This window comes from Dermacentor variabilis, chromosome 5, assembly GCF_050947875.1.
Source record: "Dermacentor variabilis isolate Ectoservices chromosome 5, ASM5094787v1, whole genome shotgun sequence".
NCBI classification, from domain to species: domain Eukaryota; kingdom Metazoa; phylum Arthropoda; class Arachnida; order Ixodida; family Ixodidae; genus Dermacentor; species Dermacentor variabilis.
Window position 1 is genome coordinate 34,331,298 of NC_134572.1, and position 72,089 is coordinate 34,403,386.

A 72,089-nucleotide genomic window follows, 5' to 3' on the forward strand; every position below is an offset into this window, starting at 1 on the left:
GAAGCTCGACCGGAAGCTCTTCAGGAACGTTTACCATCATGCACACCACTGCTTCCCTTTGTCTATAAGGTTTGAGCAGATTACAGTGGTAAACTTGCTGTGCTTTCCGCTTTCCTGGCAGACTTACCACGTAGTTAACGTCCGACAGTTTCTGAACAATTCGCGCTGGGCCCTCCCACTGCACGTCTAGTTTGTTGTTTAGCGATGTGCGCAATATCATGACCTCATCGCCAACCTCAAAACGACGGGCCCTGGCTGTCCGATCATAATAAACCTTGGCCCTCTGCTGGGCCTTTGTCATTGCTTCACCTGACAACTCCTGTGCCCTTCTTAAGCGTTCGAGGAGCTTAAGCACGTACTCCACCACGACTGGGTCGTCGCCCCTACCTTCCCATGATTCTCGAAGCATGCGAAGCGGAGATCGAAGCGAGCGACCGTACACCAGTTCAGCTGGCGAAAACCCCGTAGCCGCATGCGGCGCGGTCCTTAAAGCAAACATCACCCCAGGCAGACACAGCTCCCAGTCAGTTTGATGTTCAAAACACAAGGCTCTCAACACGCGCTTCATGACGGAGTGGAGCTTCTCAACGGAATTCGACTGTGGGTGGTACACTGAGCTGTGTAGCAGCTTTACCCCACACCTTTCGAGAAAAGTTGTCGTCAAAGCGCTAGTAAACACTGTGCCCTGATCTGATTGAATTTCTGCAGGAAAACCAACTCGCGCAAATATGGACAGTAGTGCATTAACTATCTCAACTGAGCTGAGTTCTTTAAGCGGCACTGCTTCAGGGAACTTTGTCGCTGGGCAGATCACAGTCAAAATGTGTCTGTACCCCGTGGCTGTTACCGGCAGAGGTCCCACTGTATCAATAACGAGCCGTCTAAAAGGCTCCGTAATGATAGGTACCAATTTCAACGGCGCCCTCGATTTGTCCCCTGGTTTGCCCACCCGCTGACAAGTGTCACATGTCCTCACGAAATGGTCTGCGTCCCGAAAACACCCTGGCCAATAGTACTCTTGCAAGAGACGGTCCTTAGTTTTTTTAACTCCTAGGTGTCCGGACCACGAACCCCCATGTGACAAGCGCAACAGATCCTGACGATAGCATTGAGGCACGACCAGCTGATCGAACTCCACTCCTCGGCGGTCTAGATACTTCCGGTACAGGACTCCACCTCTTTCCACAAAACGCGCAGTTTTCCTGGCGATACCTTCTTTGACATTGCAGCGCACGTTTTCCAGGCTGCCATCCTTTTTTTGCTCGGCTATCAAAGCCGTCCGGCTGACTTTTAGCAACCTATCAAGTCCGTCTGACGTAGGCGCGATGAGCAAATCAGTAGATAGCTCTTCTAACTTTCCCGCGTCGGGATTTTCCTCTCCAGTATCTGGCGCCTTCAACGCTACAGACTCAATTTTATTCTGTTCGGGCGTGCTCTGAATATCAGCTTGCTGCGCCTCTGACCCTTTTTCGTTGTTTGATAACGTCGGCCCCGCAACTACCGCCTTTGCAGCGAGCTCCCGAACCTTCGATCTGGTTAAGGCCTGAACACTAGCTTCACCAAACAAAAGCCCCTTCTCGCGCAGGAGGTGATCGGACCTGTTTGAAAATAGGTACGGGTACTGGGGTGGCAGCATAGATGACACTGCCGCCTCCGTCTCAAGCGCTCCGAAAGGTCCTTCAATAAGCACTTTTGCTACCGGCAGACACACGCTATGAGCTTCCACGGCTTGCTTGATCCACGCGCACTCGCCCGTGAACATATGGGGTTCTACGTAAGACGGGTGAACTACATCCATCGTAGCTGCGGAATCGCGAAGCACTCGGCACTCTTTCCCGTTTACGAGGAGGTCTCGCATGTAAGGCTCAAGAAGCTTCATGTTCTCGTCAGTGCTGCCTATTGAAAAAAACACAACTTTTGGTGTTGTTTCCGGACACTGCGCCGAAAAGTGACCCGGCTTCTGGCACGTATAACAAACGCCCGCTCGCCTCATCTCGAACCGCTTTCTGCGTTCGGCTTCGGCTGCCGTCTCTTTACGTTTGGTCGGATTGCTTTCACTCGCATCCTCACTACGCGTGTCCCCCTTAAATCTCATGGGCGTGAACCTTGGCCTCTCAGACTTGGAGCCAAATTCACCCTTTTGACCGTCCTTAGCTCCGCGAGCTCGACGCGTCACAAACTCCTCGGCTAGCTCAGCGGCTCTAGCCACCGTACTCACGTCTGGCCTATCCAAGACCCAGTATCGCACGTTCTCAGGTAACCGACTATAAAACTGTTCTAGCCCGAAACACTGCAGAACTTTATCGTGGTCACCAAACGCTTTCTCTTCTTTGAGCCACTCCTGCATGTTCGACATAAGCCTATACGCAAACTCTGTATATGACTCACTTTTGCCTTTCTCATTTTCCCGAAACTTCCGACGGAACGCTTCCGCAGACAGCCGGTACTTTTTTAGCAGACTCGATTTTACTTTGTCGAAATCCTCTGCTTCCTCTCTATCCAAGCGAGCGACTACGTCGGCCGCCTCGCCGGGTAACAAAGTGAGCAAGCGCTGTGGCCACGTTTCCCGAGAGAACCCCTGCTTCTCGCACGTTCGCTCAAAGTTAACCAGGAACAAACCAATGTCCTCTCCAAGCTTAAACGGCCGCATCAGGTCAGTCATTTTGAACAATACGCGTTCTCCTGCACCGTGTGCCTGACTTCCATTACGAGCGCGTTCCATCTCTATCTCGAGACGCTTCATTTCCAAAGCGTGTTGACGGTCACGCTCTTCTTTTTTCTCTTGTTGCTCTCGCTCTTTCTGTTCTTTACGTTCGCGCTCTTCTCTTTTTGCAGTCTCCCTCTCTTCAATAGTCTCAAGGCATTCCGACAGCTCGTCATCCTCAGCCTCTAACTCAAGAATAGCCTTTATCAGTTCTGGTTTTCTGAGTTTGTCTGAGACATCCAGACCCAACTCTCTTGCAAGCTCCAACAATTTCGGTTTGCGCAACGACTTCAAATCCATGGCTGCTCTGAATGCTGCTTTCTCTACTGCTTACTATTGTCTTGCCGCAAACTAACCCGGCAGCAACGACAACCACAATTACCAGCTCTGTTTCTGACACTAACAAAAAGCCTGGCAACGCTCAGAAGAAGAAAGTCCCGCACTCACCAAACCTCGCAGGCAGGAATTCCGCGCAGTCGTTCCGCTGCAGGCAACCAGTCGTCACACAGGGCTCGTTGCACTGCTCCCGGATCGTCGTTGAGCTGCTCAGCATACTGTCAACTGCATCTCTTTGCTGCTGGCCTCCGTTGTCGTGATCTCGCCGCTGGCAGACAGTTGTTTGAAGTCGTAGGCGATCTCACCGCTGGCAACCAGATATTTGGGATCGCGACACTGGAGCGATCGGATGGGAACTCGGCGCTGACGCCCGTGGTTGTACCTGGGTCGCAAGCCCCAAGGGTAGCGTTGGCCTGGCGGCCTGGGGTACAACTGCAAGCATCCGAAGGTCCCGGCAAAGCATGAGTCGACAGGTAACAACGAAACAACTTGTTTATTTTAACATCGCAAAGAGTTGGCGGTCAGGTTTGACCGAAGTAGAGAGACGGGAGAGCACTTCACTCAACGGAAGAAATCGGAGCTCTCCTCTGGCGTCCGGGGGCAGCTGTTTTTATACTCTCGCAGTTGAGGGCAAGAAGGAACCCCTCAAAAGACGAGCACGTGAATGTACAATGGGCTAATGGTGACGCACACTGTCGTAGCGATGCCGTAGCACCATGTCGTGGCGCTGCGCACGATCTCGTAGCACCTGGTCGTGGCGCTGCGCAGCACACTGTCGTGGCGCTGCGCAGCACACTGTCGTGGCGCTGCCGGTCGGACACAATGACTGTAACGAGAAGATGGTCCCTGCTTTGGCATCGCCTGTTTCGGGCACAATGACTGGAACGAGATCCCTGCTTTGGCATCGCCTGTTTCGGGCCCAATAACTGGAAGGAGATCCCTAGGCGGTCGCATCGCCGCAGACGCGCCTGGAAACACCTGGCGATGAGTGTTGCGGTGACGACGATCGGGCCAAAATGTCCGCCGCCCCGCCGCCGTCGCGCCGGCAAAACCACGTGTCGCAGGCGAAACGCAACACGGGGCAACACATTGCATCCGCGTATTCTTGGAGCAGTGTCCGAGAAATTAAAGGTGCACAATTTAGAGTTCTATGGCACGTTTCTGAAAGCCTTCTTTTTCTTCAGTCAATACGCAAAATCCTGAACGTTGAAAGCCACGAGCACTTAAGGTTAAACGAAGTAGCTGTTTGGTTCCATGAGTTCGACTTCATTTTCCGTAATGCTTAAATGAAAACGTAGAAAACAGATGCCGCCACATAGACGGTCGTGTCGTGGCCTTAGGAGGGGTGATACGCTCGACCAAAATAGAATAAATAAAGCTACATTTTATCAAAAGTCTAGACAGGGCGGCTAACAGCGTATGTGTTTTAGCCACATTATCGGGAAATATATTTGTATTAAAGTTACTTGTGGTAGATTCTAGTCATAACAACAGTTTAAAGATTAGCACATTTCAGAGGCTACTTCTATTGCATTGATAATCTATGAAGACTCTCAACAGTGGTTATCTCACTAGATAGCGCCAAACACACAGTCCACGTGCTACCACGCAGTGTTGTGGTGGCAACGTTGTACAAATTTTGGCTAAGTCACCGTGAATTACGTGACCACACCTTTCAGCTGCTGTTTCACACAATGACAAATCAAAGAATGTTTGTTTTTTTTGCATGGCGACTGGCCGATCGCTTTTCGCCTTCCGGCTTCTCATAGACATACCGATCAGAAGACTTTGCCTAAGATTAGTGGAATGATTTCGAACAATGCGTAGCCGATGCGCACTCCAACAGAGCTGGACAGGAACTGCACGGAGAGCGGGACTCCGCTCATGGCCCAGCCTTGAAGAAGAGCGAAGAGGCTCTTCTTTTTACACATGGCGCGGTAATGGGACTGTACGTTGCCCGCTAACGACGCTGCCCTGACCCCGGCTTCCGTGAATCCGGCCAAGTTGAGCAGCTGCTTCGGCGTTCGTACGCCCGCGTAGGCTCCAACTGCAAGATTTCATTCTTTTACCGTTCTTTTTATTCCAAACCTCTAGTAGTGTACACAGATACAGAAAAAAATTAGCAGCGCCGCCCGAAAGGCGAAGCACCGATTGCGATTTCAAATTAGTAGATAGCGGTACGAAGTAAGGATAATAGGTTTATCGGCCGTATAAGCTTGTAAACATTCGCTTATTAACAAAGGTAACAATGATGTAATGTGTAAATGTGGCTCAACGAGGACGTAGAGAGAAACAGACACACAAAGCCTAACATGTTCAGTGCATGTGAAAGCCAAGCTATGTTGGGCCAACAAAAGTACGCTTTACATGGTTTGAATTCACGCATAAGACGGAATGTCTGAGTGAGTCGGTGGACAACAACAAAAAATACATACACATACACACACGCATGCACGCACGCACTCACGGACACATACGCAACGCAGCTGTTTTTACGAGGGAGCATTACCTGACCTGCAGGTTCATTCTTACGAGTAAAAAAGCTTTGCGCTGAGCAATGTTTTCTTTAGACTCAAATTTCAAGCTAACGTGCGAACATCCGACGTTATTGCCTACTAGGTTCGTCCAGGAAAAAATTGAAGACAAGTGATGATGCGTATCCAACATAAATTTTCAATCCATGTCAAGAGAAGCGGGTAAATGGGAGAAAAGTCATTTTACATCGCGAGGGCTGGCTTCAATAGCTTCGCATTAAATCCAGTGCTGTATGTGTATCTTCACATCGGAGAGGACAGCTGGCCCATAGATGTAAACTTGTTTTTTTTCCTCAGTGGGCAAAAAAGAAAAAAAGAAGACAAGGAGACTTCTGTGATGTCGCAGCTTGGTTCTAAGCAATTCTGCTCCCTTCGACCAGTTTCTCAGAGAAATTTATTTTATTAGACCACACTTTTTAACGTAACCTTCAACTAAAGCCTTACCTCACCCACACACTTTAATTTCGAATGCATACAGGCATAATATTCTAACCTTTTTCACGCAGTTTGATCTCGGGATCTCTTGTATTCATACCCACACAGCTAGGAAAATTGGAAACCGTTCTGAGAACACATCTATAGCAATCTGGAGCGTTTGCGAAAGTAATTTACAGCAAAATTTGTAATTAGCGCACATCCCTTGAATTTCTACCTACACGTCGCACATTACCTGTCCCACATTCTTACTGAATATGAAACAGCTGCTTCGTTCAGGTCACCAATAACACTCCCACCCATCACAAATATGTAAGACACCCCCCTATTCCCTCCAAATCCAAACTTTGTGGCATGCTAAGTTATGTCGGCACATTCTGCAACGTTCCTGGGTTCTTCTTAAAACAAGGTTGTATCGCTCTCGAACGTTTGCATAGCAATTTTCTGCACAGGTTCTATGCAGCCTAATCAGCTTACAAGTGTTAAGTGCGTAGCCCATAACATGGTTACGTTCTCTTCGATGGCAAAATTGTTGTCACCTTGGGTTCTCCCAGAGCAGCTGAAGAAAAAAAAAATTATAAGCGTTTTATGTGATGCCTCTGAACAAGCCAGCAAGCAAGCAAAAAAAAAAAGAACAATAGTTTAGCATTTTCAAATTAAGTCCTAAATAACCCTCATACTTCAAAATTTGCCTGCCCATCACTTATAGCAGGGCCTGTGTGTTCTATAAATACAGGTATGACGAGGAACGTATATAGCTCTGGCGGAATTAAACCCGCAATGAAAATGAAAAGATACTATATAGGCGTTTTTCTGATGTAGTCGCCATAACAGCTGTGTGTAAAAGGCCGTACAAACTAAGCAAACAATGAACTACAAGTGCTTTGTTCAAATATTGCGAAGCGTATGTGCAATATTTTTGCACAATTTGAGGAAAGAATTCTAGCAGTGACAAGCGCAACACATTTTAACGTTTCCGCAATAAAAACGCAGTTCATTGTACTCAGCAAAAAAAAAAGCATGCGTGATACTTGCATACCTAATGTGCAGATAATTGCCATGACGAGCTTCGTAGCCATGTTCACAATCTAAAACCATGAGAAAGAAAAGTAAGATTAAGCCTTCAAAGCGTAACGCCTGTTCCCAAAATGGAGCTGAAGTACCTCCTTATATGTAGCGCTATACCGGAAATAAGGTTTTCAGTTGAATTATGCGATTGACTGGCATACTACAAGGCCAGGCTCTAATTTTCTCATTTTTGCAGAGATAGGTAAATTAACACAACTATATATTGTATCATGCAAGTTCATCACCTGAAACAATAAATACTCGATGTTGAATGTGCAGCGGCCAGGAACGTTCAAGTGGTTTCCGAAAGAGATTGCTTCGAGGTTTCAGTAGCTGGTACTCTTGAGCCTACCGAATGCTATTAGCTGCCGACCCCTTCTTGCAGACAGCGAATTATTATGATGATGATGATCCTCTTTTATGTCTTATACCCATTATTGTTGTTATTATTGCATTTGCCCTCCATGGGGATGGGCCGGAACATGAGCATCGAAGTAAATGCACAAGTGCAATATTAAGGTAGAAAGTAGAAGAGAAATTAAAGCGCGCAGATCAAACGTACTGTACAAATCTAAATGAAGCAAAGCTTCTTTGACGCACACACGCACGCACGCACACGCGCACACGCACATACGCACACACACGGCGAAGCATGCACGTGAATAATATTAAATTGGCACGCATTTCCCCGCTCGCTCAACTGTCCATGTGTCAGTCCTGTAGGACGACCATTTGGTAGGTAGCGTACGCAGCAGTGAGTGGATTTACTTTCGAGCAGCTTCTCGCTTCAACGACAACGAAGCGGCGAGCAGACGGTGCTCAGGGCACACGCCTCACTCTGCCACTTTGGCAGATCGCTTTCAAGATATGGGCCCGCGCGTCCCTCTTCAACGCTAAACAAGCCGCGAGAACACAGCGCGGTAAGCTATCAGCACTCGGAACACTTTTCGGCATCGCAGATCACTTTCAAGGTACACCAGCCTGCTGCCGCGTTGTGCACAACGCCCTGTTAAGAAATGTTTTACACGAAGTGACTATGAACAGTAATGCTTATGTAAGTGTATGTGCCTTTCTCATTAGCGAGCCGCTCCGGAGCATCAATCAACGAAACTTTCAACATTGGAAGTCGGTTTATGTAACTTTTAGTATTCGCATTTACGGGTGAAAAATAAAACCCTTCTTGGCTGCCGATATTACTGACGCTAACTTTTCTCCTAAAATTCATATTTGGTTGATTTAAAGGAACACGATGTGTAATTAGAGAAAGTAAACCTGACTGGCAATCAATGGCTAACATATCACCTAGTCAATGTTCCTCGTTACGGCGAACCAACATTGCCTTTTTCAGAGCCGCGTCTTCGACCACTGAAGGATAGACTGATTATTGTATAAACTTTCCAAACTAGGCACACGTAAGGAAGGCTTCGCATATTTGACAATTAAAATTGGGGTAAATGTTTGCCGATAGTGAGCAGATTTTCAATTGACGGTATTTCAGAGACTCCCGAAGGGCAAAATGTGTTTCTTGAAGGAAATTATAGAGGGTAGAGCTCTGGAAAGCGCGATGTGTGGAAAGAAAACGTTGCTCTAAATATGTCCAGCAGTCTTTTGAGTTAGCCCGACAAAAGTAGTTTCGGACAACAACACTATTCGCATCAATAACAAACAATATCGACAAGAACACAACTTTTTAAAGATTATGATAAAGGAATGCCTCGGGGAGTACGAAATTGTTTCACATGCACATACCAAGGCTATATGCAAATATGTTCTCAATTTGCAAAACTGGTACAAACAGTCTATCGTACTAACGTATGTCTGATGGAGGACAGAGACCAAGATTCTGTCATATACAAGTTTCTAAAAGCCACGCTTCAGTTTATGCGTAAGCAGGAAAAGTATAGGCAGAGGATCGATCGGAACTCAGAACAATAAGATAGGCAGAATGAAGTCGGCTATTGTTGGCACATTAAATTTACCCCCCCCCCCCCCTCCACCGCATGATATATACAGAAACTATAGTTTTCCTCGTCGGCCATCACTCGTCTTTAGCGATGTCCACGAGGGAACGGCCCTCTGTCTCGGGTATGAGGGCGATCGTGATGCAGGCAGTGAGCACATATACGAGGCAAAACGCGAGGAAAGTCTGTCTGGTCTGCATGACTGCCAGCAAGCTGTCCTCGAAATGCGCCATCAAGAACATGACGACCCAGCGCGTCGCCCAGATGACCGCGGAGCCTAGGTAGCGCATTCGGAGCGGCACCAGTTCGCCGGTCAGAAGAGGTGGCAAATGGCACAGTCCTAAGGAGTAGCCGAGCACCAGGGCAACGATGGACGCAACGCCGCGCCAGTTGGCCGGTTCGCTCCTTTCTTCTAGAGTCCACGTGCTGCGACACACAAACGCATAAGCGCTCCATACGCGTTTCGCTGCAATTTGCAGCCTATACTGAAAGCATGAAGGCATGTATACTATATATAAAGGGTGTCCCAACAATCATGCACCAAGAGTTAAAGATATGCAAACGCTTGTAGCTGGACAGAGCCAAGGTAATGTTGTTTGCCGTCTGGCATTTCCCGTCTTTGCCGTTGTTGCACCTAAATATAGAATTAGTCACTTATTTAGTCAACTTGTTTAATATCACAATTAGATTAAAATCGTCAACGAGAAAATTCTAGAGCAGCCTGAAAAGCTCCCGATACAGTTTCCTGTTGCTTACTACATGCTACATAAATATATTTATTCGAGCGTGAAAGAAGCCGGGGAATACACGCAAAACTGCCGCTCGACTGGCCGCTCGAGGCATATTGGGTGTATTTGCGGGCTTCTTTCACACTCGGAGAAACATCTTTTGTGGCATCTTTCATGCAGACCGGCTGGTGACGTGATAATGGAGGCCTGGTACCCTTTCAACCAATAACGAAGATGGGGTAATAAGAACAAAAAATGAAGCGGAAACATGGCCGTGGAGAAATTCAGAAGAAGAAATAAATTCTGAGTCAGTTGGTATACACTGGACATGGAGGCTAAACAGCGGGGAAACTAAAGAAATGGGACCACACAAGAAAATGACGCTACGCTATTCGCAACAAGTCTTAGTTCCTCAAACATACAATTTATTCAAAAAAATGAAGCTGCTGAGTGCATGACCACATCTGAAAGCTGGACGTCTGTTTGGCACCTTTTCTTCAACTACATATATAGTGCAAAAGCTCTGCAAACGTATACGAAGGATTGCCCCAGCTCCGCACTGGTCTTAATCACCAATAATTCTGCGGAGGAACATATACAATAAATATGAATTTTGCAGCGAATGTGTGAGTTAGCTGCGTCGTTTGTCTGACTCTTCTCGGCCCTCATATCTTTGACGATTTGGCCTAAAGCATGAGTACAATCTGAGTTATTATAGTTTCTGGCATTCTAACTAAATTGGGCAGCTGTGTACGCACGGCTAGAAAAAGTATGGTGTTTAGCGCAGTGGAACGTTGCAGTGGGTTCTGAGAAACGCCGTGGGGAGGGCACTCAGGAGCAAATTAACTTTGAAGTGAAAGGGCGATCTGTTGGTCTATCGACAAACAAGGCACGCTCTATAACAGTCGCCGTTGAACATGTAAAAAAAACCGCAACTTCCGACACATCCTTCTGTAGCTGCGATACCGCGTTGACAGAGGGCATAAATTCCAATCAATAAGCTTTAGTGAATTAGGAAAGCTTCGTGCTTTTGTCAAAGAGACACAAAGAGCAGGTACCAAGTGAAGAGGACGGAGGAGGCCAGCGTTAGCAACAAAATAGCTGTTTAACAAGAACAGACCTTAGTATCTAGAGTAAAAGTTTATGTTGAAAGAAGCTGCGTTTGGTCATGCCATTTTAGTTTCTGATGGCAACCCTCCTTAATCTCACAGGTGATGGCCACGGCAAAACGAGACTTGTCATCGCGGTATATATAAAATTGATTAAGCTCTGAAGCGCCCAACGTTTTGCACAAATTTCTAAATAAGAATTGACGCGACATTTAAAAAATATCGATAAGGAACGAAAAAGAAAGTGAGAAATCGAAGACCTTTAAAGGAACATTAGCAGCCCCCTATTAAGAAGTGAAGCAAATTTACGAACGTTAATTCGCAGTCTTTTGCGGTCCCTTCTGTTTCTGTCATTTTTATGCACTGAAAAAACTCTGAGTGAATTCTGTAAGGGTATTTTCTTTCCAGTCTAGAACGTTTGCTTAATTGACTTCGTATGCCTCAATGGGTTGGATGCTGCTGAAAGCATGGTTCCTTTCTGATTTCTTCTCTCAAATATTTTGTGTTCTATAGATAGAGTCAAGTGACTAATGTTTTAAAGAGCCTAAATAAGGCGTGCCTCGACTAGCATTGATGGTCAGCAACTGAAAGAAGCAATTGAAGTAGCAATATCAAAAAGGTACAGTTAAATATGAAAGTAAACGCTCCACGCTAATAGATTTCCGAAGCGATTATCCATCCAACAGATGGATAAAAAAGTAGCAGATTGTGAATATATAATATTTTGAAAAAGAATCTAATAATTGTTTGCTATACCATTCATATTAGGTGTGTGCGCTTACTATTCAAAATGGCCTGATATTTTTCCGGCTCAGAAATAGGGGAAAGCCATGAGAAAGCCAGGTGCGAGTGGTGATTGTTCGGAATGATTCTGCTGCAGGGGAACCATTGTTGCTGCAGAATCAAAGCAGCAGAGAAGAGAAGCAGCAAATGCGGCTTAAGCAGCTGAAGCAGCTTAAGCAGCCTAACACCGTAACTGCAAAGCCACCATGGCGGGTAGAAGCGCCTTGAAGAGGTGACACGCCGCCTGGCGCCATCTCTTGAGGAGACGCAAAACCCGTGCTGCAGAACTCGCTGACCTCTGCTGTTCAGTGCTCAGCGCCAAAAGATGACAATGAAGTATATGGTGCCCTGTATCTACCTTTTGAACCTCCGCTATTAGAAATGACAAATAAAAGTTAAGCGCACAAGAGTAACAGTTTCTGTGGTACAGCGGTTATGAACAGCAATAAGGTGCCTCAAACAGGCTGGCCAACGTTTAGATAGGAGGACCTGTCTTCGTCAAAGGCGGCCTGGTCATCCTCGGCATGCTAGTTATAACGGGTTAGTATCGAGTGACGTCACGTGCGGTTGTTGCCGGTGGCGGCTTTTTAGAGTTACAGCTTGAGTTATATTGAGAACAAACATTAGAAAAACTCGGAAGCAATATTTTTTAAAACTTGTTTGGGCAGTAGCTGGCCTATGTGATGCGGTTTTGTACAAAGGGCTGGCGGCCAGAGACCACATTTTTTAGGTTTTTGCTGGTTGCCCAGATGATCTCGTTTCGTTCTCGCAACTTGCCCGGATAACGGGTCTGGCTTTTGGCCCCGGTCGCCGACTACGGGAGTTAAAAGCATTTCATGCTTAAGAAACAATTACTTGGAACTCGATGTTGTATGAGAACGTTGTTATTGAATATACATGCTCAATTCGCTTCCGAAACTTCACAGTGCTGATGCCCCTGATAAAAATTATTTGCATCAGCTGTCGATATTCGCCTTCGCTTAGAATTTTTCTCACGTGGCTTTTTGTCCGAATTGTGCAATGCTTATTGATGCCTCGGCGTTCCCGTTAATGGGCATTTCGTAACCGTGGAGGAGAACCCTAGATGTACTTAGCCACAACGTGTTATGTCACCCATGACACTTCTTCCATTATATTTCCTTCCTATATACTAAACCTATTCTACGGGGGATCCATACCAACGCCATACACATATAAACACCGACCTAAAAAAACCTCGCTGCATATACACTGGAACGTTTCATTAGAGACTGCGAGAAAAATCTTGTTAGCTGAGGGCTGCGGACAGCTACCTGTTCTGTCACGGATGCCTCAACTGTATCGCCTTAGGTGGACATTATGGCCATTGGCCGGCAGACTTAAATAATAATATGTCCATCAAACAGATTGGCTAGAATTTGCTCTGATACGAACAATTCTACCATAACAGCCTTTTGTAATTATGGGCCTTGGACTATACTCTATTGTAGAAAGCCAGTCATCAGCACAAGGCATTATGCGGGTGACCGTGTCTCGTTCTGACCAAGCACAGTGCTGCGCCGCTACGGCGGTTAGACGAAAACCGCTATTTATGGTGGCATGACCGTTGAGCAATCAGAAAAGAGTCTACATATTTGAGAATCTGTTAGGAGACATCACAGTAAGGCGCATACCTAAACAGCAGGTATTCTAGTGGTCCTAACGTAAAATGTGCCACGGTGACGAGAACAGCAGACGCCCCCAGTAGCCACCGACGACCGACCAGGTGTGTATGCGCCGCAGACATGGTAGCGAGACCAGTTTGACCGGCGAGTAGAAGCAATGCAACCACGTTCCCGTAAGAAATTCCAGTCAGGTAGCTACTGACTTGCAGGGCCATCGGCTGAAACAGCTGGGCGAATGACAGGTTCTGCAGAAGGAAGAGCAGCAGGCAGGCAGACACCATCCTGCGAAGAAGCGGGTAGCGATTTGTAGAAGACTGTTAGTTCTGTGATCCAGCCCTCTCGAGAAGGGTTTGAGGACACAGGACACAGGCCTCTACGACATTTCAGTCATGGGCTCGCGCCCGAATGTGGAATGCGCCAACGGAGTGACCGCGACAGCGCAGCCCAATTCATATACAAATGTGGAAAAAAAAGGAATAAGTGCACTCATTTGGCCAATGGCCAAATGGCCAATACCGATGGAGTATTTATTTGTCGGAGTGCCTCCTTGCTCGGCCTCAACAAATTTGACAGTAAGGTTACGTGCACAAATTTGTAAATTTCCAGAAAGCTGAATACAAGGCTGCCACAATATATGTAAAGTCGAACTGCTAAGAAGCTGACCGTATTCATTCGATTGTAATGAGAGTTTCTTCATGATTTCGTTGCTTGAACTCGAACGTCGCGTTAGATTTGAACAATGGCGAAACTTACGATTTAAAAACAAAAGAAAGTCAAATGAGCCATTTTACTATGAAGGTGGATGACCAGCAAATCTTTTTAGCATATGATACAGAGGTGACACAGAATTTCGGGCACATGTACGGGCTCATTTAACATACCTATATAACTTCGCGTGGATGACGGAACCACCGAACCGAGGAGCCGGAGGGAACTAGACATGCTTGACGTTTCCACGGGACCGGCACCACTCGAGAGCGGTAGGAAAGGAAATACGCACGCGCTCGGAACGCCTACAAAGAGAGGGCGGTGCGAACGTCGATGTGGCCGACGTGGGTCAAAGTGTACTATCTGTTCTTATAAGCTTAGTATCAGATACGGGCTCTACTTAGACCCAAGATATTAAACTTACTTTTGCAAGTTGGGGGAGTGTGCTTGCAGCTTGCTTCACCTCCGCCACAGGCCGGCCCGGTATTATGCTATCGTCGGGATCGGCACATTGTTTTTGGTCTACGGACATCGATCCGCTGCAAAACTAGCCATATAGAGCTGCGCTGTAATATACTAAATTCCGCGATTTTTAACGTTATGTTCCGACTTGTACCTTTATGTCTCTATTCAATCCATAGACAAGTCGACCGAAATGAAAACTTTTTTGTTGGAATACTGGTGTTACGGTTACGGTGCTGCATTACCCTGTGGCCTTTCGAGCTTCTACGTTCGTTCGCAACGTTATGGCGACGCAGAGCGTTCGGTGTGGCGACCGCTTCGAGAGACGAGTAATTTTGATGGCCGAGGAGTTGGGAAACTCTGCCGCGGCTCGGCACAACGACGGCAACGATTCTCGGTTCGTGGCACCAATGGCCCTTGGCCAATGCTGGGCGGATCGGAAGGGGCTCGTTGTGACCTGGTTCTGTCCTCGAATGGATGGTTGTGCGGTTTTTTTAAGAGTACGAAATCTCAATCTAGCTAGACAGCACGGATTTGATTTGATTCTCGACCGATCATTTTCGCGAATAGTTTCGCTTTCCCGAGACTAGGCTCGTTTCGGCACCGAACCCCTCGAAGTATACGGCCCACAGTGCTCTTGGCCTTGATAACGAGCTTGGCACAGCGCCATAAACACTTGTCGGGGACGCTTTCGGTGCTGAATCACGCGTAATTTGCCAAAGGGATTGCCCTAGAATACAGCCCAAGGAAAGCTGCGTCTCCTTCTCAGCCGACGATGATAAGCGAACTCCTTTCCGAACTGATACCTTGAATGAAATCCCCCTTTCCCTTTCCGTTCCTGTCGCATTATAATCGAAGTTTTATTTTTGTTTATTTCGCGGTCTGAATCGTCGACCCTCGCGTTACAATCGTGGTCGCGTTACATTCGAGTAAGTACGGTACGTGAAATATACTGTAACGCTTTGGCTGAAGCAAAAGAAGGAGGAAGAGGAATACGGACTCACCACATAACTGTTAGGGATGAGGCGTGTTTATTTACAGAAGATGGATAGAGAGTCTTGAGAAATAGCCCAGCACCGGTTTCGTTCTGCGCTCCATACCAAGAGATCCGTCGTCCGCTTCCTCTTTCCAATGCCTAAATAATGACTTTACAATGTTTTTGCCATTTGTGACAAGTAAATTGTCGTGATAGTCTGAATGGGTTGGACAGATTACGCCACCTATAGGACAATGTCGACCTTGTTAGTTACACGCGGTAGTCTCGCTAAAGCATACAGGACGGTTTCACTGTTACCTGCTTATTTCACGGTAAATAACTGCATTTCATCCAGTACCAGTGTTTACCATATGCTAGTTTGTGCCAAAATTATATTCGCTATAGCAATATAAACTGCAGCCTCATAAATCGGAATATGACCTTCCCAGAACATACCCTTATCACAAGCGGTACAGTAATACACCAAGCCAGCAAATGTTCGCACCAGAATAATCGCGCATTGCCTATATTTAGTAAAAACGAAGAAATCGTTTCCCAATGGTGCAAGCGTCTGCTTACTCTGTAAAGTTTTCGAGATCACGTAATGAGATAGTCTGCACCCTACCTCCTCTTTGAAGACTGAGGCGACACATAAGCACCCGGACGGCACCATGACCACTGGGATTTTTCCTGTGTGCCCGGTCTCACACTTTTGTTCTCCATCAAAAGCCTTACCCCATGACCTCAACGTAGAAGAACAAGGCTTAGCGACAGAAATTTGGTTGGTCGACTACGCTGAGTGCTTACTAAAGCGAACCGTTGAATAAACACTGCAGAGGAAGAGTGCAGTGCAAGCGATTTTTCGGTGTTTTGTTTCACTAAACACTTACAACACGCGGTACTAATAATAAATACCACGTTAAGGTTACATACCAGTTACAGGAAGCAAACATCTTGCTTTCTCGTTGTCCCACATCAGGTAACCTGCGGGTCACACTTAGCTGGTGCCAATTGGCCAACATCTTGAATTCAGGTGTTATACATATAAAGTTTCCGCTCCACCAAATATTTTCGTTAGATTTTTTTCTTGCTAGATAGAACGAGCTCCCATTCTTCCTTTAGTGCGAATAGCATTTCTGACATCGTGAGACGAGTTTTATTTCTGGCTGTTGCTCGGACTATCTAACCAGAAATACTGGCCGATGTAGAAAAGAGTCATATCTAAAAATGCTGGTCGATACCGAAGGTCGTGCAGTCTAAATGTACCACTGAGTACGTGCCGCTCTTCAATGGGCCGCTTTGACAATAACTTGGCTCACTTGTGCCACTGGGTATGCGTGGACTCCTCTGCAGTGTCGCTAGATGGCGCAGCGTGTACAGAGAGAAAGGTGAGAGAGGAGCTTGACTGCAGTACACACCTCGTACATTACGCGTTTCGGCTGCTCGCATACGATGCAGATGATGCATCATTGCAGGTGAGTTCCGGCTTTCTCTGCGAACCCTTCCGGTCTTTCCTGACCATGGCTGCTAACCGGGCGCTGCTGCTTTCTTGACGAATAACTCGCACGCCGGGTCAGCACTACCGTCCTTACCGGACATATAGGTATCCAGGCTGCTGGCCTTGTTTTCTACAAAAACACTCAGTGATAAAACAAATAATGCCGAAATATCCTCATTGCAATGAATAGACGTCATCTAGAGCATAATTACTTGATTAAAGTATGCCCTTCTGAACTTTCCATGCCTACTTTTCAATCGCACATATTCTTTTTTCGTGCCAACTCGTGCCGACGGCAGCTTTGAGATGATGACCACATGTGGATGATAATGATGGTGATTTCTATAGTAGGGCACGTACCTACAACGGGAGACTGGCCAAAAATTAGACGGTGCATTGAAAATGAATGAATGGAAATTGAAGAAAAATATATGATGAGTAATATTGCGTAGGGCACGTGCGCAAGAGTACATGCACGCGTGCCAGTTTTCTTTGTGTCAAAGCTGCAGGAGTTGAGTGGTCAAATTTATAGCATTTCATTAACCGCTTTATGAAAGCTTCGCTTGACATAGATTCCATTAGATGCGTTGGATCTACATATCTCTTTTTCCCATCAGTTGTCAATTATGAGTGAATAGGCACTCGGAAGTTCACGGTAGCCTCTACACGAGCAGATATGACTGATACCCACCGGCTCATCTTCAACCACTGAACTGGAGGATCGACCTGTCCACCCTTTTTCTGCCGTAGCTCGGGTGGGAGGTCCATGCCGTAGAGACGAGAAGCCGCGATGTTGGCTTCCTGGCGACGTCCTTTGGCTGCCAAAGAGCGCGGAGTCTCGATCACGTAGTGCTGAAAGACTAACACAGCCAGCGGCCACAACGTGCAAAGGCAAGCCTGGAACTCCCACTTGATGCTATCGAGAAAGCAGGCTGTCAGTGCTCCTGCGTTCATTGCTACCTGCACGAGCCAGAGTAAACAATATTTCTTGATAAACTCGCACTATATGACTTACCGCTAGTCTGTTTCGTCTGCGACAATATCGGTTATTTTCGCACGCACATCTGGTAGCTATTTGCCATCGCTAAATAAATCAGAGGCACATAAATTTTCTTGGATGTAGCCGCTAGCACTAGGGTTGTCAACCATCTAAAATTTTGTGAGACTCCCAGATTTCACATAAATATATTGCTTCTCAATTCTGTACCACGTTCAATGTTCAAAATGTAAGTCTGTTCAACCATAATAAACAACGTGTGAGTTTAAAACAACTCAAACATGTTCAGCGTTGCTCTCTCAATATGTTTCTTCTGGATTCATAAGCAACGTACAGGCGAAGAGAATTATCAATAATGTAAAGTTGGCGAGAGAGAAAAGGTGTGTGGCGGTGTGTGTGTAACGCGCAATGTGATGGCTTTAAGTGACAAAATAATTAAAAGTAGTGTGCCATATAGAGGACAATCCTACAGAAGAGATTGTGCATTGTAAGATAGACTGGACTACATAGTTATGCGACATGCGGTTTTTATAGTAGTAGTGAGGGCCAAGGACGAGTTAAATGAAGCCAGAACTCCAAAGCATATACCTCCCCCTAACACAAACCATGCTTCCCGCCATCCTGACTTCGGCTACTCGATAAATTGCAGTCATAGCTTGGCTGCTGTTGTTTAACCGAGTAGAAAACAACTTGGGTCACAGGAACGAGAGAAAAGCGACAATAACGAACAGAGAAACGTCACCAATAGAAAAATGCTGGCTCTCCCGTAATCGAGAGCATGTGTAAGCATGACATGGATATCGGCAAAGAAGATCGGTTGGAGTAATTACGACGATTACTCATAATCATTTCACAATCACAATCATCTCACAACGTGCCGCGACGCGCCGGACATCGCCGGCCTGGTCACGGAGCGTGGCGCCAGCTCTCGGAGGAAGCGGCGCAAAGCCAGCGTCACGGATCTCACGGTCTACTGGTCCTGAGAAGAGCACAGACAACCCTGTCTCAGCGCCAAAAGATGACAGTCACGTGTATGGCGCACTGTATGTGCCGTTTGAACGTCACCATCGGTAATGACGAACACAATATCAGCGTACTAGAAGTTACAGCTTGAGTCATATTGTGAGCCAGCATTAAGAAGAACTCGGAAGCAATATCTTTAGTTGGGCCGTAACTAGCGTATGTACGGTGGTCCTGTTCAATGGATTGGGGGCCAGAGGCAGTATTGTCTTAAGTTTTGACTGGTTGCCCGGATAATTTCACGTTGTTCTTGCAAAGATGCCGGGATATTCTCGTCCGAGTGCCCGGATAACGGCTCTGGCTTTTGGTTCAAGGTCACTTGAAGGCCGCCGACAACCGGAGCTAAAAGCATTTCATGCCTAAAACTGATGGTATCGGCTGCAGAAAAGTGCAGGAGCAGACAACAAGGGCATCGAATGGAAAGGAAGAAGTGAAATTAACAAAACGGGATAAAACAGCTTACTGAAGAAAGGAAGAGGCGGAGTCGCGAAAGAGGCGTCGAGCGGAACAAGAACGCCTTCGTTACGCTGCGAGGAGTGGTGTAGAACGTCAGCAGTTACGGCCTCGTAAATGCGAAACAGCGACGCTTGGTGGCTACGAGCTGGCCGAACACTACACCCACAAGTGCACGAGCGGGAAACGGCACAACAACGCGCGGTGATCATCAGCATTAAGGAATGCGACGACCATAAGAGCAAGAAGTGCGATGGATTGAGGCGGTGGGATTTTCTTATTGCGTCTCGTTATTTCTAGACGCGCAGTAGAATAACGTACGCGGGCGTCGCACTGGATAGATTAATTATGCATTCGCGTCGTCTTCATGCGGACGTATCCCCTACATAAAAATGTTTGCGTCAATATGTTATTTTTGCGTAACCGTGTTCCATCCATACGTAAACATTACATTGCATCTGCGTGATCATCATTACGCTTGCATAAGCTTTCCGTAAACAGCAAAGAAAGCTTTGTTTATAACCAATCCCTCCCCCCCCCCCCGCCCGATGCGTGGGATCCGACGATATCTCTGTATTAGTTCTTAACGTTGACTGTTAGAAACAACTACTGGCTCATGTGAACTACTTCTCGAATCTATCATGGCATTACTAGAGTTACGGTATGTAACTGCATATGCTCACTGCATATGCGCCGCGCATTCTCGGTTTCTTTGTCGCTGTTTCACGAAGTGCAATAAAGTGGAGACACATTACAGCGTAGGATCACGGTTATCTTGTTTTTGTTCAGTTGTCCCAGGTGTATAATTGAGTCACCAACCTCGATCATTCCGCCGAAGAACGCTCTTTTCTTGGGAGGAGACACATCGGTCACATAAAGGCTGGTGCAGCAGGCCAAGGCGCCTAGCCAGAGTCCGCTCGCGACACGGCTGACCATCAGCATGACGACGCTATTGGAAGAAATCAGGCAGATCCAGGCACAAACTAGGCCAAAGGCAGACATTAGTATAGTCCTTCGGTGGCCCGTCAAGGGAAGCAGGATCCCTGCGAAGCCGAAGACGTGTACAGATTACATTGTAATAGAAAGAGCCACAAAATTCTCTCGAAATACTCAGCAAAAATGGCGTTGCACGCGTTACAATTGTAAGTTTATCGATCTAATTAACTCACTAGTCATCTGCGCATTATCGATTGCGCACAGTGGCAGACAAATCGAGAATGTATGAAGCTTGGTACACCGAAGGGCAGAAGCCTCAGCAATATACAGTATAGGGTGTCCCAGTTGACTTTAACAAACGTTTCAAAATATTCCAAGGCACTCTACGAAGACGCGACCAAATCATGCTAGCTATTGTTAGGAGCAAGTCATTCCATCTTTTTTTAAACCGAAAGCTTTACCGGCCGCGAACTTGCAATTTCGCCGTTGCCATGTCCGAGGAGGCACATGACGTCACACCGCGTTCTTTGTCACACCGCGTTCCTCGTCGTTGCGCTCGCCTCCGCTCGCTTCGCCAGCTGCGTCGCATGCCTGATAACATGCCGGAGAATTGAAAAGGAGAGCTCGCGTGCGCCGCAACACAGTTGAGGCGGCAGTATGTTTTGTATTCTGCTTAATGATGTAACTAATACAGATTGAATAACCAATTTCGATATTATTAAATTCAGAGCAACACTTTCAATGAGACAGCTGCAGAGCGCTCTAGTAAACGTCTAACTAATCAGTGTTGGACTTCCTATCTGTTACGTAATCATTTTTTCTGCTTCCGAAAGAAAGCGCGTAAAGTATGAAGCAAAAGCATGTGGCATGTCCTGTTGTGCGTCGTGATTACAATGCTCTCAAATAATACGCTAAGTAGGAACAAATGACGCATTTAGCCTGTATGCTACGACTAAAACAGTTACATGGTAGCGATGCAGGCCTCGGTTGCGCTATTCGCGCAAGTGATGTTTTGTCTTGTGGCATGTCATGATAGCGATAAGGAGACCACGCACGACACAAAGCCGAATAAGCGGTTCGTTCATACGCGGCACGTCTGACAGTACTGCATTCGTGGCGCCCATTTTAACATGGCTGTGCTTTCTTTTTTTCTTTGTCTTTTTCATATTTGGCGGGCGTTCTTTAATAAGTGGTAAAGGTGATTGCATAACACGTATGAAGTTAGGAGGGGCTGAATTACCTGTTTCTATAAAACGCTCCCTCATTTTCTCATTGGAAGCTAACATTTGCAACGTTAGTAAATTAATCTCGAATAATCATGCAATTAAGCAAAATGATAAAAAGAGCTTGACTTCCTCCGCATAAAACAGCCTACAACATACATTCGGTCATGTCAAGCTACGGTGCTCCGACATATCTTTATGCCTTGGGTAAAGTTAGCTGATTAGGTTAGAAGGAAAAGTGCAGACGTAGTCCTCTATTGTAATATTTGCAGAAGCCTTTATCTTAGGGCGTTTGTAGATGATGACATGCCGAGATAGATAATTTGAAAGTAGCGTTGAATTGTGCTTAAAAATTTTTAAAGCGGCTTCTTTATAGGTTTTACGCAAAGTGAGTCAAATTACGCTGCCATTTACCCCTGTACTCTCCTCTTGACTTCAACCCTTTTAGTTGTTTTTTGTTTCCCTACTTCCCTTAAAGGCAATCAAACTAACGTTACCGGAAGGTCGGCATGCAGATACGGGCACAAGAATTTAAGGAACCGAAAGAAAAACAAAAAAGCCGTTACTTCGTGTGTCCGCGTTTTCACGTGTGCGTTTCAGTGCAACAAATATCTACAACGAAGTTTTAGAAGCTAATACGTGGGGTTTTACGAGCCGAAACCACGATCTGATCATGAGAAACGCCGTAGTGCTGGATTCAGGATTAATTTTTACCCCCTGGGTTTCGTTAACGTGCATCCAATGCAAGATCGTGCTTCATAAAATACCTACCCGACTTCAATTATCGTTTTTTCTACACTAAAACTATCACCACCCTCTAGCTTTCTTACGGAACTCGATTCCTTTTCTACAAGCGCAGTTTTTTCCTCACCGGACAGAAGTGCCCCTCCAGTTGCACCAAGCAAGAGGACGTCGGCCGCCCACCGGTTGGCGGGCGCGGTTTTCTGCAGCTGATACCAGGGCTCGAGCTCGATGAAAGGCATGGCTGCCGACGTGTAGGACAGTGTCGTGCCAGCGGCGCACGATCCGAGGCAGACTACCAGCATGGCGCGCTCGTGCAGACCGCAGGGCGGCGGCAGGTCGATGTCGTCGAGAGGTGAGCCACCCTTGGCAAGCGGCCGCCAGCGACGCAGTGCCGCCATGGCCGCGTTGCTTGGCGATGAAGGCGAGTATTGGCTCCCATCGCTACTCATTCCCGAAAGCGGCGTCAGGCTACTTGCCATGCTGCAAGGGCGTGTAGTAATCTTAATTTTCGTGTGATACTTTAGTAGTGCAGGAAGAGGCTAATTCAAGGCCTCAGTCACATTAAGTATCTTAATCTATGGTACAGTCAGGGCTCACTAATGCTCTTGGTTGGGGGCGTAACACTAAATGTGCGCTTGTAGCGGTAGCTAAGATACCATACCGACGAAAGGAAGACTCTCCTAGCGGGACAAAAGGCAGAAAGAAGCTAGCGGGTCAGATAGTCGACTAGCAAACCAGCTCCTCTTATGCAGTCCCCATCTTCTTTTTCTCGTTCATGTCATTCATTGCTCTAACACATACTAAATGTATCACTTGGCTGTGTTTAAGCTATGTCACGCACTGTTCGTTACTCTTTCGGTTAGGGTAGTGCAAGTCGTTGGGATGAACTGCTATGCAGGAAGCGAAGTCGATGAATCTGCCGCATATCGAACGGAAACGTGCGAGTTGACTAGAATGCAGCTTTCTGCGCACAAGACGGGGACGAAGAAAAGGCTGAGACACACGAGCGCAAACTTGCAACATTGTTATATTTTGAAGCAAGCGTACAGATATATAGCAGAATCTGTGACAAATCACGTGTGCGCCGCCCGCAGAAAATACCTATCTCTACGCAAGAAGGATAGCTCCTTGCTGGAAAGGGCGATAGACGGTTTTGGCACGGAGGTGCCACCACGCCTGTCAATAAATTCCCCTTCGATGATTTCTAGGGTTAACTGATTACGATTTTGCCGGTAATTCAGCATGCACTACACACCGGTTTACACATGACCGTATTTGTGGCGTCTGCCTGATTAGGAGTACAATTTCTACAGTGGGCGTCCAACACCCCCCCCCCCCTCATTTCTATCACATTGTAGCGATGCTCCCGTAGACTGTCATTAAGGCATCGTCCGCTCAGACCAACATAGTTACACCCACAGTTCAAAGGTAGATTGTAACCTATTCATTCCGCGCAGTCAACTAACTTTGAGTGATGTCCCTATATGCAAGCAGGCTCTTTGGGGGCACACGCACAAAGACTGCAGTTTATCGGAAGCGGAAAAAAAAAATTTTTACATTCGCCCCCTGGCCAATCCTTTTCAGTCGATGCGATATGCCGTGGATATACGGAATAATCGCGACTTTTTTATAAAGCGTGGAAGATTGACAGGCATTAGTTATTTGTGGTGACATGCGCTTCAACAATTCTTCAGCAACGCTAACCAAGACATTTGTCGGGTACTCCGCGTTCCTGAGGCGAAGTACCTGTTCAGAGAAGCTGTCGGCCATGAGCTCTGGGTAAGACTTGCTTAAAGAATTGAACAGGCATAACTTCGCGATGCCCCCTTTTACCAGCTTTGAGTGTGCTGACGCATACAGGAACAATGCCTTGTTGGCACGAAGCTCATATCAGTCAAAGTTCGTTAACTGTGCAGAAGGAATGGTTTACAATCTGCCTTTGTACTATGGGTGTAACTATGTTGGTCAGAGCGGATGATACCTTAATGACAGGCTACAGGAGTATCGCTACAATGTAGTAGAAATGAGTGGGGGTTTTTCGATGTCCACTGTAGAAATTGTACATGTAATCAGGCAGACGCCACAAATACAGTCACGTGTATAGACTAGTACACAGGGCTTTTGTTTTAGCTGCACAAAATTTTTCAAATTGGAAAAATATCAATCACGGTAATCTTATGTTTACCACTCAAATATACTGACTGGTGGCCTCTAGATATACAGCAATTGCCGTACTTCCGTACCTCATTAGCAAAGTTACGGTAATTAACTGTCTAATTATCAACAGTAGGTGGCGACAGCAAATGGGTACTTGGGGGCCCGTTCTCGACACTAACTGTCACAACGATCAAATTTTGAATAGCAGATTTCACGTGGGAGCTACGCGAACAATTAGTTCCACTTGGCAGGCTTTTTGAAACCGATACTATGGCCGGAAAAAGAGCGTCTGTGTCGTCGATGTCGTAACTCATAACTCGTAACCGTAACTTCGCTAATTGCGCATGTAATTACGGAAATTGCTCTGTACCTAGAGGCTCCCTATCCGTACACTGAAGTGGTAAAGACAACGTAACCACGATTTATATTATCTACATTTAAAAATTTGGTGCAGCTAAAAAAAACATCCTGTTTAGTGCATGTTCAATTGTCAGCAAAAATCGTAATCAGTTAAACCGAGAAATCATCGAAGCGGAATTGATTGACGGGTGTGGTGACACCTGGGTGTCAAAACCGTCCATCGCCCTTTCCAGCAAGGAGCTATCCTTCTTGCGTAGAGATAGGCATTTTCTGCGGGCGGTGCACACGTGATGTGTCATAGATTCTGCTATATATGTGATTACTTGCTTCAAATTAAAACAATGCCCTAAGTCTGCGCTTGTGTGTCTCAGCCTCTTCTTGGTCCACGTCATGTACGCAAAAAGCTGCATTCATGTCCTACCAACATGCCCAAACAGTCACCTTAGCGAGTTGACTAGGAACTACTGATACAATCGCCCTGCTCTCTCCATGACTCTTGCGGATAGCAGCTACACAGTAAGTACACGCATATAGCTGCCACTAAGAAGGTTCGTAAATGTGTGCCCGTGCTGGACTTCTTATTCATAACAAAGGTAAGTGCGCTGCGGCATTAAAGTGAAATGCTCAACTCGAACTTGATATTGTGATGAATGTAAACAAGTCGCTACATGCTCGGCTGGAGCAGCTACACCACGCCGATGACGACCAACTGTCGAAAGCCTTGATAAGCAGAAGGACCGTGCACAATGCTGTTAGCCACAGTGCTTAAAGACGCTATGAAAACATTTTTTCAACTTATCTCACTATATGCATGGGCTTTGCGCAATTTTTAAGCTCTAGAACAATCAAAACCTTGTGACCGTGCGTGTTGCCGTAAGAAGGTTTTTTTGCGAAGCCCCCTTTATTTCTATCGCGCTTGTCTGCAACTTCGGCGTTGGCGATTTGCCTCAAATTTGCAAGAACATGCGCCACGTTTTCTCCAGAGGCACATTAACGCCATTTTTTGGACACACTAGCGCAAGACATGTCTTAATGAGTAGCACTAGCCTCGCCGTCATTCACTTTCGTATTCTGTACCAGCAGTAATTGACAACAATTAGACTTCTATGCTTTACGTGTCAGTGCAAGGGATTTGTTCGCATAACTGAGCGCTGCAACAATTCCAGACAAAAAGGAAACACTCACTCACGTAGCGATTTTTGACCTAGACTGCAGGATGATGCTCCACCCGAACTTCTTGTTCTTCTTCTTCTATTTCGCCTACGTAGCGCGCGACCCCCGCACGCTTTTACTTGCTATTTTGCATCGACCAATAACAGCGATAACTGGCTGAACGACGACGATGACAAGAACAACAAAACCATGATGTCAGCTGCAGCGACAGCCTAACGGCTCTGTGTCACAGACCGGTGGTCAGTTCCTTTGTAGGAGCAAAGATAGTTCTGATTTCTTGTGACTTGCATAGAAGAAAACGCACGATTATAATAACTGTGTCAAACGCCACCACAGTGGAAGAAAGCACGCTTAACACGATTTAAAAATTGATATCCATTGTGTTGCTACACTTGTATTATAGCAGCGTATGCCACTTACTCTTTCATGTCAACTTGACTAATTTGCAGTCAAGTTGGCACCGTATTTTCTCTGCGCATTGTTTTTTGCAACAAGATCCAACTGAATTTCCTTCATTCGCTGACTTTATCAGTAATATAGGGTGCATTTCCCCTATAAAGCGGATGTTTCTTTGCTACTTCTCCCCACTTTACGGGCGCTATCTGCTGCTGTATTGCGCACTGATCTCTACTTTAAGCATAGTGCAGATCCCCTGATCTCGACTAAACATTCGATGCAACGTTTCGAGAAGGGTATGCCCTTCGTCAGTGCAACAACTTATTTTCTTGACAGCAGTTATCTATTTCCCTGCCCACCACATTGAGGGAGGAAAATTAGTGGGCTTGTGAGTAGGGTGAGAGAAGTCAAAGTGTTCACAAAATGAGAAGTTGGGATGGTTGAATATTAGGGGAGATTGTTGTACAGATCAGGGCGAGCTGACAATAATTTGGACCAATGAACAAGTGTCACTGGTTGGTGCCCGAATAGGCAACTAGGGTTACTGGGTATCATGACGTTTAAATAAACATTTTGTTGCACTTGGGTCATTTGCAATACATTTGCGTAAATTTCTGCAAAGATTTCTTGCATTACAGTTACAGTTGCGTAACGTTTGTTTTAACATTTGCGTGAAAATAAAAGACATCTTCGACTAGCATCAGTTCTCTCAATTTTTACTAGCTTTTATTTTCCAAGCTTTTGCTCAACTATTTCGTTATACTTCAATGTTTTCTAGACCAACAATAAGGTTTTCATAGGAATTTTCGCCCTCTTTCATGCGCGCACCGCTCGACAAACCTTAAGCAATCTGCACATATTGTATCGACGAGGGGAAGAGCCTTTGTTTTAAAACAAAAACAACGTAGCGCTTCCACGCTCCTATATCTCAATAGAAGAACGTTATATTACCATTCGTGTCCTTGCAATTAACACAGAACGACTACCGTTGAGAACTTGTGAAAGTGCCACTCACTTCTTCTTTTTGAATGTTAATATGCTTCTGATGTGCTTAAAATAATAATATGCTTGTAACGCTCACTTTTTAAAATATGGAACTGGTAATTAGGCCTTAATATCTTTGTATGCTAAGGTTTCATTCGGTTTATAAAATATTATTCATAATAAAATTATTTTAAAACCGCCTTCATCGCGCAGTGGGTGAATGCCATTGCTTTATATCGAGGACTAACCGCCATTTCGTTTAGAACCTAGAAACCACTCTACGAGAACCCGAATAGCCATATTTAAAAGGAAGCAGCGTAATGGATTTAAAAGAGCAGCAAAAACACACTGAAGATAAAGACGACACCAGGCAAAGGTTAACCGTTCGGTAAGTGTGCTGGTGAACCGCTATCATAATGGTTCTTAATGACTACACTGATATGTTCGTGACGTATCGGAAGCGTGGTGCGTGACTGTGTTCTACGTGGAAGTCGGGTGCCCAGGGGCTGAACAGGATCACTGTCGAACAGTAGGTAAAACGGCGATTACTCAACAGTGCCATGACGGGACACATTTTACGCGAAAGTGACATATGGTAGAAGGACATCCCAGTTCTGGTCTTCGGCAGAGACGTATATAGCTAGAACGTCGGTTAGCATACTGTTAAGTCGTTTTGTAAGGTCGTGTCTAGATGATAAGCTGTGGCTACATCATGCTCAGCAGAGCATGAATGGATGATGTCGTCAGTGAACATAGACAAGAAGTAACGTCGGCGGTCCGTGAGGAGCTGCCCTGGAGTGCTCTGGAGTAAGATATGTTGTGCAGGAGAAAATTCACGACATCTGTGACGCAGCTGGTGGACAGGGCTCGCGTAATGAAGTAGACGGTCGCAACAATATTTTTCGGAAAAGCCGCATAGTTGGCATACAAACGCTGATTTATTTCTCCATTATTGCACGTTGTTTCTCGCAAGTATTAAAAAAGGTATGAGAAATGCTAGATGAGAGAGAATAAGAGAGAGAGGAAGGAAATGCAGAGATATCTTGCGAGACACTGTTTAAACACCCGTCAGGCTTCAATATCTGATTGATTTCTTAGTTTTAGTTTTTGCGCTATCTAGTTTCCGTGCAAAATCTGTTAAATTTCTTTTTGACGATCTAGGTGGTAAGAGCTGGTCAGTGAGCCCAAATCCTTTTATTATTGTTAGTTTAGTAGAGTGACGGGAATTCTGTGCCCGCATTGGAAAGATGGCGAACTATTTGAGGCGCCTGTATAGCGCGCAGATTACAATTTTCTTTACGACAATAGTGCATTATAATAAATGAAGGTGTTAGAGCAACATTACTCTACTTGAAGCATTGGAATCTATTAGATGTTTAAAAACATGGACAATTTTCTGCCAAAGCGTATGTGCTCCGTTAGGCATTTTTGTAAAGTAATTCACACCCACTTGATAAACAATTGTCGACTAAACCAAAGTGAAGCATGGATGTTATTTCATCGTGCCTTGATGGATCACGCCTAACAGATGAACCATGTTTTGATTCTGAAAACACACTTTCTTGTTTTCTCAAACACACTTGACCAAAACGAAAGAGAGAGAGAGAGAGAGAGAGAGAGCGCTTGATACGCTAGGCGACTAAATCTATAGGGTCTTAAAGTTCAGTCTGCACATTAATTTTGGTCTAGAATGGGATCACTGCATTTTTTTTTCACTCCCTCACCAGCAGTCACGAAGCGGCAGCACCGTCAATATCATCGGAGGCAAGTTCGTACGGAACACACGAGGCGACCGAGGGTTCAACAGACCCGAGCGATGCAGAGTCACATCAACGAAGTGACAGACACACCGACGAGCCGAGCGAAACAGACTCGTCGGAAACGAGCTCGTACGACTCACATGGGCCGGCGGACGACCTTGGAGAACCGCACGTGGTTGCTGTGGACGTTGAGGACAATGTTGAAGAGACAGCGTGGTGCGAGCCCTTTGGCAGTGCGGCCGTCGCAGCGCTGGCGTTGCTCGCTGCCTTCCTTATAACAGTAGTGTTCATGACACTGAAAAGCCTCTACGGATACGACGTAAGTGTGCAACTCGTGTTAAGGAAATAGAAAAGGTTCGAAAGGGTTAGACCTTTTTGTGTCCACATGAAAGCCTCGTTTGCAGCCTAAAGCGCTTGACATGTCGAGTTTAACTTTGTTTCAGTCATCTCTTCAGGGATATTGCATTAGGAGCCGAAAGCTTACCGTCATTCTGGCGCCGACTGCGTTTTCTTTTTGGCCTAATTGCAATAATTCAGATGTGGTGGTTGTATCCGGTTATTTTCTCTGTTAGGAACTGAGGCAGGCGTTTTCGTGCTGCGTAGTTTGCTTGTGCAGAGTGCGCATAGCAAAACGCATTAAAAAAGTATATTGTTCAGCATTCATGAGCTTCTGTAGGCCCTTCTCTGTAGGCACTTCCCAGCTAAATACGCGTAATTCTAGTCCGCACTGAGTAAATTTTACAATGTTAGTTAGCTTCTCCACCAGGTGAGATGCCATCGAAATAAGGTTTTCAATTGCAGAACGTGCGCACAGTGCTAATAAACAGCGTGACAACGGGACACCCAAATAAGCAAGACGAGACAGAGTGCCAGCGTTCTTTCTGTCTTCTCTTGTCTATTTTTTGTCTTGTTCTTGCTCTGCAAATCAGCAGTATGTAATCTAACTAGCCCACCAGTATATTCTTCAAAATTAGGTTATCCATGCAGCTTAATTTGCCCCCGTTGCGGGATAAAAATAGAAGCATGCGCGATACCAGCAGTCGCAGTATTCCTCTAGAATAGCAGCTTGGGTTTGTTGGACTTCCATCCTGGTGTTAACAGCGCACAACGTAGACGGTACCCCAGGCGAGAAGACGACACCACAAGCGCTGTGGTTTTCTTAGTGCATACCAGCGAGCTAGTCTTCAAACCCTCTTAAGATACACAAGATGTTATCGGCTAGTCTGAAACCACGCCGCTGTAGCTTAGTTGCTATAGAATTGTACTGTAGCGTACTATGTGACGGCGTTGGTTGCCCGCCCGGGCTGCCACATTCTGCTGAGGCGGAGTGCCAGAACGTTGGTGTTTTTATATTTAGACTTACGTTACGGAGCGGGGCGTGTGCGAAAAGGGAATACGCAGCCACCCCCCTACAGGGTTGATTATACCTCTGTCTGGTTGTTGAACTCCATCAGGGAACCAGTTATATTTCTACAGAATTATTTCAGTCGCATTTATGTTACTGAAATGTTTTAGTTAGAACATCTTTCACAATACAGAGCTTCCTCCCTTCCCCTATCCTATGATGATGTTAAGGCATTCCAGTCTCATCACTTTAAAAAGCACAGTGACTCGGGAACAAGCGAGTGTGTTGAGGTGTTTAATTATGATTCGGTTTGGAGCTATTGATTTATGTTTTCAGGTCTTTAACTCCGTCTTTGTGGCATCACAGGGACATCAAAACACCAGCCACCATCACAACTTTGCCGGAAACATTACATATTAAGGCTTCAGATATATCTGTACATTTTTGCCTAAAATTGTACTTTGTAGAGCAGCAGAACTGCAACTAAAGAGACAAATAGATTAGAACCCGTAAAGCCTGCGTTAAACCTCTTACCACATCATAAAAAGCCAACAAACAAAGGCACCAAGGGCAACATGGGGGAAATTATTTGTACTTACTAATTGAATTAAACAAACGAAAAAAAAATTCAGATGAGAGTGGATGAAAAACAACTGGTCACAAGTTGGATACGAACCGACGTCTTCGCATTACGCGTGCGACGCTCTTACAGATTAAACTCCCTAAGTTTCCCTATGTTTTGCTTGATGTGTTTGTTTGTTGACGTCTTATGATATTACTAATAACAATCAGGCCTCTCTTTTCCTTGTCTTCTCGTTCATTACATAACGAGGGTTTCGAATCCGGCAACATTGATGCCTTCAGGTAGCATGTGTAAGTTTATTGACCCGTTGCCTTCACCCAAAAAGATAACGTACTTGGGGCGCCTGAGGCGAGTGGTGGCACTGGTTAACAACCTAAGGTTAGTTTTGGTAGTAAAAACACAAATACCCCAGTAAGTGGATGGGAAAACGGTGCCGCACAAGCTCTTTATTTAAATAGTAAGTACAAGTAATTTCCCTTATGTTGTCCTTGGTGTGTTTGTTTGTTGGTTTCTTTTGATGTGACACATCAGCTTAAACAGCCTGTGATATATCTTGGCGTCACTCACATGTGTTCAGTTTGAGCTAATTGACTGTTTTCGGCTGCGGTTCTGAGCACTTAAGTGCGCAGCCTGAAGTAACTAACAGTAAACATCACATAAGCGCGAAGTTTACGAGAGGCCCCATGCAGAACTAAAGACAATTCAATGCGTGTGATCTAGCTGGTAGCAAGATGCAGGACGTTCATCATCCCACGCTTCTATCTTTCGCTTTAGAGTTTTACCTAGTCTCTACAATATAGCAGGTTACAACAATTACGTAAGGTTTCAGCGTGTCGAATCGGCGTGCGTGGGCTCTAAAGTGCACCATTACCTTCAACAGATATGTTTTTCTGTACAAATCACTGGCATTTCACTGAAAGTACCCCTACCCGTTGTCATGGGTTTCATGGTATAGGCGCTGCAAGCTAAGCTCAGGCGGCTTGTTATTTCTGTCCGACATGTAGCACTGTCGCTAAAGTTTCTAACATCAGAATAAGAGCAATGAAAATATCAGGCAGTAATACTTCACTTTCCTGGTCACATATTTGTTGCAGGCAGAGTTAACTTCGAACGATATTGACGAAGAGCCAACGTTGTCATTTTTGCGTCTGCCTGTGGAGGAACCAGCCATCATGGCTTTTAGTAAACTCGACGAACACGAAAGACCCCATCAAGTGACATCAACGCAAACGCTGGAAACAACGAGAGCTTTATCATTGAACGATTCCACTGACATTGACAACACGACAGTATTCTGGATTAAGAGAGTCCAAATTGGCGGTGACGATCAGATACTGCCTATATACAGCGTTCCTACGACACGAAGAGCGCTAAGGATGCGAAGACTACGAAAGTTGACCAAGCCTCCCATCATACGCCGAGAGATGCCGCGAAGGAAACTAGCGAAGGTGTCCTTCATTGAGCTTAACGAATTCAAGAAACATCACCTGAACATAGAACTTGTCGTTAAGGAAAACACTACCGCTGTCGAGGGCTTTCGTCAGCCAAAATCGACTGAAGAAGTCAGTAATAGAGGCTCTTTACAAGCGCATAACGATCGCACTGCTCAAAAATTAGGTGGATTTGGCGGCTCACCAAACCCTTTCAACACAGAGTACAACTCTAAAAGCAAACGTTCACGACTTAGAATTGATTCAGTCCACATTGACTCTAATCAAAAAAGAAACAAGGCTGAGCTGCCTTCAGCAGCAGCGACTGCCGCATACTTGGCCTGGAAGAAGCCACCCTTGGTGGTAAATGTGACTAGTAGTTCTGTAAAGAGCATTCACGAAGGGGAATCAGATCCACTTGCCGGACTACACCCTGATGGCTTGCCCTACTCAAGCAAAGCAAACAGAGAGCCAATAGCAGATTCACTGAACCAATCACATCACGTGATGCAAACCAGTGCAAGTTTTTCTCTGTACCAAAATGACACAAATGCGAAGCATGAAACGAAACTGCATAGAAGTACAGCCGCAGCTACGCAGTGCAGCTCTCAAGAATGCCAAGTACCTCAAGAACTTATTGCGCGCATAGCTAATGCTTTTGAAACGGATCCGTGTGAAGACTTCCAGCAACACGTGTGTGGTGGGCAACAAGGACGGTCACGTGGGCTCTACACACAGGTAAGTAATAGACTGGTAGTTGTGACGGAAATCTTTACCTCTGCTCCATATTTCTCGTGTTGGTAAGTATAGGCTCTGTGTATGCCTCGCATGTGGGAGCAAAATTATATGAAGATGCGATCCTATCAACCGCCTTTTAATGAATAACTTGGAAAATTTCTGTTTACAAATACTGCCAATGGCTTGTGGTTATGAAGGCCAGATAATTTGTTTGCAAGGGACAACAATGGAGGAAAAGCTCAGCGCCCTTTTACTCTTTGAAAAAGGATGACCATCGAAGCTGTGTATGTGGGCCCCTTAATGGCCAACTGTACCTTTACCGTGGGTCGGCCCGGTATTGCACTATTTTCGGGATTTGCCCACGTATGGAGAGAGCGTAACGCCTGCTTCACCTCCGCCGCTGGTTGGCCAGGTATTGCACGATTTGCGGGATCGCACTCCGCATGGGGGAATGTTTAACGCCTGCATCACCTCCGCCGCGGGTCTGCCCGGTATTGCAGTATTTTCGGGATCGGCCCACGTATGGGGAGTGCTTAGCGCCTGCGTCACTTACGCTGCAGGTCGGCCCGGTATTGCTCTATTTTTGGGATAGGCCCCCGTATGGGAAGTGCTTAATGCCGGCTTCACCTCCGCCGCGGGTCGGCCCGGCATTGCACTGTCTTCGGGATCACCCCACGTATGGGGAGTGCTTAGCAGCTGCGTCACATCCACCGCGGGTCGGCCCAGTATTGATCTATTTTTGGGATCGGCGCACGTATGGGGAGTGCTTAAACCCTGCTTCACCTCCGCCGCGGGTCGGCCCGGCATTGCACTATCTTGGGGATCGGCCCATGTATCGGGAGTTTTACGTCTACGCACGGACATGGTGGTCCGCGAACTAGCCCTTAACAGCTTCGCTGTAAAACAAGCCGTTGGTTCAGTTTCGAACAGTGAGGCCACTATGGCAGTCAAACCTGACCGAAAAAGAACTGAAAACCGTCGCCTAATGCCACGCTCTAAGAAGTCTCGCATAGCGGCAAAATCAGCCTGGTTGATGTTGCAGTATAAATGATTAGGAAGCTATCGTATGCCTCGGTATATACTGTGCAGGAAACGCGCCATATAGCAGCGCTAGCTTTTCTCCTAAATTTGCTTGCCTTTCATAATCTGACCAACGAAGTGGCCGAATCATGTAATGGAGAATGACCGAAAGGCCTACTGTACGAACCAAAATTTACCACACAGCTTCAATTTTGCGGCATACCAACCGTTTCCTTCCGATAGATGCAACGAACATGAAGAGTGACAAGAGAGCGTTGTTTTTCCCGTTTTATTCGATGTACTTATGTAGGAAAATAGAATTAGGCAAGAAATTAATAGAAATTCTTGCACACATTTTCTGTATCGTTTATTTGCTTAATTCTGTAGTTGGCTACTACGTATTGACGACGCGAGGTCGAAATTTTTCGAACATGAAACAAATGATCAATTGTACTGTCTGTTAATGCGACGAAGTAAAAACACGTGCCCAATGAAGCGACGCTGCGGAACTGCGGAAAAAGTAAACTGTCAACATGTCGTGGAAATCGAGAGTTATGGTAACATGACGTCACTGATGTGTAGATTAGTGCAACGGTTGCAGCACACCTTGTTTGTCTTGCCAAAGCTCTCCACGACGAGCAAAGGAGAGAGAAGGCTAGAAGTGAAAGAAGTGACAGCAGAGCACCTGTCTCAAATGCGAAGTGAAGCATGAAAGAGGAATCAGTGAACGGTATGGCATGCCCGCTTTTCAGACAACACGGTAATTGTGTGGCTTCCGACCACAGCACATGGCGCACCAGGCCGCCTGAATTATGCGTGAGTGGTTTGGAGTACGATGTGACTAGCATCTCTCATTTCCGTGCTGCAAAAAGCGCACTCGTCTGTACAGCGTACGCAAGAAACATGCTCTGCTTGTGGCGCGTGTTTTGATCTGGTCGGATTAAAGAGTGTATAAACAACAATAATTTTACTAACAATGTACTGAAGTACTTGTGGCCCGTGCAGGACAGACAAGATACGAATGTGAAACACAATAGAGAAGGCTAGAATGCTAGTTGCACGTTCGAGAAATTCTTGCACCATAGTGAATTTATGCGGCTGGCAGCTGTTCAATAAAGCAAAAAAAAAAAATTAAAAGTAAAATAAAAACCACGGTAGCAAATATTTTGCATCAGTACAGCTACAGGCGGTTCTATATACGGGTGACTGCACCCGTATTTAGAATTAAACACTATGTAAGGTATATATTCGAAAGGTACTCATCTCTCCAAATCTAAGAAGCAAACCAAGGGTGTACGATTGCAAATACTAATTTAGTACTTATTCAAGGCACTGTATAAGGTCGCTAGTCTCTTATTCGACACAAGCCCTTCGACTGATTTTATGTCACTGCCTCGCAGATGCGAAACGAGGCATTTAACTCACTCAAGGCGCGGCTCGACTCCTCGTTGGTTCTGGAGACCAACCACACGGCGATGCAGAAGGCGGTCAGCCTGTTTCGAGCCTGCACGCGATTCCCCAAAGAGGGACTCGCCCAGGAGTTGCCCAGAATAAGGCGCTTCCTCGAGTCCATTGGAATGAATCTCACTGGCCGGCAGGAGCAGGGTGCTAAGGATACGATGGACAACCCGGTCTTGCCCATGCTTCGCCTATCCCTTCAGTACGCGCTCCACACTTTCGTGGCCTTCCGCGTCGATGGTCTGAACGTCGTCAACAGCAAGAAGGTTATGCGTGTAAGAAACTGCACTCTTTCCACGTGCGTGAATGGGATTCGCCGAGACACTACACTAGAATTTGGGCGGTTTTCCTTCTTTAACAATTTGGAAAAGCAATTGGCGCCGTCACCATGCAGGGGGCGTAACATAAGCTATTCGTGACTCTTAGGCACGTTAATACATTAGAAAGCCAAATTCTTGGATGTTGCGTGGCAAAACCTCAATGGATTATGCGGCACTTTGTAGTGGTGAGCCCCAGGCTTATTTTGACCCCCTAGGGTTTTTTAACCTACGCATAATGCACAGTACACGTGAATTTTTATTTCTATTTCGCCCACCATCGAAACGGAGCTGTCGCAGCCTGTATTCTATCCCACGTCCTCGGGCTTAGCAGCAAAGCTAAAGCCGCTACGTCACCAGGGCAGGCACGTTAATAAATAAAAAACTAGCAGACAAAGTCCACTCATATCTCAGAATGAGAACAGAATCATAGTAGCAAGGGCTGTGATGAACGACTAGAAATATATCCTGAACGAAAAAAAAATATGTGTAGTAGACTTCGAAACCTGTTTATCATACACTAAGAGTAATTGATTCTAGTACTTAAGAATAATACATTGTGTGTGTGTCATGAGGGCAGGATGTGTCAAACAATGTGTTTTTCACGAACGCAACAACTTTTAACGAGTTACGTTAACACGTTGCTAATGAGGACAACAAAATGGAGCTAGCAAGACCATTCCGCTGGCTGGTGGTCAATATTTGAGAGCCCTTCGTTTCTCTCGCTTTCTTTTATTACTTTTGCTTCTATTAGGTACTTCTCTTCATTAAACTAGTGCTGCTTGTATTTAATGCAGCATATTTTTAACTAATTTCTATAAACTACCTGGCTTTGCCACGTAGCTATATGTCTAAAATATGGTAGGAAAGTTCACTATTACAGCAGCAGACAACGGCAAGTGTATGTTGCTACTACATATCAATCGATTTTCTTACCCTGACATAGACACCGCATTACCAGAAAGAAATAGTAGTACCCGTACGCACCAGAGGAACAATATGTAGACGGCCATGCTTCGAGTACGGAGAAATGCAGGAAGGCTACCTTGATGTTTATGAGAGGAGTCTGCAGTTCTCAGTGATGCCTATGTCAAAGCTAATTTTATTTATATTATTTCCTCCACCGTATTCTTCGTGCACTATCACAGGTTGTCGTCAGCAGGACCGACCACGATTGGCTGAAAGAGCGGGCGACGCTCAGCGAACAAGAGAAAAAGGACTTCTACGCCGGCGTCCTGCTAGTCTACGAAGCCAAACCATTGCGACCTGAGATCGTGATGCTTATCCCAGACATCGCAAACTTTGAATCTGAAGGTACCAATTCAGCGTTTAATAGATGGTTTCATTAGCCACCTCGACACTATACCACGGTTAGTCAAGATGGTGCTTTAGAATAAGGAGAGCACTAAAATCAAGTCGCCAAAGATCTTTGGATGCCAGACATCTTGTTGCCAAGAAAATTGTCTTCATTGATTATGCAGCGTGTAAAAGCAGGCTTCATTTTATCGGTTTTTCTACAGTAACCAAATACGGTCCAGAATTCATCTAAGACATGCACAATTTTACAGACGCTAGTCATAATGCTCTGGTAAGGTCCCTGTAGAACAGCTTTCGGCAGTTCGCACAATTTATTATAACATAGGAAAGTCGGCGTACGTTCAAGCCCCACTAAACTTTTGCAGTTATATTACAGAACTAGACTAACCAGTCAATGTGGCCCTTCACAATATTCATTTTGTCAGACAATCAAGGCGAAGTATATACGCCTTGATAAACAATGCCTATGCATCACTTCACGCAATTGGAAAAGGCGATGAGCTGTCCGCAACCTAACGATATATTTTAACAGCTTTCAGGAAATTAAAACACCAAAAGCGACTACCCAACAAGTACAGGGAAATGTCACCCATTCGCCTGGAAGACTTGGCTAACTATGCTCACTGGTATGGACAAGCGGGTGAGTTAGCGAGCTGCGGGTCAAAACTATTAAGTTCTAGCGTACTTCTCGACCAACTAACAACGCACTAACCTTGCTGCGCTTTCGAGGGCCTTGGGCTTTCTATTCTCAGCTAACTCATCCATTGGAAGGCTGCAGTGTTATAACAAGCGTGAGCACAACACATTGTTTATGTGTTATTCCAAAGTATTTTCATACCTACACTGTTAAGCACACTTAACACCCTTTGGTTAGTATCTTCCCACACAAAAATAATGTTCATTTGTCTTGTTCGCATGTCCTTTCTTTAGCTGCGAGCCTGGTACTTCCAAGTCACGAAGGGCATGGCCGTTATCAGCATGACAAGGCGTTCTACACAGGAAAGTACCGATCGCAGCGTTTACAAGAAAGGAAGCGCAGGCAAGACAGATGACGATTGTTGCGTGGAAAATATACACCCCAAAGGGTGTGCCTTTGTTCACGCTCTAAATCATTTACACCCTTTGGGGTGTATATCTGCCGCACAACAATAATCGTCATCTGCCTTGCTTGCGTTTCCTTTCTTGAAAATGCGGCGCCCGCTACTTTACTGTCGGCAATGCTCTGTCATGTTGATAACGGGCATGTCGTTCGGGACTTGGAAGTACCGGGCTCGCCGCGTTAAAGAAAGGAAATGCGGACAAGAAAGATGGCAATTATACACTCTTAAGCAAAATTACACCCTTTTGCCACACAACAATAATCGTCATCTGCCTTGTCCGCATTTCCTTTCTTTAACGCGGCGAGCCCGGTACTTTTCCAGTAACGAACGGCATGCGTGTTATCAGCATGACATAGCATTCCCGACAGGAAAATAGCGGGCGTGGTGTTTTCAAGAAAGGAAGCGCAAGCAAGGCGGATGACAATTACCATTGTGCGGGAGAGATATACCCCAAAGGGTGTAACTTTGCCTAAGAGTGTAAGAGTGTATATAGTTGTGTGGCAAAAGGCTGTAATTTTGCTTAAGAGTGTACACTCTAAAAAAGTGTGCACCCTTTGGGGTGTATATCTTCCACACAACGATAATCATCATCTGCTTTGATGCGTTTCCTTTCTTTAACGCTGCGAGCCCGGTACTTCCCAGTAACGAACGGCATGCGCGTCATCAGAATGAGATAGCATTACCAACAGGAAAGTAGCGGGTGCGGCGTTTTCAAGAGAGGAAACGCATCAAGGCAGATGAGGATTATTGTTGTATGGCAGATATACACCCCGAAGGGTGCAAACTTTTTTAGAGTGTAGGATCTGCAACACTCTTTAAAAATGTACACTCTTTGGGGCTTATCTTGTTCCACAACAATAACTGTCATCTGTCTTGCCCGCATTTCCTTTCTTTAACGCGTCGAGCCCGGTACTTCCAAGTCACGAAGGCTTCCACGTTACCAGCGTGACACAGCCTTCTTGACAGGAAAGTTGCGAGCCTTGAGTTTTCCAGAAAGGAAACGCAAGCAAGGCCGACGACATTTATGGTTATGGGACAAGATAAGCCCGAAAGTGTGCTAACTTTTAAAGAGCGAAGGACAAATTTGGCACACTCGTCAGTTGTTTCGTAGAACCTTCTCTTGTCGTGTCCTGATTATCATATTTAACTAGAAGCTCAAAATATGCATCGCTCTCAGCACTGCAGGATACGGTGCAGTTACTTGAAGAATATAAACTCCAGCAAGGCTTGTAAGAAAGTTAGTTATTATTCCATGACCAGTACAGTTGATATGCAAAGGAAATAGGAGGACGACAAGAAAGGCGTGAACAAGTTCTTTACTTCCAACTAAATTTTATTGAACTAAACGGTATAATTGGTCCTACTCATTGTTTTTCATGGTTTTATTGTTCATTATACAGTTTCTGGTATAATTCCTGTGTATATATTAATTCAGTTTTCCTAAAAAATGTAGTTTATGATAGCGCTTGTTCATGTCTGCCTTGTCCGCATCTTTATTTCGCGGTTCAACTTTATGCTTGTTAGGGAACATAAACTCAAGGCCTGAATCAATTTTGCACAGGGATGATCTAGAGGGAAAACATGGCGGCAAAAGTAGCAACCACAACGACGCCTCCATGTTGCTACTTCTAATATTTGTAATGCTAAAAATAATACAAGATGGAAAAGCAAGCATTTACACGTAGCACGTACGTATGTATAATGTGTAATGTTCATTCTGTATACTTTTGAGAAAGATCCTAAGGCTATTTATAAAATTCCTACGTAGAAGTTACGGTACGTAAAAGGTTGCGTTTGAAGGCGCCAGAACTTGGGATCGCGTTGATTATACGTCCCTTCTCAATCGCATCTCGTTGTCCGTGCCTGCGCGCCTACCTAGAGTAGCAACACGGTGGCTACCAATTTCAAAGCATAGATGCTATGGGAAGCTTTGCCTCTAGAGTTGGTTATAATAACTCCGCTATATTGTGCATTATTTACAAGGAGTATAAGGAGTTGACGCAGTGAAGAGCAGCAGTTTTCTTCAACATCTATGCTTTAAAGAAAGCGTTTGCTCTGATTTCTCCTTTACTGTGAAATAATTATATGCAACATTACGTGAAAATCCGTCGGCGTAGTCGGCGGTACCGAAATATGGTACCAAAAATGGCTGACGGTGCCAAGAATAAAAACGCGTCATGAAATGCTTGGATTGTCGTTAAATTTCGGCAGGAGGTTCCTGTCAACAAAGTAAATTAATGCTTAGAAAATAAAATTTGGTGAATTTCGGCCTGGGGGGGAATCGAGCTCGAGCTTCCGGGGTACGAGACGAGCACGTTCGGCCGACGCCACGGTGGCTCCATGGTTCTGGCAGAAGGGGACAAAAGAAGACACACAGGGAAACACACAGCGATGTGTGTGTCCCTGTGTGTCTTCTTTTGTCCCGTCTTTTAATCACGCTGCCATACACCCCTTGAAGATGCATTACCAACAAGCCCGCATTGCAACTCTCGTAGCAGACTAAAGGTATGCTTAGTGCCTGCGTGGCGGACACGCGACGGCGCAGCCACTGAGAAGGAGGTGGAACCACGTCACGATCGTGTGTATAACATAAGCGCATTCATGGTCTTCCAAGGTCCACAAATAGTACAATGCTTTCGCAGTCCCACAACTAAGCAGTATTAAGTGTTGCTGCCGATTTTATTTTTTCTTACGAAGTAGCTATAAGAATTCACCTCGAACAACATTAGTTGTTATTTATTGTTCAGGTGACTTTTCGTTTAGAGCAAGAAAGAGCTATTATTTGGTTCCCTAACTTAGCGAGTTTACGAATTGTCGATTGAAATGGATGCTCAAACCAAGGTACTAAAATGGCCGCACTTACAGTCATCAACGATGGCAAATAGTGACAGTATTTTTGCCATGTTATGTATATACTTGAACACGCAACAAAAATGACCGGCAGCTTCGTGGTACGTTATTCTCTCAGCCTTACGACGCTGGATTCGGATGTACTGAACATAGCGTGCTTGATGTGCCCATTTTTTTTCATGCAGATGAATGGCACGCCCAACTTCAACAACTTTCGCTGCTGGCTTATGGATCGAATGACACTGCGCACGCCTCTTCTGCTGCCCTCGAACTGCTCAAGCTGATAACTGAGCCCGAGTCATGGCCGAAAGGCCGCCAGTTGATGTGTTGGAGCCTCATCCGCCAATTGATCAGTTTTGGTAGGAACCCGCTACTGGCTCTGCTGGCTGAGAGTGACTTGAAGAGCCATTGCATCCTGAAAGTTTCTGAAGTCATGGAACCAGCAATACAGGGACTTATCCTTTTCAAACGTACGTCTGAATGTCTTTTTCATTCTCTTATATAGCGGGAATTATCCTACCGATCGTTCAGCGACAATCAGATGAAAATATATGTTGTTCCCAGGTGAAAACACTAGCTATGCAAAAAAAAGATAGAAAACGTGTACTCAAACGGACGATCTAGCGTTTTTTAAGCTGAGCGTTATAAGCAGTGCGTTCCAGCCGATATGCTCAAGCTAAAAAACAAATTCTGGGGTTTTGTGGGCAAAAACCACGATTTCCTTATGAGGCACCCCATATAGTGAGAGACACCAGATTATTTTTGACCACCTGGAGAGCTCAAAGGTGCACCCAATGCACGGTACACGGACGTTTTTGCAAATCACCTTGATCGAAATGCGGCCGCAGCGGCCGGGATTCGATCCCGAGCCCTCGGACTTAGCAGTGCAACGTACGCCATAGCCACGTCACCACGGCGGGTACACGCATGCGAAAACTTATAGGTTGATAAAAAATGAAAGAAAAGAACTCGAAAGAGATACTAAAGAAGTCCTGACACTATACGCCAATTCGCCCAAAATTGTAACCTAAAAAACTGATAATTAATTGGTGCTCACAGAAGACGTCGCTTTTCGGTCAGAGTAATTCCGAACGTCCGTACCACAATGGTCGACCTTGCACTGCAGGGTGCTGTATGCTGACGAAGATACGGTGATCGGATTTTATCTTCTTTGCTGTCCTTTAAGGAGTAGCTCTTACACGTTTTTAGAGAACAGCCAAATATGAAACCGTCTCAGTGAGACGGAAGTCTCGCTAACAGGCCATGTCTCGCATGTCCTGCTTTAAAATGGTCGGTGTTGCAGACAACACGCGTTTTTTTTATGCTCCTTCAATTTGCAGGGAAGTCTATTAGCGTTTTCCTGGACCGACAAGGGTTATCTTTGCATTCTGGAGTTCTCCCAGTGTTCTTTAGAAATAACCAAAGGCTTTTTTGAACACCACGTGCAATTCTACGAAAACACCTTTGTGCGCTCTCATCATTATAAGCGGGAACACCTTCGCAGTTATTTTGTTGCTTTATTGCAGTGGTTGATTCATTTTAATAGGTTCTTCAATCTTATTTCGTGCCATTCAATTATTAAAAGACAAACAGCCCAAGAAGAAGCACAGCGAAAGAAGAAAACTAATGTGGCGGTAGTGGCTGATTTCGCATGACGAAAATTCTTGTTTAGAGAAGCCTGCTTTCCTTATTACCTTCGTTTCAGAGGCGATAAACTTTAGTAATCTATATTCGTACCCATGTAGGCAGCAGAGAATGCTACCATAGCAGCTAGCATCATCATCAACAAAACAAGGTATTTAATCCTGCATTTACCATAGCTGCTGTCCCGTCGAACATCAACAGGCACTGAAATTATCAAACTGGCGTGGCATTGAGAGCGGCCTGCACTAAGGCCTAATGTTGCAGCAACCTTGAATGGCTTTTCGTGATATTAACGGTGTGGCGCCACCTGAAATCTACATTTGTACCTTACGTTGCACAGAGAGTAGTCCTGGCCAAAACAGGTTACACATGGTTAAAAACTAAAATGGGTACCCAAAGGTAGCTAAAAGAGCATTGAGCGCGAAATGAATACGAAGACACACTTAGAAACATGTTTGCAAGACGGCATTTGTCTCGTGTACGAGTTTCAACTTTCTTTGTATTCATTTCGTCCTTATTCTTCTTAATAGGTATCAATTAAATAGGCTAGCGAGGAGCAATTTTAAATCTCAGGATAGGCACATCAGGCACCTTAGCCTCCATGAGAACCACGGGCGACGCTGGTTATGCAGCTTCGAGAAGACCACCCGCCGTAGTTGCTCAGTGGCTCTGGTGTTAGGCTGCTGAGCACAAAGTCGCGGGATCAAATCGCGGTCACTGGGGCCGCATTTCGACGGGGGCGAAATGCGAAAACACCCGTAAACTTAGATTCAGGTACACGTTAGAGAACCCCAGGTGGTCAAAATTTCCGGAGTCCTCCACTACGGCATGCCTCATAATCAGAAAGTGGTTTTGGCACGTAAAATCCCATAATAAAAAAAAGCTTCGAAATGGAGGAAGAGTGAGCAAAGTCGAAATAAGGCTTGGCTGCCACCTGCAGCATCAGATATGTCGATTACAGCAGTCACCACATCTTTGTAGGTTTGTGTCTCTCTATCTATGTTCGTTTGTTTGTTTGTTTTCAACGACGCTTTTTCGAATGCAGAGTTCACGTCAGAAGTACGGGAGCAAGTGGAGGCGGTAGCCACAGTTGTCCTCGAGACGTTCACGAAGCATGTGAAGGACCGTGGCAATACCTCCAGGCACCTGCACGACTCTGTTCGGCTTGAAGCGCTGCGCAGGCTAGCCACGCTGAAGCTAGACGTTGGTTTTCCGGATCATATTCGAGAGGAATCAGATTTGGAAGCAATATACAGCTCATTCCCAGAAGCCAAGGGAACCTTCTGGGACACTTGGATTCGCTATTCATATATTGTGCAAAAGCTGAACCTAGAGCGGGTCAGTCAACCGAACGTGAACTTCGAGGCTGCGGGCATGACAGCTGCCTACTCTCCTTGTCTCAACAAGATTGTCATCCCCGCTGGCGTTGGCAGACCTCCCTTACTAATAAGCAAAGGCCCTCCAGCGTACCACTACGCAACACTCGGAATGGTTGGTGCCTTGAATTTATTTATGAGTTGCTTTCTTTGACTGCTGTGGGGCAACCTGCTTCGGTGACTTTGTAGCTAGATCATCCTACTGATGAGGTCAAGAGTTATCCGACTATCTGCTGCGACAGGCGCATTCCAGTGAAGATAGAATTCAAGAACAGTAGTACATTTCTGAAGCACCCTGTTGTGTCACGTTCCAGAAACATTGACGCTGTACTACAAATTGAAGTCTACATACCTAGAATCAAAGTTACCGTGCTCTAGACAGTCTAGAGGCAGGTGTCAACTTTTATTTACAGTATGAAAAAACGACCTCTTTTACTGAATGTTTCTACAGCTATTGCTTATAAGAGCTATCAAAGGTGTGTGTACATGTCGATATTACTATCTTTGCCTTTACTTCTCTCCGCAATGGCGTTTCTTATTGACAATACCTACGATAGGTGAATGTTTACATCAACCGAGCATGATCTTGATACATCTCCAATTTACTTTTTTGTTGTAGCTTTGAGAATTGTAGATGGATATTTTGACTAAAAGTAACGACCCTGGTTTATTACACAATGGTTAACATAGGTTAGCGTGTATACAAAAAATAATGTGTCACGTCTCACGCCAAATTGCATTGAGGGTAAATGTTTTTGTTTTCTCAGGGTAGAATTATTTCTTGTTAACCTAACTCGTGTTGTCTTGATATGAGCGCAGATCATCTCTCATGCATTGTTTCGCGGTGACTGCGTTCGGGAGGCGAGAGGCATTGACGCCATGGCAACCGACTGTGAAAACTGGTGGACAGCCGCAGCGCAGTATTATTACTTACAAGGAACTCGATGCCCTTCGACTGAGCCTCCACCGGTAAGACATCTGATTTTATGTTGACGACTTTCAATGTCCTGATCCTCAGACGCTTTTCACCGCCTTGATCAACATTATCTTGTACGTGGCGTCTTTGTCAAAATTTTCGAAGCCAAGGCGCACGTGACCGCTTCTTTCCTGGGTGCGTTTATTGGAACCTCTGTAGAACATGAGTTAAGTAGAAGCCCAAGAGATTCAGAGAGGAAGTGCTTTTCTCGTTCCTGAGCTTCGTGACGCCAGGAGTTTCATACACGCGCCAGTACAAGCTCTTGCAACAGATCTCGGCCCTCAGTAGTTGTCCGTGACACTTTTTGCATAGACTGTATGCATGAAGCCACACAACAAAAATGCAGCGGCCACGTGGTTACATCTGGCCGAGCAAACTTTGTACCCGGTTCTGGAATGTAGAATTGCGGTTGAAGCACAGGTCCTTGAGCGCAATATTCACAAAAGTTGCTTTGACTTTACCGTTATGGATATTACAGTTGTATTTATTTTTCTTCTATTCGAGGAGAAATGCGTAGAGAGCTAGTAATTCAAGAGAGGCTATTCTTTGCGTCAAGCTCTTAGTTCTGTGATGTAATTTAGCTTTCCCAGCTACCTCATAAGGACGAAAGAGAAACAGATAAAATGCAGAGAAGTTGGCCGGAAGACTGAGCCCAGTTGGCTAGGTTGCATTTTAATGCGGCAAGACGTGAAGCGCCCCACAGAATGTCAACATTGCACCGAGAACATTTATGATGGACAGTAAACACCTGGGATCGCTACGAGTTCGAGTGTCATTGTGTTAGCTTGAAGAGCCGTTATTTATGACTGAATTCTTGACGCCAACATTAACTAAACATTATGCCTCTCATACTGATTTGTTATCTTTTGCACAGATGAACTACAAAGTTCAACTTTTTTTTTCTTTCAGCTTGCTGAGGACTACGAATACATTCCCAACCTAAATGTGGAACCAGAGCTCTTGCACGTGCTAGCGGCGACATCCGCAGCCTATGAAGCCTTCCGCTCGCTTCCCGAGCCGCAGATGAATCGTGGGCTCCCTACGCTCAACTATACGGCAGAACAACTCTTCTTTGTGGTGAACTGTGCTTTACAATGTTGCGACGGCGAACCTTACCCTTCCTACGCTTCATACGATGACCATTCATTTTGCGAAGATGGCGTTTCTTCCTGTCACTTATTGTCGGGGTGCAACAGCATCGCCAAGCGGCTTCCAGAGTTTGCCGCTGCCTTTCGCTGTCCAGCAGGATCCAAGATGAACCCCCGTGACAGGTGTGCGATGTGAACAGAAACGTTTGCTTTGTGAACGTTTTGAAAAATGCCAAGGACAGAATGGCTGGGGAGGGGACGCAGTTATATGGTATATGTGAATGCTTTGTGTTCTCATTCTTACTAACATCCTTCAAAACGCAATACATTTGCATTAGTTGGTATTCCGCATTACGTAGTGACGCCAGCAGCTGCCACGCTGCTTGTAAAGAGCCACCGCCGCCTTAGTAGCACTGCATGAAACTTTAATACGCATCTTCGTTAAGCCGTTCAGAGGGTGTCCTTGGGTATCATTGTGATAAGACGTACGCGTCTAACATTAAGCTTGTTTCCTAACGTGAACAAAAAATTAATCACACGAAATTCATGCGTAACATAGGAAGGCCATTTTCTGTTCTTATCTGGCTTTTTCTTGTCTAAAAATATTACCAATAATTTTTACACAAATATATTTTGGACGATTTGTGCCGAACTTCCTATTTCGCGCTTCCTGGTAGGTGCTGGCACACGCGCTAAGAATGCGCCACCTGATATTTCATTTGTGATTCTTAGAATAAGCAAGTCAACAACAACGTCAAGTTTTTTTTTCGTCCACGCCTAATTGTCTTTGTGTTTGCCTTTCTACATAGTCACATCACATATGGCATTACTTCGTTGAGAAATACATATAACTGCCACATTTTATCCGTACAGCACATTCAGAACCAGGCCATTCGCATTAATACCAACAGTTGTTGTACTCTAATGCTTCTCTGGTCCATCAGGCTAACTAAATTCTTCCTATATCTGGCTTGTTCATATTTCATTTACTTATCATTATGTATAAATTACTTAACAAAGAGCTCGCGTTTCAATTAATAGTATCTAGATTGCTCACAAATACTAACAGCACTAGGTTTGCCCATAATCACAACTTTCTATAACCTGAATGCAACATGAACTATGGCAAAATGACATCCTCCTCCTCGGCGATTAAATTGTGGAATTGCTTACCCCATGACCTTAACTCATCAACATGTTTTCATGCATTCAAATATGAACTTACAAATTTAATTTTGTATAGCTAGTTTTCCTGATTAATTTACTTTGTATATAAAATGTGTACTTCATTTTTTAAATAGGTTTATACAGGTTAGATTGATAATGAGCGAATTTTTTTATTTTACATGTATGACTTCTTGTATAAAAATCGAATGTATTCCTTTCCACTATTTCGTTCACTCTTTATTTACTTGTAGATTGCGTAATTTTACACTCCTGTATCAATCATTTTGTACCAATCTTCTTATTAACGGAGGGTGCCGCTGCAGTCGTTCGACCTTGGGACCCTCGCCCGTATACTACGAACGACCAACCATGCTTCTTGAATGAACAACAAACTGAAACTGAAAATAAACATTGGTGCCCTTTGAGAAGACTTCTTCGGCGAATGAGTATTTCTTAGTTGAAACCCCAATTCTCTACTTCAGATAATGCGTTTACGAAAAGCAAGCTAACGTCTTGTTTGTGCAACCACCAAGCAGAAGGTTTGGCACTGCCACACTTTGCATGAGGAGCCGAAAGAACATTATAAACATCAAAAAGCGCACGCACTATACTGATGTTGCAAACGCGCACAGGTGCATAGCAGTTTGTGCCTCAACAGTAGGCGCTTGAAAGGTGATATTCCATTACATATCAAGAGCAAGAAATGTAGCTGGGCCGACCATGTAATGCCTAAGGCAGATAACCATCGATTTATTAGATTTAACAGACTCGATGCCGAGGCAAGGGAAGCGCAGTCGAGGACGGCAGAGAATTAGGTGCTGTCATGAAATTAGGAAATGTGCTGGCATGAAATGGAGCTACCTGGTGAAAGACAGAACTAATTCTAGATAGCTTGGAGAGGACTTCTTCCTGCATCGGAGATAAAATAGGCGGTTAACTAATTAATTAATTAGGCGGATAACTCTCAGCGTACAGCACTTGTCTATTTGGTTGCGGACTTGCCATCAGAAGCCTTTTCCACACTGCTGGGAGGCTGAAGTTGAACGTTGTGTGGAGAAAGATGTGTTTATGACACATGTTCTCAGATTAAATGTCACGTAAGCTTAACCTACCGTGGTATCTTTTCGTTCATGTCTTTACAAGAATAGTTTTTTTTTTGTTATGGTCTGAGCCCCTACGTGCCAAAAAACACGTTTTTATGCACGCCGTAGTGAAATATTCCAGATTATTAATGTCGACCTGAGGCTCTTTAACACGCACCAAAATCTAAGTACATGAGCGTTATTGCATTCCACGCCCTCAGAAACGCGACCGCTATGGTCTGGATCGCACGCGCTACTTCCAGCTGAGCAGCAGAACATCTTAGCCACTGGGCTACCACTGCGGATCAAAAAAAGAAAGCTTCCGATGTTCATATTGTATGATTTGGTCGCTCACTTTCTTTCTATGCAAAATATTTAATCGCAGCAAGTGAAATGTCGATTCCACAAATGAAGCTCGTATAAGCCGGGATAGACTAAACCGACATGTGAAACTTGCACCGATTTTTGGCCGTGGCTACGTCTCGGGACGGCTGCGCCAGGTCGCTTGCTGGCTTCATGGCCCGATGCAAAGGCTAAAACTACTGCGTACTAAAATATTCTAGTGCATTGTAGTAGAACTAAAATGCATCATCATCATTATTACCTAATACCACAGCTCTCTCTGGAGGGATGACTATGCGCCATGTACGATTACGGTAATTACATAAAAACTATACTTTCTGGTAGGACGCACTTTTCATACTGATGGATCTCCGCTGGTAAATATTCAGTATTTAAGTATTTTTAATAGTTGCGGAAGTTCTAATACTTATTAAAGAAATATGAAGAAAATTTTCTTGTAACCACCTTTACGATTCGAAGCACTAGTCATTTACGTCTCCACACCCTAAGCTTAGAGGCGGGTACTGCGTCACATGTTTCAATATATAGTGTACGAACAACGCTTTTAAATTCGTCGCAACGCGTGGCCCTTTTCCAGGTCTACCGCATACGCCCACAGCTGTAGGGAAAGTAACGTAGTGGTAGGAAATGGAAAGGGGTGCTTTGATAGGCAGGCGAGGGAAGGTTCATTTTAAGCGCTAAAGATATATGGTCTACTATTATGAACTTATGGGTACATTGGCCAAGTAGATAGAAATTTTTTTATTTGTACTTAGGACGAAATTGCCTAAGATAAAGAAAGGACTGGTTATAATAAGGAAAGAACTGCAGTAATTTATATACGAACCCCACAGACGATGCCTTTAACTTTGTAAGCTATCAAATTCGACGGCACTAAGAATAGCAGTTATAGGAGCATGTTTCAACGGATACAACAGACTACGTCACGCGTAACCTACCTTCGTTGCTTGCCGTGTGAGGCAGATTTGCTAGGCGGGCACACTTCGGTGGCAACCACACGCTATGCGCAGACCTCCCTTAAACGCCCGATCTTTAGGATTATGCTGTCTTGGGCATACATCACTGCCGCAAGATTGAGAAAATATTCTGTTCTTGAAAAAAATTCCAAATAATCAATTTTAAACAACAATGACCTTCAGCATCTTTGACTCCCTCGGTAATGCATATTATGTTTCACTAGAACATTTGAAGTTTGCTTATCAGAATGCGTTGCCGAATGCCAATGCTTAATTTTTTGTCACACATGTCTGGTTTGGCTCCCCGCCCTCAATGTTAATACGGTAGTGAGTATTAAACCATGAAAACTTTCTTTGTCGAATGTCGTGGGTTTAACATTGAAAGAAAGCGTTTTCTGAAAGTTCCCCTTCACCAGTTTGGGCTGTGCCTTATGCTTCCCTTTTACTTCACCAATAGTAACGTATGTGATACCACTTTTAATATTGTAAGTGAAAGGAAAGGACTGCCATGTTTCCTCAGTATGTTTTTTCAGTTTTTTCTCATAAGTGCCAAAATTACTACCTGCACCTTTTCTTTATCCCCCCGCAATAATATATATATATATATATATATATATGTATATATATATATATATATATATATATATATATATATATATATATATATATATATATATATATATATATATATATATATATATATATGTATGTTAACAACGATTATCAACCCTTTTTATCTTTTCTGTATATAAAAAAAAATGTTTTATTCTTATCGCTACTACCGCACAATGCACACCCTATTCCTCCTAGTGAGTATTCCTCCTAGCAATAACCAAAAGTATCAAACCAAGCTAATCGTGTAGGCGATCCAACATGTTGTGGCCCAGTTGCCACGGCGCACAACTGCAAGTTACCTCGTAGAAGCACAAAACGCCTTCATATACTGTCGGGTTAGCATTTCCAATTGTAGGTCATGTGATGAAGACTTACATACGCAGCAAAGGAATACGGGATGATCGTTCATTGGCAGGGTTGATGGCAGGCGCTGCCATCAGCAAGTTTTAAGTTTTCAACGTGGCCTCCTGTCGGTCCTCATGCCATGAAACGTGTTTGCGCTGGCAGTAGGTTATGGAGCTTCCTCAAGAGATTGGCATTATGATAAACACGTTGATACTATGTCCTCTTATGCGCCATATCAGGCATGCATGATAAGTCAAAGAATAGCATGTAATATAGCCCTACACTGTGCACAGTTTAGTTCAATTACATGAGCAAATGAGCAGAAAAAAATGACACATAGAGACAAACGACGTTTAATATGAGCCGAATAACAATAGTTTCGGATGGACAGCTGTGTTAGTACGGGATTTCATATTGCGCCTTAAGGGAGTGCTAGAGCGTTTTAACAAAAATTGCCAACAAGGCCATGATGAATCCTTCAACGATGCCAAGGACCTAGAAAGGAAGATATAACGAAAAGTAGGATTACGTATAGTTTCATCGGCACCGTGCATTCATGCATTCTAAATTACCTCTTTCCTGTTATATAAACCTGTCGACAATGAACATTGCTGTTTGTTTGGGATTATAGGAAACAAACGAGGCTATAAAAAGCAGCGGCTGCTCTGTGCCATTGATTACTGTGAATTCACCAGCTGAAGAGAGACGAAGTAAGCCTTTAAGGGGTAAATGCTGCCCTCACAGTCCTAACAAAATCAGTACAAAATGCGCACTCAAATTGGAAAAAAATAATAAACGCATTCGTCGCCTTATATCCCATGATGACAGAACTGATGAGAACTTTTTCTCGAGCCAAGACGGTAGAGAAGACCACATAGAATTTCTCGATATTATATAATTTCCTGATGATATTTGGGGTTTTACGTGCCAAAACCACTTTCTGATTATGAGGTACGCCGTAGTGGAGGACTCCGGAAATTTTGACCACCTGGGGTTCTTTAACGTGCACCTAAATCTAAGCACACGGGTGTTTTCGCATTTCGCCCCCATCGAAATGCGGCCGCCGTGGCCGGGATACGATCCCGCGACCTCGTGCTCAGCAGCCCAACACCATAGCCACTGAGCAACCACGGCGGGTATATAATTTCCTGTCGAATGTCGAATTACCGGTAGCCTGACATGTGAAACACCATGTTGTCAATCTCATGGTAAGCTGTTAGCAAGAGTTTGAAGTTTGTTCCCGTGGATCATTTGCGCTGTATAAGTCCACTTATACAGTTGGCGCAGACCATGTAACACCGAATGGTTGGCACAGTGACTCTTCTATGTGCACTTCCGTTCCAAAATCACCAAGTAGTCACGATGGCGAGGCGCATGTTAGGCCATGCACGAAGGGGTATCAAAGGATTATAATCATTACCGTAAAATAAATAAATTAAGAAATTTATTTTACTTTGAAGTTGTTAAAGCTTCTCCTCGTATTCATGATTCAAATTCACAGCTTTCTCTCTGCGTTTTTCAATCCTCCGTAGCCCTCCTTTGTACACGATTTCAGAAGTCATGGAAAAGCAGTGTTCGACCTCCTGGAAGTCTTCATCTGCATCATCAAATTATTGACACCACAGCAGATTTTTTTAAAAATTTTTCGAAGCAAAAAGTAGTCACTTGGGGCGAGTTTGGAAGTGAGGTGGATGGGGCAATATTTCATAGCTACATTATGCCACATGGACTGTCGCAGCTTCAGGTGAATGATGTGGTGCATTATCAGCGCGAAGGCGGGTGCCTTTGTGAGCCTTAAAACATCTCGTAATTTATTCAGAAGTGAGCATTAATATGTACTGCTTATAATCAGACCTTTGCTGGTCTGTTCCCAGTATGTTCTTGGTAGTCTGAGAGGAACATGCGACGACAATCACAGAATACCGATATTATAGTTTTCGCTGAAGAGATAAGCACCTCTATTTTTTTAGGAAAATTATAATGCTTTCACATTTTTCTGTTCCTATTAGTTTCTGAACCAGTGAGGCAAATACGACGCTCGTCAATAGTTACCAAACTACGAAAAATATTCTTTGTCGTTCTCCAAAATAGCAACATCATGTTTGACTGCGAACAGGAGTGAGCAGACGAGTTACCCAGCGTGTAGACACGTTAGACATACGCAGCTTGTAGTGAATTATGTTTTACACACTATAATAGAGTACGCATGTTTCATGCATTATTATTTCAATGGTAACTCATCGATGTACCAGAATGAAATCTTCCCCTTTCTTCACTCTGACCATAGCATCACTGAGAGAGGTGGGCCGTACACTAGATTCGTCAGTGAGAGACATGTTACCGGTAGCGAAATATTTCTGCATATCGTAGCAGTTTCATATGATTGATAATCATTGCCGTATACAGCCATAGTTTCATTGTGATTTCGCTGGGCGCTATAGCCCTTGAAACGTAGAAATGTTATAAAGCTGCGAGCCAGAATATTCTCTGTATTACGGTATACTAGCTTTTATCAGCACCCGCAAGAATATAAACTATATATTTGGACGGCACTTTAACAATTATGTACATAGACTTCAATGTGTACACCGGCAAAAATTCATTTGCGTAGCTGTAATAAATAAAAACTCTTGCGTACTCCCACAATACGCGTCAATTTTATTTCCGAATTAGAATGACTGCGGCAGTGGTCAGCATACTTTGGCAATAAAATACTCACACCAATGGACATCGCAAGTAAGTGCTGGCCTTGGGTATTGGACACGGAGAGGATTCCTGTGATGAGGAACATGAGAGCACCGCTGCCGTAGTACGTCACAAGCTGTGAAAAGCAACATGGAGGAATAAGTACGTATAGTGTATAGTGATGGTTTGAAATCACCGCATTCTCTAGTTGCTGATCGAACCTCAATAAGTGCGACTATCAGAAGGAATGCTTCCATATTGTATCTCGATTTACCAATAAGAAGTCTGGTTCTCCTTTATTGCTTCAAATTGTTGCACCATGCTATTATCGCCGAGAAACGTAACAATGGCCGACTAATTATGTCACAACTATAGCATACAGTGTCCACGGATTTAATTCCTGAGTCATTGGAAGTTTTCGCCGCAACAAGTGCGCCGCCTATGCTGTCTGACGTCGTCATCGTCGTCGTCATCATCATCATCATAATCATCATCATCATATTTATATGTCCACTGCAGGAGGAATGCCTCTCCCTGTGCCCCTGCAATCTCCAATTACCCCTGCCCTGCTTTGACCGATTCCAAGTAGCGCCGGCGAATTTCTTAATTTCATCACCCCCCCTAGTCTTCCGGCGTCCTCGACTGCGCTTCCCTGCTCTTCGTACCCATTGTGTAACCCTAATGGTCCACTGGTTGTCTATCCTGCGCATTACATTCCATGCCCAGCTCTATTTTACTTTGGGTCTGTCGCGTTTGAGAATGCTGCTGGGGTATCAGTGGAAGGGTTCACGAAACTTTTACATTTTTATCTAAACTCGACCTATGCGGAATGAAATCATGGTGTGTATTTACAGAAACGTGGTGGTCTGCATAGGGTCTTGCATAGCGCCGGTTCTTAGCGATTTCTTTTAGCTCACCGTGACAGGACGGTAGCCACCGATCTACATTTTAAGGTTTTAAATGTTTATTTAGATTTGTTGACGATTTTTAAAAATTTCAATAGACAACATTATAGCTAGCGTTGGACAGGACCTTACATCCTTTTTAAGACTTTTTTAAGCACAGTTTTAAGCCACTTGATTTCACCCATGAACTACCGGCTGACAACGAATTGCAATTTTTGTATTTAAGGTTAATTTTCGCAGTAACCCACATAAGCTGGTATTACCACTCTAGGGTTAACAATCCACTCCTTTCGTATTCGTCCTCCCACTCGAAGCTTGTTAAATGGGCAATTGTGAACATGTGCTTCAGCAATGGCATGAAAAAATTAGGTCTTGTCATGATAACCATCAGTTTGAGCGAGCTAGCCTGTCGTCTTTGTGCGGCTGGTTATCCCAAAGATGTGCTTGTTTCCGTGGTGGAAGGCTTGGCGAGGAAGTGCAAGAGCCGAGGTGAGCCATTAACCGAAAGGAAAATGACTAAAAGTACTTAAAAAGGATATGACATGTATTTCATTTGTAGTTATTGTGCGGCCTCAATTTTCACAATGATATAGGAAGAAAAGTTTTATTTCGATACCATTAGTGAAGCGCTTTTTCCCGCAATTATGAAGTACACCACATCACTCAAAGCTGAGAAATTACGTTTGTAAATTTAGGAAACCTAAGATGAATGGCTGAGCTATGGCTTCAGCATTATCACACTGCCTCGGGGCGGGTACCATGTAGCCTTATCTAGTCCCAAGCATATGCATGGTTTGCGAACTTTGCGAATGAACTGATCTCATCCCGTAAAAGCGCGCCCAATGCCAAAGTTTGCCTCATTATCATGGCATGCATCTTTGTCTGATAATCGTAGTATGCAGTTTTATTTACGCGCGTCTCACGGTAGCTGAAAAAATTGTCAGATCTTGTAGCTGTGTAACAGATGCGAAACTTACTCAACCATAAAAGCGATACTTTTCGACTTAACAATTATTATTTTGCTACCTAAGTACCTCAAACTGTAAGGATGCTAATGACACGACGTAGCAGTGCACTGAACTCTCCGCAGTAGCGCAGCAGCTATGGATTTCTGCTGCACAGCACAAGTTCCTGGGTTCCACAGCTGGAGTAGATGCACGCATTGCAATGGGTGCTGAATGCAAAAATGCTTGTACCATTATTAGAATGAACGTTATAGAGCTACAGGTGGTCAAACTTTTCCCGGAGTTCCTCAATGTGGCGTCACTCAGAGGGCCTTGTTGCTCGGTAAATTTCTTTTGCTTTAGGAAGTTCATCTCACTCACTCACTCACTCACTCACTCACTCACTCACTCACTCACTCACTCACTCACTCACTCACTCACTCACTCACTCACTCACTCACTCACTCACTCACTCACTCACTCAATTGATCCATAGGTCAATTGATCTATCGGTCAATAATAAGGTCATGGATGAGTTGGGGAAGCTCGACTGCCTTGTCCCAGGATGCTTGACTACGGTCCTAGAACTGAAAAGTGCCCCGCATTGTCCACGCTCAGGGCGCCAAACCCGCTGCCACCACCCCCAAATTCACCGTTGAACATAACATGCATGAAATGCCATTTCATAAAAATTATTTTCGTCGTTGCTCACACGATACTCACAAACTTGTTGGTGGGATCCATGTCATTCATGAGGCCATGCAAAATCATGAACGAACCATTGAGCATGTAGGTAAAGCTCAGGTAGTGCAGCATGTGAAAAGGCCCGTGTATGTAGAAACCTCCCACGTTCAGCAACAAAAGTATTGTGAAAGACATGATCTGCAGAACGCAAAAGGATGGCGCTAAAGAACGCGATCTATCTTCGATGTTTTTGTTCATGAGTAAACGTTATTCAACGCAAGCTTTTAAAGAACAGATATCCTTATGCTGTCAAAAATGTGGGACAATATGAACTTCAATAATCGCTGGCATCTGCAGCTGCATAAAGCCGTCATTGTCATGTAATCACTGCTTATTTATGTTTGAAGACATGCGAAGCAATTAGTCAGGAAGACATTTTACTGGCAACCGCTTTATTTTTGACCGCTAATACAGGTATTTGTATGCCGTTTATGTTCCCCTCAGAACACATAACGCGTCCCTCCGATTCTTTCTCTGTCATTTGTTGTATTAGACATCAGTATTAGGGCAACTGGAGGTTCAATTTGTGTTAGCTTTATGCAGTGTAAGTTATGCAGTGTGTGCACATTGCCAGCTGTTCCCTTTAAAATACATGCAGAGTTGTCATCACTTCTTTCACAGGTGGCACACAGAATATGTTCGCTCAAAAAGCCAAGTGCGCAAGTTGCGCGATAGATCAGTGCTTGCAGCACCCTCTCACCATCGTATTATAACAGCGGCCTGCGTTCGGCTCCCAGTGGCGGCGGTGAGAAAGATTTTGCTTTTCTCATGGTCTCACCGCGAGGTCAGCCCTACGTAATTGAATGTCATCCGCGCGCACGACCCAATCCTATTTCAGCCACACTATGCTTCCTTCCCCGTCTCGAAGATAGCTCTTCACCATAACATGTACTACAGCTTGAATGCAACATGCACTCACATCCGGTAATGTGAAGTCATCGAAGTTCAAGGTGCGTAAATATCTTCAATGCAAACTTAAAAAACTTAGGAAACTGAGGAAAATCTGATAGCATGCTCTTTATAAACATCGTGACTACGGAGATTGAATTTTAGCTAGGCATTTCATTCTTCGTTGAGCACCATGTAGAGACTGTCATACAAAAACCCGTCCACACGCGGCGAAAACTGGCTACGTCGAGCACAATGATTCTACCGAGTAATTGTGGATAGCAAAGCGGGAGTGTTCGCAAAGCTTACGCGATGACACCCGTATGCTCTTATACCTCAAGAAATAAAATCATGCGTCTACCATGCCATAATAAAACAGCCCACGCAATGGACCTTGATTTTATTTCTCACTATTCAATGGGCAAATATGTTGGAAACCTATGGCCCATTGCATATAGGATGGCTGAAAGCAATGGATTACTCACCGTGGTAAGGGCACCTGCTTGGCCTCTCCTTGTCATGAAGTAACCATTTGAAGTTCCCTGGCGAAAGAAATAAATTTAAAACCCTCTTCAGCAAAGCAATCGTCATAAAATACGATAGTATTGGACGTCCAGCCATGTCGAAAGAACAGAATGCACTTAAGAGTGCAATACTCGTCATACTGTGATATACAGCCTGAAAAAAAGTTAGACCATTGAAGGTCAACGTAATTAGCAATGAGATGTCACCTAGGTCGCGGTAGCGCTGCATTGATGGTCGGTACGAAGGGTAAGACTAAGTGGCAAGCAAGCGAATTTAAGCCGGGATACGCAAAAATATCAGTCACATGTGTTGGCATACTGGAGTATTGAAACAAACATGATCTGGTTGTATTACGAATCCTAAGAAATCTAGCATTTGGAGCACAGCCAACGTAACCTTATTTCATAATTATCCACCAATTAGGAGTACTTGTCTGTTTGTTAAAGTAGACATGTCCTCAGCCATCAACCGTCTCACTCAATAATTGCTTAGAATGTTAATGGCACTACAGAATCTATATACCACAACATCGGCTGTGAAGCTCAGTAGACTTGCGGAAAATGCGCATGTATAGAAAGCGCATTTTCACAAACAAAATGCTAGCAGCAGATAGAACATCTCATACTTAAAGCCCAAAAGTGATGACTTGAAAAGAGAAGAGCATCTTAGGCCCATAAGATGTTACCTTTCCCATTTTGGAGGCCCTGTTGCTGGTTCGTTCTTTTCTTTGTCTTCAGCTGCAATTAGATGGCACGGGGCGTTCTGTTCTTTTTTTCTTCTTCTTCTTCCATCCTATTCAAGCAGATGAGAAACGTTGACTTTGGGGATGGATAGAAACGAGGAAGCGTGTAGGGTTATATAACCTGATAAGCTAGTTATGTTAGCTATTTCGCAAGCTGCTAGCTAGCGCCCCCTACCTTGTACACCACGGTCTGTGGCCGAGACGCGCCTAGTGGTGAGGTGGCGGTGGAATTTCGTTTCCGTTGAGAGTGCGAGTTCGATCGTGCGATGACGAGGCTGTGCGAGTGTGAGCGCGGGAGACCGTTTGCTTGTTCGACGGACGCCATGTGGTAGTTCCTGTGCGACAAACTTGAGCCCCTGCGTTGCTTCCTGTGAGCACCCTTCCTTTTTTTTCACTTAATAAATCCACTTTGAATTCCATCAAGCACCACTATGACCTGTGAGATTCGGCTTGACTCCAACAGTTATGTAGACGCAAGGACTGCGTGCACAATGGTAATGAGTGTTGAGGAAAAGTACTGAGAAAGTTCACATGTACGTCGCCATGGATCAAATATAACTCACTTGGCACGTTCATTTAAGTTCGACAATTAAAATACGCAGCAGAAAGTAAATTGCTGAGGGCCATCCTAAGGATGTTCCTGTGTGTCACTGAAAACAGGGGTTTTCGTCCCCATGAAAAAGACAACGCCAACAATGGCAAGACTGCTCAGATGTCACAAAGCCTACATCTAGAACTCGGTTGACACAAATAGATAATTCTTCCGTGGCAACCACTGTCAAGAGATATAATGTTTATACCAGCAATATGGACATAATTTAAAGCAAGGCTGAGCTGATTTGAACGTGATTACCGTATGATGGACATGTCTCAAATACGCATGCCCCTGACAGACTTCAAAATAATCCACACAACACCAAAGAGGTACATGCGCACACAGAGCTCTCTTTGTATGAGTATGCGCCTCTCCTTTTGTCTTGTGTAGGTTATTGTGCTATCTATCGCCAAGTAAACTATACAAACTCGTCCGATCTTCAACATTTTCAAGTGGGCGACAATACAATCCAATGACTCTATGAACTGTATAGGTTGTATGATTCTGAGGCTATAAAAAATTACTATCGAAGGGTTGAGAGCAATGCATTGTTTATTTAACGTCACGCGCTTGCCTATTTAGTTTCAAAGAGACGCACTATCAAAAAAAATTCCTTCCACCCATGACGTCGTGCATATTCTAAATATCATGCGCTGTGAAGTGGGCCACCCAGTTCCGTTCACTACATTTCAGCTTGAGTGAAGCCACTCATCTCCTAAAAAGCGCGAATATAATTCAACCGAAAATATCCGTACACTACTAAAAAAACGAAACGCGGATACCGTGAAGAAACCATATAAAGAAAACGATGGCTTTTCTTTCTCTGCAGCTTTAGCGTTTGTAGGTAAGCTCGTTGAGGCAGCCTTACTAGACAGGTCACTCTCGCGAACACTTTGCAGGTCTAGACACCTAGGCTTAGTTAGCCTTAGCAGACGAACCATACGCGTAGAGGGGCCTACGCATGGATGAAGGAAAAAGATAGGAGGGAGCATTCCGTCACGCAGTCAGCCTTGACATGCAAACGCTCCGTCAGCGGTGGCCCAAGACGTGACGTCTTGCATCGAGCACGGAGCAAAATCGAGATTTTCCGAGACGCTTGGTTACCGGTAGCTATTATTTTTTTTTGTGCGGTGCTCGGCTTTTGACTCGTTTGAAAGGTCCCCTATCTGATGCCGTTCGCCGAACGGACACGCATAGCGCAACACTGCGATTCGACAACACAATCCAGAAACTTGAGTGCAGCATTAATCGAAAGTTCCGCTGTGTTAGCCATATTTCTGTTTATTTGAAAAGTTTCGAATGGTTTCGAATTGGTATCTGAAAGAAAATCAACCGAAAGTACTAAAACCTACCGTGCACTCTGACGCTTCCCCCACGTGTAGGGCCACTACACTGGCCTCAACGGCCGTTGCGATATGCTCCCTCTTTTTCCTTCTTCCATCGGCCTAATGGTGCGGCGCGCGCTGTCGCCGCCTGAACTCGGAGGCCGCAGACACGGAAAGTGTGTCGACTTCCACCTAACAGATGGCGCCACAGTATTCAGCATCAATGAGCGCTGTAGTCGTGTGAGCCACTTTTTAGATTGAAATCGAAATGTTCCGTGTCGATGGCGTCCCTCTAGGCCTTGCAGCGTCAAAATAAACAATCAATCTGTATAATAACGACAGAAGAGAGCTTAAACTTTGTCCACAGCGTGAGATGAGCTTACGCGATGGCTGATTTTACTATTGATTTCTTGTTCTCCCAAAGAAAAGCCCCTATTACTGGGGCAGCCTAACCGATGCCATGTTGTTGCCCAAATACGATATATGAAGGAGCGTTTCGATATACTTATACAGGAACGTGCTGTGTTTATTGGTCATAGCCTCTGTAACGTGACAACAATAAATTTCTTACATTTATGGCCCTCCTTGCGGAAGAGGTAAAACCTTTTAGGCGCTTCATATAACGCTTTTAACCGGCCTGAAAATGAGCGTTTAACAATTTTCATTTAGGCTAGAATTGATACAGACATTTGAATATGTGACTTCATACACCCCCGCTCACAATTCCCGAATTTCCTAAAATGTAGAGTTTGAGTCTTTATATCTTTCATAAAATTGTGAAAATTGACACATGACGTTGATGAGCGCTTCTGCTCGTATTAATGGCTTTGCTACAAAATCACACCATGGTCAACCACTTCAGTGCTGGCAAATATAGTTTTATGGCACGACAAGCGAGGTTTCATTTGTTTCATGGAGTTTCCAACAAAAATTACAATGAGAAACATTGGCGCTGCGATATTTATTAGAACTAGATCTGACCTTCGTGCTTGTGGCTTCAACCTTTATTTTATTGAGTAATCATTCTGCATTTCTAAAGACTCACAGGATCCAAAGCACCTTAAGCCAATTAGTCTCTGCGCACAAGGGTAATCAGCGCAGATGATCAATTTCAAAGTTAGAAAGCCTTCTCAAGCCATAAGAAGGAATGTTAGCCAAGACCACGAATTTCCCCATATTCCACTGCTGGCTGAACCGCCACATAACTTGTACATCCCATAGACAATATCGTCATAATGATGATATGTGGTGTTTAATGGCGCAAGGGCCAAGTATGACCAAAGAGCGCCATGCCAAAAGGTAATTTTAACAATGTATTGTGAATGCAGTGGATAGTGGATTTATCATGGTAAATGTGACATGGCTGTAAAAAGGCCTAAAAACTGTCGCTGTAAATGGCGTAAAATAACTAGGTACTAAAATGATGACACTCATTAGGGCATGGACGATGGCAATTGGGTTTCGTTAAAAAACATGATGGAACAAGGCAACACATAACAGTGATAGTAGAACCTCAAGAGAGCCCTTTTATTAGAAGGGCTGTTAGTCGTGTGCTAAAAATTTCCTGTCCAAATGATTTTAAGAGTATCTGTTTCCATTAAAAACTGTAAGACTAATTTCATGTTAAAAAGCGGTTCATCACTCAGAAAAAATGCAGGGTGAAGAGGTGTATTTTCACGATATGCAGAAGGAAAATACTTTTTCCTCTCTGTTTCTATTGCAGGGCATTGAATAAGAACATGGAGTACTGTGAGACTATTGCCGCACTTACCACAAGTCGGGGGATCTCGCCTCCAGTCAAGAGATAAGAGTGAGTACCGTATGTGTGGCCAATCCTTAGTCGGCAAAGAATTACTTCCTTGTAACGTGCTGTTTTCCCACTGATCCAGTTCCCCAGTTTTGGTTTTATTTTGTGAAGCTTATTCATTACTTGTGTATCCCACTTGCCTTGCCAATGATTCCTTAATTTACGGCGTAGAAAAGGCTTTAGGTCTGTCGCAGGGATGGGGATATTTCCATCTCTGTCGCTAAAAGTTACGAATGTAGCGCCTTCGTCAGCTGCTTCGTTCCCTTTTATACCTTTGTGACCGGGTACCCAGCATATGACAATCACTTGATTGCACATATATAGGGCGCACAATAAGTTATACAGCTCATTCAAAACGGAATTCTTATGTTTTTGTAAACTAATTAGTGCTCTCACGACACTTAACGAGTCTGTGAAGAGAACAGCCTTAGCGATGTTTGTGAGCCTGATGTGTTTAATAGCCGAGAGTATAGCGTATGCTTCCGCTGTAAAGATGCTTGTGTGTGGGTTTAGTGTCCCAGATATTGAAAATGATGGTCCAAGAGCTGCGTAAGCAACACCATCAGCAGACTTCGAAGCATCCGTGTAGAATTCAGCACAATATATCGTCATAATGCCGTCTAGACTTTCTGCAGGCAACTGATTTGTTTCATTCTAGTCCAGTCTGCACGTACATTTTTCAGTGCAACTCTCATTAAATCCACCGATAGGTCAAATCAAGCGGTCTACGTCACAGTTCACTTATTTCGAACTCAGTAGTGCAACTAAGCTGGTACCAAATTCTAAGAATAAAAAGATTTGTTTTTCGGATAAACGGCAGGCTCCAGATATTGCAAGGAGCTTCAGAGTGTAAACGAGTTGAGGTAAGGTCATTCCACGATTTCGCAGCCATTATTTGAAACCGCTAGACTTCCAGAGGGAATAATGAACAATCTTTTCGAATAAAGCAAGAGATGGTGGAATAAACACACGAATGCAAGGTATATTCTCACGAGCGTTAAACAAAAGAGCGTGGATATCTATCATTCTTATGCACTAATGTCTAGGCAAGCTATTATTTGGGCCCAACATTAGGTTTATTTGGATTCCCATATATAATGACTGAAAAAATTGGGCATATGTTTGTTGACACCGAAAAAATAAATCTAGAATGACGTGAATTATAAGAAATTTCAAAACTCTTCGTATATGTCAACTACGTATACTCGTAATACATTTAACTCCAATAAATTTTTGCAATGCATGGCACAAGAGCACATCAGAAAGAAGGAGCCTAGTCATCAACGAAACATTCAAATGTTGAAAAAAATGGCAAGACTGGCCGTAACCAATTGTTCAACAGCTCCAGCAACGGTTCACGTAGCAAAGTTTCAACAGAAGTTTTCAGCCCAGTGTATTCAACAGAAACATTTTCTGCGAATATACTGGGCCCTGCCATGTCACTTCAACCGCATTCAGGTGGGTTGCAGTCCTTTCGCGAAACATTTGAACTCGCAGCTTTTGCGGAAGAGCCCGTGATTATTTCTGCTACCGCTGCTGCCCTGGTCGTCACTGCCTCTGCTGAACACTGCACATCTGCATCCCCCATGGCCACCGATTTAGAGGACATTCGTGGCCTGCACCAAAAGGGGATGAAGCCAGAAGATTCAGCTTTTACGAGGGAAACAGCGATTGACTTAGCTCAAAAAAGACAATAAACACATGGACTGGTTTGAAAGCGTTCGTGAAACCGTGCAATAATTTAGATTTTATATAGTTTTTCGTATTGCGTTAACCATTGACCGTCGCGAACAGGTATCGAATTCATGGCCTCACTCTCGTCGGTGAAACTGAGAAGCGCCTGAGGTACCACGGTGATCCAGTGAAAACAACTATACAAGACGCAAGAAAAACAAAAGCATACGCACCATCAAAAAGACAGCTCTCGCTTCCCAGGTCAGCCCATAAGGAGCGTGCGTTACTGGAACTGACAAGCCTGGCGAAAGCATCGATACCCCTAATTATATATGTGTAATGCATGCTATTGATATGTGTGTACACTATATTTTATGATATGCTAACTTACCGTTGAGCAATGTATGAGTGAAAGGGCCTTAGTTAGGCAGACAATGTTCTGCCTTTAGCCTTGCCATCCAAGACAAGCTTCACTGTGTCTAAATGAATGCTGAATAAATAAACAAAAATAAAATTATACCACGGTTTGAAAGCGCTGTGCTAGGAGAACAGGTTAAATTCACGCCCCTGTGTCGGGATATAGATCGCATCAAGTAGTCAATATAGTCTCTACCATCAAACCGTTCGACGTATGCTAAAGTGGAATGTAGAAAGACGCACCGATCTTTACAGCGGTGTTTTGCAGTTTTACGCGGAAATAATAAAAACGAAATACTGACACGTATACTTGTTTATCTTTTCTTTAGGGTGACCGCTTTTCGCCGTTTAACAAATGTTATCGCTCAACGAGGAACGAGCCCGCACGTATTGGAAGTTTCTCGAATGTTATTGATGGTTCTATGTGGTGTCTGTTCTAATCGAAGCTTATGTAACCTGATTGCATGTACGATGGGAATTGTGAAGAAGTTTCTGGAAGACACGCGGTTGTCAGCAATTACTCTGAAACCTTCGATGGCTCATGTATAAAAGCCGATGTCTTTGACTGGCAGATCAGATTTCGACGATCGCCGACCTTGTTCGCTGCTATCGCTGTGCTGTGAGTGTAGCCTGTTTTTGCAGGCACAACTTCGCCAGTAAAAGTTAGTTACGTCAATCACTTATTCACTGTCACTACTACGTGACAATACTATATCTTACGTTGATAACATTGACGGAGTCCCTTTGATTCGATATTCAGCGTAACTCAAAACGCATAAGTTCGTCATAACCGGCAACTGGTCACTGACCTGTGGGATTTAGCAGATGCCGCAGGCACAGTGACGTTTTCGCCATAGGCGACGAGCTGTGCGAGCACGGGGCTGGCGAATTCTTGCGTCCTGCTGGCGCGGTGCCTGACTGCGACCACGTCGGCGCGAGCATGGAACGCAAGCGCGACGAACACGAAGAAGGCAATGACGATGCTCGTGGAGGACACGACGGCAGCCACGATAGCCCAGTGGGCTTCGGACACGCGCTCGTCCTCGTCGTCGAAGTCACCACGTTCCAAGTGCTGCCAGCGGTGACGAAAACCGCGGTCCACGTCTTTTGCCGCTGGAGAGTCGAGCAATGGGGTGGTGTGCGGTGAAGGAGACGCCGACAGATCCTCCAGGGCGACGGAGCGCTTCTGCGACGTGAAATTCTGCAATTGTTAAGGCGACAGCTTTCTAAGTTCCTTCCGCGGAGTTTCGTGGTTGTTTAGCTAGCCGAATAGCAGTGGGAGACGAGTGGCGGGAGAGAGCGACGGGATATGGTGTAAGGTTAGCACCTGACGAGGCGAGGAGTGGCGCGGAGCAGTGGTGCGAGTCGCAGTGGCGCCAGTGCGTGCATTGGTGGTGATCATGCCACCTGAATTCCCCTTTTCCGTTACTAGGCACAAGTGTCGTTGAAAGTGGTTGAAATTACTGACGTGCAATATGCTATGTACTGTCATCGTCAAATGAAATCGTAACAAAGGAGCGCGTGGCCCGAGCATTAGAACGTATTAGTGAGCGCGCCGTCCAGTCATCACCAGTGACAGGCGCTCACGTCCGGTTCGGCCGCACCAAGCGATATCCCTCTAGTGAGATAATTTCGCTTCTCTTCTGGGCCCGTATTCTGAAACATAGGCCTTCCGCGAAACTATCGCCTTGGCCACGCCTCCGCCAAAGGCGCATGCTGATTGGTGGTTTGAGCAAATACGGAAAATAAACAGCGCCATCTAGCATTTCCGGCCTAAGTCATTTTAACGTCATGGTGTCGATGGGTACTCTCGACGTATATTGAATAAACGAACACGTCTTTTGGCGTTCGGTTGGTGGTGGAACGTAGTAAAGATATGATAGGTGGTAGTTTATTGTAGTCTTTTTGGTGGCGCCTTACACGTATTGTTTCGCGGCGATATTTATTGATTCAGTTAAAATGAAACATTTCACGCTTCTTTATTGAATTAATTTTGCCTAAAGCGGCCGCAACCAACCGCAGTCAGTGCGCAGAACCCGTACTGCGACCACTACACTCGAAAACAACACACCCGAGCCGCTCTGCACTCGCACGGTGCGCTCTCTCATGCGATGTGAAGCGTTCGACAGCGGGTGTTGGTAGCGCACGCGGACGTCACGGGTAAGCAGCGGCTTGATTTATTGAACGTGACTATCGCGGAAGGCGAACGTTTCGGAATACGGGCCATGGTTCTTATATTTGAAAGCGAGAAAAGAGAAACGAAAACAGAAGCTAGAATATTGCAGTTTATGGCGAGTATTGTCGCACAGTTCACGGAAACCATAAGTGCTATTGGCGTCAAGTGAAACGCAAACAGCGGTGCGCGTGGTACAGTTTATTTATTTATTTATTTATTTATTTATTTATTTATTTATTTATTTATTTATTTATTTATTTATTTATTTATTTATTTATCATACCCTCAAGGTACGGTTGTACATTGCAGAGGGGAGGGGCAAAGTAAGTAAATACAGAGGCAATCACAAAATAAGGAGGGAAGGCAAACAACATGGCAAAAAACATCGTATACAAAACAAGAATGGTAAATAGAAACTTGTGAGCGTGGCAAAAATACATGGCGGAACAAAATAAAGAAAGGAAAGAACATACGATATAAAAATACAAGCAATAATGTAAAACAATGGCATAAAAGCAGTTATTATACAGAACAAGCAAACGCAACAATTATTTGTAACATGAAGCTTTGAAGTGTGCTTTTAAAGTTATTGGTGTCAATAATGCTTGTAAGTAATGCGGGTAAGTTATTCCAATCTTTGCTCGTTTGGGGAAGAAATGAGTATGAAAAGCCGACGGTGTTGCAGTGCAGAATGTTTACCTTTTGGCGGTGGTCTATGCGAGATGAAATGTATGGTGGTGGTTGGACAAAGATAGAGCGTAAATATGTGTTATGGTAGTAGATTTTATGGAAAAGACATATGCGAGATAGTTTTCTACGGGTTGATAACAGCGGGAGGTGAAGGAGAGCTTTCATGTTAGTGACACTCGCAGTTCTTTGGTAGTTGGTGAGAATGAAACGGGCTGATCGATTCTGTATTGCCTCTAGAGAGTGCATGAGGGTGTCATGACCGGGGTCCCATACTGATGACGCGTACTCTAGTTGTGGGCGAATGTAAGTTGTGTACAATAAGAGTTTTAGTGATGATGGTGCTTGAGAAAATTTTCGACGAAAGTATCCCAGCGTGCGAGTGGCCTTAGATGTTATGTGATCAATGTGAGTTTTCCAGGATAGATTGCTGGCAATGTGAACCCCCAAGTATCGATATGACGTTACACATTCTAGTGGGATGTTATTTAGCGTATAGGTGGGGCAGATGACGTTAGTACGAGAAATCCTCATAGTCTTACACTTTCTAATGTTTAATTCCATGCGCCATGTACGACACCACTCATTTATGTTATTATCCTCCTGAATTAGTAGAATATCTGAAGAATTAGTTATTTTACGATACAAGACGCAGTCATCCGTAAAAAGACAAATGTTCGAGGAAACGTGAGTGGGCAAGTCATTAATATAAATTAGGAATAATAAAGGACCGAGCACAGACCCTTGCGGGACGCCGGAGTCAACTGGGGCTAAAGGTGAGTTAGCGTCATTAGTGGTTACATATTGAACACGTGATGTCAGAAACGCGCGAATCCAATTAATTACGGAGGGGTCGATGTTTAGAACGCCTAATTTATGAAGAAGCAATGCATGGCTCACTTTGTCAAATGCTTTAGAGAAGTCGAGAAATATACAGTTTGCACCATCATCATTGCAGATAGATTCTCTCATGCGGTTTACCCCTTGTGAGCCACATCCATTCTTTCGATCGACAAACCTGCGCAGCGCGTTATCGCTGGTAGTCGCGACGGAGGCCGGCGCGGGCGCGCCGAGCGCGTTTGGCTGTTCGACTCCCAAACGAGCGCAGTGCAGCCAAACCGAATGTGCGCGCCTGTTACTGGTCATCACTGGACAGCGCACGCTATACCTTCACTAATGCTTGGACCACGCGCTCCGCTGCTCACGTTTCATTCGACGCTGATAGTACTAGATACTTGGATGCTCTACGCGATTTAGTATCATAAATGAGCTAACGGCACTTGCTTTAACAATCGCCGTTCGCGTTGGCTGTATACTATCTATGGTATATAAGGCTATTCCATAGTTGATTGACGTTAATAATCAAGCAACGATGTACAGATTTATCTGTTTACCATCTTTTTTATACGTACGTTTATGAAGTACCGGCATATGCATATGTTTGCAGTGTTTGTTTTGCATAATTGTGCGGGTATATCTGTGCATATGCATAGATATGTTATTTATTTACAATTTTCTTTATTTATGTAAGGTGTGCGCGTATGGATATTGTACGTGATAGTGTTACCTGATTTATTATGACCAAAATCAATTCAAGCTGTTTCCTAAGCTTTTAGTTCCGACTCGCAGCTCTCACTGAAATAAAAATTGAAACAAATTGAATTAAATCCCTACGCAGTTCCTGAACATACGAGCTATGACGTAACGCCAGCTTCGCTCATGTCAGCATCGTTCAGCTTTGATTAAACTTCAGCAACTGCCCGCGCGCTCATTAGGCTCAGCGTCTGTGACCGCTTATGGTGGTACAAACTACCACTGACCTCTGAAAATCTTTTCTGGGGGCTCGTGCGCAATTTATTATATGTAATTTACGTGCTCAAGTCCTAAAGTTACACGACGACGTCGTTGTCGAAAACTTTGAGCAATAGGGAGTTTTAGTTGGGTGCGAACTTCGATATTACTATTCGTATAATGGAGGTAGATTCCAGAAGTGCTCTTCTTGGGGAAACCGGTGAAGTAGTGTTAAATAAATTTAGTTACATTTTAGACATAAAGCTTACTTCTACGCTGTGGTGCATCAAAAATATTTACATAGGACATTATTGTTCCTAATGCCGAAAATAAATGTCACACGACAGTCTTTAAGCACCAAGTTTGCAGAAGCGTGACTGCTAGCTGAAAAGGAATATCGTAAGTCACGCCGCGTTAGAGTGCCTAAAGTGGACAAACACTACGTATAGCTATAGGTGTTTCTTATATGAACAGAATTTGTAGAAATCGAATGGGGCAGATATCATAATTCTTCTTCGGCTAAGTTATCTGAACAGGCAGACATTACTCACACGAGAAAGCAAACGCTAATTCGCGAACTAAACATTCCCTAACTTTTTAATTAGACATTTTAAGATGCATACGGTTGTTTGCGAGTTGTAAACGGCGAGTTCGCAAGACGTTTTCATGTTGAACAAATTCTGAGGCAGGCACCAGTTTCCAGATATGCACTTCCAAATCGGTGCGAAGGATGTACTGGTGCTTGAGACAAATTTGTCTTCAAGTACATAACTAGAAGTTTTGTTAAAAAAGTAATTAACGCAAGAATGCGTTTTACTGAAACGTGACGGAGTTTATCTAAATACCGTTGCTATAGATTCGAAACTCCTTCCCATTGAACGTTTTGTGAGAACTCGCTGCTTTCCTTCATCAATCATATTATGCGCTACCAAATTACAATTCCCAAAATTTATTAGTAGACCGTTTTAATTCGAGAGCATTACCTGGCTCATTGTGCGACCCCGCTGTCATCGGAAAGCCGTTGCAGAAAAACCTGTGCAGAAAAACCGGTGCGCGTGCTTGGGCTCTGTCTGGCGGGTGATTAACTAGATGGCAGAGCGAGAGGCGGTGGAGCGAGCATGGCGAGCTGCAGCCGCTCGCTCTGCCTTTCGCGTTGTCGGGTACCCGTAGACGCGATCACCGGGGCCCATGGACGACGAATACGATGCAACGCCCTTCAGGTACCAAACGGACAATGACGGCGACATCCACCCGGAGTATAAGCGGCAGTTCGCCTACAAACCCGATGAAGTGCCAGCCCCATGGTGCCGCTCGAAAAAGTACGCTCATCACTCGGCAGAGCGGGGTCATCGCGCTGAAAAGGGGCGTTGTCATCGAGAGTGAACATTCAACGTAATGTGCGTGAAGCCGTGCTTTAAAGAGAACCCCGCAGATAAAACTTATTTGAGAGATCGTAATATGGTGGGTTCGTCGTCTTGCGTGGTTGCGACATCGTAAGCAGCAACAGTACACTCGGAAACCTAATTGAACAGCACTAAACTCAGCAACATTTCGCAGGAACACGAAACTCAGACATAACTCAGCGACACACTCAGCGACAGATTGTGCCCTCTTATTTACACACCACAAGAATTGCTCATGAGCCTCCATAACTATTTAGTTGAGTTCATTAGGCACTTCGATTACTTTTACAATGCATTGCAAGTAATATGTGCCTGTTCGAGTAAATGAAATAAAAGAGTGGTATCTCGTCCAGGCAATCATCTAAAACTACGGTCAGGACTAAATCAAACATACGGTGTTGGTTTACAGCTTGTGAAACATGGTCAAACGTTTTCATTTAAATGTTTGTGCAAACTTTATTTAGAAATTAGCGGTTTATTTCAGAAGAAAATTTGCCCGCGTTTAGTTCAAGGACAAAACGCAAGAGCAGCCAAGTCACTTCAGCACCTTGAGATCCGCGATACCCAAAAGAGATACCTTGCTGCTTATCGTGTTCATCAACTATAATTGGCATCTATCTTTAATGCTCCACTCTCGGTACTTTAAGGCCCCAACACATGCATGAACGTGACATTGCGTTCCCGACAGGAAGGTAGCGAATGCAGTGTGCTAATAAAGCAATTAGGTGTACTATGCAATTAAGTCCAATATCCATGACGATTATCGTTGGGGTGCTAGATAAACACCGTAGAGTGTGAAAATGTTTAGCATGTGTACCTTATGAACCTCCGGCCATATCTTGAACCGTTTTCCGTCTCTCCTGCTTGGTACGTCGTACGTCCTCTTTGAAGGCTGCAAAATAAATAGATTTGACGCGGGTAACTGTGAATTCATAACAGACTGCTCCAGGTTAAGATTTTCAGTGTAATGTAATTACGGAGGAAGCATATGTTATTAAAATATAAAGCCCAGTTATATAAGCGTAATATATCAGCAAATTGCGGTGCCTAAAATAATGACAGTCACCTTTACAGCGAGCTGTTTTAGCCGCCGACTCCATCCAATAATTTTCGTTCTTCTTTCGTGCTTATATGCATTACTGAGTGCGCTTCTTATAGTGACTTTACTAGAACCCACATGTGAGAAAGTGAAGCGTTAACGTACGTTATGCACTAATGGAAGTGCCTATTAACATAACCTTGAAATAGCTTCGACGCCTTCACTAAACGCATCACTCCTGCCCATCACAACATCAACTTTGTCTAAAGAATCATTCATTCTCGGCCAGCAGTTACCGCTTATACTGCTAATAATATTCACAAAATTATAATCTGGCGAAAGATATTTCCTTCTTACCTTGCGCCCCGACGAGAAGCTTCTCAGCGTAATTGTGGTCATTTTTATCAGGAAATCTTGTTTGCTCCCTAACAAAGGCGGGTAGATTGGACTGGATTGGATTTCCCTCTACGATGGCGCATACCCACTGGCGGGGATTGGCCATAATCCTCTTGTTTTCTTCTATACCTATCCAAGCTAAACTACGAAGCTTGCTTCCATGGATGTACCACGGCACACAAATTATAAAATAATCCAAAATTTTAAAACAAATCTATTAAACATTGCTCTGGCTCGAAAACGGACGGCAACGAAACATATTCATACAGCCGTCGTCAACAGAGAGTTTCTGCCTCGTGTAACGATATTTTGTGCGAGAAGTGCGCTGCGCAAAAAAGGATGCATTCTGTGTTTTCTTTTGGAAAAACAGAATGCCAAGATATAAAATATCGCTTGAAGATAAAGACAAGCAAAATCAAGTTCAGATT

At 44.5% G+C, this 72,089-nt stretch overlaps 2 protein-coding genes and 1 non-coding gene across 3 annotated transcripts; 1 reads left to right on the forward strand and 2 right to left on the reverse strand.

Annotated features, from left to right (window-relative positions):
- Positions 1-9,079: 9,079 nt before the first annotated feature.
- Positions 9,080-22,792, reverse strand: LOC142581838 (facilitated trehalose transporter Tret1-like). Its single transcript, XM_075691285.1, has 5 exons — positions 22,446-22,792; positions 20,235-20,458; positions 17,637-17,905; positions 13,311-13,583; positions 9,080-9,464 (listed from the first exon to the last, which is right to left on the reverse strand). The coding sequence occupies exons 1-5, from the start codon at positions 22,765-22,767 to the stop codon at positions 9,116-9,118; spliced, it is 1,437 nt and encodes a 478-aa protein (XP_075547400.1). The 5' UTR covers positions 22,768-22,792; the 3' UTR covers positions 9,080-9,115.
- On the forward strand, positions 14,343-14,526 carry LOC142583760 (U2 spliceosomal RNA). The gene has a single exon (XR_012828647.1). It is a non-coding gene; the product is annotated as a U2 spliceosomal RNA (small nuclear RNA).
- Positions 22,793-51,264: 28,472 nt separating the features above from the next.
- Positions 51,265-58,392, reverse strand: LOC142581839 (uncharacterized). The gene is made up of 5 exons (XM_075691286.1): positions 58,295-58,392; positions 57,570-57,626; positions 56,176-56,334; positions 53,638-53,739; positions 51,265-51,413 (listed from the first exon to the last, which is right to left on the reverse strand). Exons 1-5 carry the CDS (start codon positions 58,301-58,303, stop codon positions 51,351-51,353), a joined length of 390 nt encoding a protein of 129 aa, XP_075547401.1. The 5' UTR covers positions 58,304-58,392; the 3' UTR covers positions 51,265-51,350.
- Positions 58,393-72,089: the final 13,697 nt, after the last annotated feature.

Excerpts from the sequence above, each read along its gene's own strand:
- LOC142581838 (XM_075691285.1), bottom strand. The coding sequence starts at position 22,767 with ATGAGTAGCGATGGGAGCCAATACTCGCCTTCATCGCCAAGCAACGCG. Across the intron at positions 17,906-20,234 it reads TCTTCGGCGGAATGATCGAG|GTAGCAATGAACGCAGGAGC; the intron begins GTTGGTGACTCA and ends TGGCTCGTGCAG. Across the intron at positions 13,584-17,636 it reads CAGTGGTTGAAGATGAGCCG|GATGGTGTCTGCCTGCCTGC; the intron begins GTGGGTATCAGT and ends GCTTCTTCGCAG.
- LOC142581839 (XM_075691286.1), bottom strand. Across the intron at positions 56,335-57,569 it reads AAGCAGGTGCCCTTACCACG|ATCATGTCTTTCACAATACT; the intron begins GTGAGTAATCCA and ends TGCGTTCTGCAG. Across the intron at positions 53,740-56,175 it reads TGGATCCCACCAACAAGTTT|CTTGTGACGTACTACGGCAG; the intron begins GTGAGTATCGTG and ends TGCTTTTCACAG.